General features: G+C 32.8%; 1 protein-coding gene across 1 annotated transcript; it reads left to right on the top strand.

Annotated features, from left to right (window-relative positions):
- Positions 1 to 30,448: 30,448 nt before the first annotated feature.
- Positions 30,449 to 50,289, top strand: LOC119633720 (protein yellow). Its single transcript, XM_038027418.1, has 2 exons — positions 30,449 to 30,768; positions 48,713 to 50,289. The coding sequence occupies exons 1-2, from the start codon at positions 30,522 to 30,524 to the stop codon at positions 50,035 to 50,037; spliced, it is 1,572 nt and encodes a 523-aa protein (XP_037883346.1). The 5' UTR covers positions 30,449 to 30,521; the 3' UTR covers positions 50,038 to 50,289.
- The last annotated feature ends 16,089 nt before the right edge of the window (positions 50,290 to 66,378 follow it).

The following is a 66,378-nucleotide window of genomic DNA, read 5'->3' as shown; positions in this document are numbered from 1 at the left end:
AAAAAAAAAAAAAGAAAAAAAAAATTAAAACCAAAAACTAAACATTTATTAGAATACCAAAAAAGATTATTAAAAAAAAAGTCGCGATCCCAAGAAATAGTTGCAAGCAAAAACGTACACATGCATAGATCTATACAAGAAGAAAAAGAAAAAGAAAAAAAAAAAAAAAGGAAGAAAATAAAGCGAACTAAAACGAAAACACAATTAATGGATTTAAAAGAAATTATCATTAAAATGGGAAAATATTATATAAAAGATTTTTGTAAACTTAATCAAACGATTTTCTTTTTTCTTAGCAATTAAGTTAACAATAATTTGTGTAGTGAATTTATTATTATGATTAACATATACATATATATTTACAAAATCCTTACATATATATTTATATATATATAAGTATATATATATAAATATATAAATATATATATATATATAAATATATAAATATATATATATATATATATATGTATATATGTAAAATACAAAATCAATTATTATAAAAAAAAAAAGAAAAGAATAACAATCATTTATTTATTTATTTATATAGATATTAAGCAACGATGTGTAATGTTTTTTTATTATAAAAATGATAATAAAAAAACATTTACTTTTGTAAATTTTTTCATTTTTATCTTTACATAACCTATATACACAAAATTTCTATTTATTAATTTTGTTTTTTGAGTGTAATATTCACATACTTAAAAATACACGAATATATACATAAATTATTATTATTATTATTATTATTATTATTAATACTAAGTCATTGTGAGTAGTTCTTAATAGAAATAAACGCGAAAAACGCAAACAAAAGAAAACATGAGAAGATATTTCTAATTAAAAGTAAAAATTTTCAAAAATTAAACAAAACAAAAAACAAAAAAAAAAAAAATAAATCCGATTTAAATGCTTTTTAACGTACAAATCTGTACAAGTATTAGTTTTGCATGGCCTAAAAAAAAAAAAAAAAAAAAAAAAAAAAAAAAAAAAATGGAAAAAAAGAAGAAAAGAATTAGGACAATTTTACTCATTCACTGCTTGTGCTCGGATTTCTTTACTCAAGAATCATCATTATTTTGGAAAAATGAAGCCCTGAGTAGTTGTTTTCATTCAACATTTTTTTGTCCGCTTAGGACACAGAAACGAGACGAAGGCAAAGCATCCTTCTTCCTCGCGCACACCTTGGTTTTTTTTTTGAATTTTTATTCTTCTAAAAATTAGTTATTATTCTGCCTAAGCAAGTCTCTCTCTCTCTCTCTCTCTCTCTCTCTCTCTCTCTCTGTCTGTCTCTTTCTTTCTCCGTTTGCTTTATTATCAAAAAGGGCTTTCTAAAATTTACACAAGATTTGAATTAAATATAAAAAGGCAAGGGATCGCGAGATAAGAACTCAATGGTCGCGGCTTCACATCTCAAGTGTGGTAGGGTTTTCAATACAGATGAGCACATGATTTAAGTTACCCGGCAGCCTTAGCAAAATTTATTTACAAAATATATGTAGACAGTAAATAAGTAAATATTTCTATTTACATATATGTCCACGGCTTTACTGGCACATATGTACTCCTCTTAACTATTATTTATTAAAATCCGCACCAAACAGCGACACGTTTTGAGTGCATTTATTTTTCGATAATCACATGTGTGGGTTCTGTCAACTAAAAATAAGTCAATTGTAACGATTAACGAAGCCATCGAAGTGCAAATGTGTTTGATCGTCTAGGCTGCTTAGCAAATTTTCATTATTTTAGAAATATTGTTCGACAAGGGAAAAGCACTGCTCTTTCATGCAGTGCTCCTTTTTAACTAACCTTAAACTGGCGGCAAATTGATAGCTTGCATAAACTTTGAGACACCCTACATATTTATTACCCACTTGAAAGTAGGGAGACAAGTCTCTACCAGTTCGTGGCTACAGCATACTTCCGTGAAAACACTTGCTTTAAAAATCGAAAACTTAGCTGATTCGGATAACTAACTAATTGATCAATTATAAAAACTAAATGGTCATTATGGCGATAACAAAAGAGTATTTAACTCAGTTGATTACAGACCGAGTTAAAAATATGTTTGAATTTTCCTACCGTTCAACCGCTCAACATCAGTTGGAGTTGATCAAAGGCTTGATGCAATCCATTCTTCGTATGCATAGAACTGTACAGATTGAAAAAGAAATGTAGAAAGGGCCCTCACGAGCTAAATTCTAAAATCAAAGATATACATAAAATAGTTAGTTGATGGAAATATATTGCAATTTTTTCATCTACACTTTCAAAGTGGAAAAAATCGTAAATTTGATTACGATAAGGTAAAGTAAAAACGTTATGTATTGCTTGATAAAAGAATGCAATAAAGTTTGAGCAAATCGAAAACGTTATGAGCTCTCTTCATTTTCCAATTTAATTTTCTTAATTGATCGGAGATCCCATGAACAAAATTTTGAATTTGCGACGACGAGTTTCAAGAGCAGATAGATGGATGGATGGACGGGAAGCATTTGCCTATATACGAACAAATCAGTCGCTAGATAACATATAGTATACTTTGCGGGAGATAGCTTTCTCAATTTGTATGGCATATAACTCGCATATATTCTTCTATCCAAGCTCCTGCACCCTGTGTAAGCTTTCTGAAATCTTTAAGGCTAGAAAACTTAAACATTTCCTAAGTAAAACTTTCCATTTTTTACTTTATCATATGAATTGATGAGATGTTATAACCTCACATTTTTCACAAACAAGAGATTTGGAGAGATTCACTTTTGCGAATAGATTCCAAAATTAATTGCAGCTGGCTATTTCTTTTTTAATTTTGACATAAAATTTGTTTTTCAATTAATAATCAATCGAAAGTGAAAATTGATCGAATGTATCCTAAAAGAAATACTAGAGCTACTGAATGATATATAAAAAGAAATAAATTAAACGATATCACACCATATAGACATCTGAATATTGTTGTTATTTAAAAACTTTTCGTGTATTGTACAAATGAACAATTGATACATTTTGTTAAAAAAAAAAAAAAAAAAAAAAAAAAAAACAAAAAAAAACAAAAAAACGTAAACACATAATACGTTAATTTAATGGGACACTATATTATCACCACATCTTCAAAATAAAATCAAGTAAAAACATTATAGTAGGAGCACAGTCAACCATTAAATACCCTACTCCACTTCGTTTAATATAGCTATTGATATAGCGACTTTTCAAAATAAGGCGTTATATGTTATATGGGAGGAGATCGTGAAAATGATCCGACCCGAAACAATTTGCAATAGTGTTCGTCCTTGGGCAAAAATATGCCGTAACGTATACCAACTTTCCTGAAAACATCTCCAAATATTTTGATTTGTATATCGAACATAAGAACACAAGACAGATGAACGGACAGGCATACAGACAGACAGACAGACAGACAGACAAGCTGAAATCGATTAAGATAGTAATTCTGAATACTTCGGTACAACAAAATATGGGTCTATCTCAGGTCCTTCTGGGTGTTGCATACATTCGCACTAACTTGGTATATCTTTGTACAATACAAGTGGTGTAGGGTATAAACATGAAAATGAAAAACACATCGCCTAGAAGACAAATATGAAAAGTATATTTATACCTATTATCTAAGCTAAGATGGAAAGTTAGGAAAGAAATTTACTTAAGCAAAATTTTTAATAATAATTTTAAAAAAATTGGAATTTTCTTTCCCGCCAATCGAAGGAATTCTTCTTCAATCATTTATAGCTATAAATCTCATATGTAACGATATTTGACGATATGACAATGTTGGCTAAGTCTGTCCCTACTTGCGTCGCTATATCCGTTAGCAGTTTGATAAAGAAATTACCAAAGTTATATAACAATCTATGTCCATCCGTCAACAGTCTACTAAAGAAATTGCCAAAGTCATATAGACAATCGAGATAAGTAGCTTTAACGTGGAAAATACTTTCTTAAAACTCGACAAATGCAGATAATCTATGAAAAATATCATTGTAAATAGCTTTTGCAAAAATTTGATGTGATCAGGCGATCATAATCAATCACCTGAAAGCATTCGCAATGGATTTTTCGTTAGCAGTGATAAGTATAAGTATGACATTTCTTATTTGTCTTAAATAAAAAATTTTAAATCATCAAATCATAAAAGAGAAGCAAAATACATCTTAGAGACAAGAGCCATGACGGTGGCAGAGAAGGCGATCACGATCACAATCCCAAATTCAACACTATACAGAACTGTGATGATGAAAAAATTGCACACAAACCAATGTGTTTGTAAAATAATTTTGGGCTTACATACTCTCATCCATACATACATACATGCATACATACATACATATACACTTATGTACGTGCATACATACAGAGAAATTTCTTTTCTAAATTATTAAATTCAATTAAAATCAAATAAAAATGAGTTAAAGTTTTTTAAATGCCCATCAACTATGTACGCATACGTACATACATAAATGCATATATATACATATATATATATATGAATATATGTAATATAAATGATCTTCATATAAAATGAATTATATATATATATATATATATATATATATATATACGTATGTATGTAATAATGTTATTAAATCGAAACAAGTGATGATGATGATGATAACGATGACGAAAGCATTTAAAAAAAAAGTATAAAGATGCAAAAAAAAACAAAATAAAACAAAGGTAAAGATTATGAAAAAAAAAATACAAAAACCCACCAAAGTAATTGAAGTTATTAACATTTACACACAATTTATTGAAAAGAAAACAAAAAAAGAAAAACCAAAAAAAAAAAAAACAAAAGAAAAGAAGAACATAAAAAGAAATAGTTAAACGATGATTTACGACCCAAACCGAGACAAATGATGATGATTGATGCCAAATGATTCCAAAGAGAAAATCTTCGTATTAAGACCAAACTACAGATTTACTACAAAAACAAATAAAATTAAAAAATTAAAAACCCAAAAACCAAAAACGAAATGCAAAAACCACGAAAAAAAAAAAACTGAAAATTTTTCTTAAATTAAAACAACAGCAACAGCAAAAACAAATTTAAAACAATTTTTTGATACACTGCCGTTTTCAGAATGAAACCAAAAACAAATTAGATATAATTATAATTGAAAGATATATAAAAAAAAAAAAAAAAAAAAAAAAAAAAAAAAAAAAAAAAAACTAACAAACGATATACAAGAAATTTTTAAGAAATTATACTTAGTTGAGGAAAGGTAGAAATCCTTTTCATTCTTACACACATACATTTATGCTGCCGAGTAATTAATTAGACGCATTTGAGTTAAGGTTGAAAGAGAAGCATTTCAAAGAACTTTTTTTTATATTTTTGTTTTTTAATTTTTTTTATTTTTTTTTTTTTTTATTATTAATAATATTAGGGATGTCACATAATCAATGGAAGAAATATTGCCATTCGGGAACAAATTAGAATAAATTTGATTTCGTTGTACATACTTGGCCTTTGGCTATCGATTAATCCCTTACTAGATGATCTATTAAAAAACTCTTGTAAATTACAAAAGCACTTGCATAGGCTTGGCTGTATCGTGAATAACCGAGTTTTCAGTTAGGCTAACTTATCACTTAACGGGTGATTGATTGAAAAATTCATCGTATGAACTTTCAACTCTCTTTCTCAATTAGTTATCAGATATTAGATGAAAAAATCTTAACAAATAGAGAAAAATCCAAAGCAATCTTGATTGAACAGGCAGTTATTATATCAATTTATTATTCATCTAGAAATATATTGAAAAATTCTTATACTATGCACTGTGTGAGATGATTATCTTTATCAAACTTGAGCAAGCGGTCAAATGGACTGAGGTCCAGAATTTCTTGTCATGTCAACCTACCATTTATTAAACTATCCATCGTTAGTACTTGAGCTTCCATCGATCAAACGGTCATCAAAACAAGAAAAACAAGTAATATCACTACAGTCGAATAAGGCCAACTGTTAGATACCCTATAACATTTTTCTTGATATAGATGTTCGTTCATTCATTTTCATAATAATACATTACAAATTATGCACTGTTTTCATATGAAGGCAAAATTTTCATGAAAATCCTCATATTGAAGGATGATCACAATATCAACTCAGTTTATTTCTCAAAGATTTTAGTAAGTTCCATTTGATTCGATCAAAAAAAAAAAAAAAAAAAACTGCAAGCAAAACTATGCCGCCGTAGAAGTGTTTGCTTTTTATAAGAGCCGCTTTCGCCGGTTGCGTTTAAATAAAAGATGTATTTGATCCAAACTTTGTATCAAATTACTTTTTCAAGTCAATTTTCATCATAAAATATCAAAAATGAAAAATTTTTGGCTTATTTTTTATTAAGACGTTTTTATGAGGTGAGATCCAGAAGGTTGACCTACGTTTTTCGAATTCGCTAAGATCAGTATTATACACAAATTCTCATCAAGAAATATTGAACGTTAAGCCTTTTTACCATATAAAAATTCAGTTCCGGTCCAGGAACGGTTATGCAGCAGGGTGGTCAAAAATTGGGCCAATATCGTTCAAATTTTTCGCACAAACTTAGAATATCGAACCACAACTAGCTAGCGATTTTTATTGCCAACCTCTGATACTTAGAATGTTTTTTCAAATAATGGCTTACCTAAGTAGGGCATTACAAAGGGATGGTTCGAAAAAGTGGTCCGATCCCAACAATTTTCGGTAGCGTTCGTCATTGGGCATGAACACGTCAATTTTAAACATTTGCGACCTGCAGCTTGAACACATAGATACAGTGTACATAGGACAAACACATAGACGGACAAGTACGCTTAGATTGTTGCCAGAAATGATTGTGAATCCGGTCCGGTATAATAAAAGATGTGTTTACCTCAAGTACTTTTGCATGTGACGTACGACCGTACAAAGTTAATATACCTTGTATCGAAAGTGGTATAGGATATAAAAATGTTTAAAGATTATGAAACTTTTAACTTATTTCTATAGCTTACGTACCAGACGATCGATCGAGAAATGGTTGTGGATTATGAAAACTTGTAAGTAAGCAAAATGAATGCCATTTTTTATGAAATGAAATCCTAACGAAACTCGTTGCGGAAGTTTCTGGAATCTTAAGGATTTCCTTATCACGACGCAATATTGTTCTGCAATATAGCAAAGCAGTAATTGCTTGAGCACTTTTATTGTGCTTCTCTTTATCGCATATTCCATTGTACTTGCGAAGTTGGGTTACGGTTGAGTTACAGTTCGCGTTCGTTCCATAATCAAAACTTGCACCTTATTAAGGTTAAAAAACGTTGTGATAGCTAAGGATGTTTAAGACAAATCTCTTAGATGATATATGAAACATTAAAAACATGATAGATAAAATTGCTCGTCAGTTTAGCATTTTTCCATTAAATTTGCTTACAAAATTTCAGCAAACAACGACGGCAGTTGATTAGAGATATCAACACAGGGAAATTTTAATCTTAAAATTCCGTCTACAATATAGCTGATGATAATAACATAAATGTAAAGCAAAAGAAAACGCAATTATACAACATACACATCATAATATATTTTAGAATTTTAAGTTTAAGCAGAAAATAAAGGATATTTTTCAATATTTAATAGTTGTGTGATTAATAATATATTATATTATATTGTAACTTAATTAGAAGATAAACACATTTTTTTAAGTGTATTAACAATTTTATACATTTCTTAAAGGGAACTTTTTTTGTTTGTTGTTTTTTTTTTTTTTGTTTTTGTTTTTATTGAAGTGTACACATTTTTGTTGAAAAACATCAGCAAATAACATTTTTGAAAACGATTAATGGAGAGATTATATATTCGGCGTCTAAACCGAGTTTTATTGATACCCATCATCAATATTTTTAAGTTTTGTAGACAATTAACGGACATGTCCTACTTTAAGAGCATTTTACTTCACGAAAATATCTCGATTAAAGAAATGCTTTAAGGCAGATCCCCAAATGTGCATCACATTCAAAATGGGAAATAAAATTTAGACTCTTTTCGGGCACACCTGCGAGTATCTCTCATTGAGGGAATATATATCATATGTTTGTATGCAGTCCGAAAGTACTAACGATTAGTTCACAATCAAGATGTGTGAGTTATATCAAAATTATGTGAATGTATTATCCATTTCTGGAAAAGTCTCTTACATGTTCGTGTGTGATCAGAATGAAGAATGAAAACAAGCCAATGCTGTAATGCATATCAAACGACGAAGCAAATTACTTATTATTTTTGTACCAGGCTTCTCGGGAGAAAACCAAAGTTTGCTGCATTTGAAAATTTTCACAATGAAAATTATTGTCCCTCCGGGGCGAAAGGAAAGCAAAACAATAAATGACCCACCGATGATGGGTATAAAAACCATTTAAAATTCAACTTAGACTGTCGGCAGACAGATTTCACTTACTTACGACCACATGACTACACAAAGCATATAATTCAAAATGCATAAAACATTAAACAAATAATTGTATTAAATTTTTTTTTGAAAAAAAAAAAACAAAAAAAAAAAAACTACTTGCAATAAAAACATGATCGCATTTAAAATAGACCATAACGTAAATGCATGTAAACTGGCATGCATTAAATGACCTGTGCATACATATTCATTCATGTAGTAATTTGCATGTCTTAACATATTGGTAAGTAGATGGAAAACAAAAAAAAAATGTAAGAAAAACCAAAATCTTTATAAATGTCGAAAATATTAAATGGTACATATGTGTAAAATGTATACAATGGCATCAATACAAACATACATATACACGCACATACACATACACACACACACACACACACACACACGCATATATACATACACACACACACACACACACACACACTATTACCTACAATTATTCACGCCAACCAGACATATATATATATATATATATATATATATATATAAAGTTCAATTCTTGAATGCTAAACAAAAGAAACGAATAAAAACAAAAATAAAGTAAACGCAAGCTAATTAAAAAATATTGTACTAACTTTCTTAATAAATAATAACAATTATATATATGACATAAAAATATAAAAATAGTCAAAGAAAAAACAAAATAAATAAATAAATAAACAGATAAAAAATTTCAAATTCTAAAAAAAAACCAACAAAATAAATAATGTAATAGAATTTTGAGCATAATTTTAATTCTCAAATAAAAAGATATTAAAAAAAAATAATAATAATAATTTCACTTAAATATAAAACAACACCAATTTGACAGACTAGAAGACTAAAGTAGTATATTAAGTTTATACAGACTTGAGTTCGACTTATCTTTTATTATTAAGTCGATCTACTTAGAATCTTGCCTGTCCGTCTTTCCGCCTGATATCTGTCTAGAACGTGCAGGTCACAACTTCTAAGAAATTTGAATGAAACTTCGTCTACTTATCTGCTTTGATCCAAGGTATAGAAAATGATTCATGTCGGCGCAGTTTTTCGGGCACTTTTACGAAATTGTTATATGTAAAATACAGCTATATTTTGAAAATGTTTCGGTAAAACTCGCTGATTAATAGCACTTCGACTGGATTGATGGATGGGTTAGGAATTTTACTATACTCTCACTTGAAAACTGAGGGCATATTCATTTTCTCGAAAGGTCTGCAACACCCAGAAGGAAGCCATCAAATTATAAACCGTTTTAGGTAAATCCCTCTGTTCGTCTATCCGTTTACGCAATTTCTGCGTAGAACGTTCCCCTGACCGCAAAAAATCAAGCCACCAACTACAAATTTGATAGAAATCTTAGAAGTTATTGCACCCAGGCTGGTATTTGAAATGAGTTGAATCGGTCAAACGATACGTTTGTAATGCAATGTAAACTCAAAACACCTCTGGATTCTCGGTTTTTTCCTCATCATTCATAAATTACAACACGATAACAACTATATATGTATACTATACGCGACTATATATGTATATTTTGTAAGCGTTGAGAAGCTCAACGAAGCCCATCCAGCTTTATTTAGTTTGCTCCGTTTTTTCCTTTTTTTCCTTCTTAGGGTAAAAGTGATACACATAAAGCATTCGTTTATAGCTAATGTAATTTTCTTACTTGTTTCCTTAAAACCTGTGTAAAGCCACGAAAGAAGCTTCAGAGACTATATATATATTCTTGATAAGTGTCACTTATACATTACCTTTACATGAGTAAAATAGGAACACTACAAAAACTTTCACGTATATTGTGATATTCTGCAAAAATAGAAAGGAAACCAGCCACGCAACATGGTGGACACACAGGGGTTCTTCTATTTTGTTACTATTTAACACTACACTATATCTCGCAGAGAAAAAAATGAGTTCAAAGTGTCGAACGACGCGTCGAAGGGCTTAGGTTTCTTAAAGCGTTGCCAAAAATAGTTGCAGTTATAGTGCAGCCTATATCCGGCCAAGATTAGAGTACAATTCACATAAGTAGGCGGGAGTATTCAAATTTTGTTTGAAAGCCCTAAGCCACATGCAGCAAGAGCCTCAATTGTTCATGGAGCATGCTCTCGATATCCTTGAGCGTCCGCCTGACGTGAGCTGTGTTGTGCTCGAGGGCAAATGTTTTACAGAGATAAAGGAGATTTGTCAACTAACTAAATCATTTAACAGGACTGCATCGGCTTCACAGCCTTCTTACCAACCCGTCCTGTAATTACCTACACAGTGCACAAGACCCTACAGCGACTCGTGGTTTTTCAATTGTATTCCCCGTCTCTCGACGAACCTATCAGCAGTGGTCTTTGCTGTAGATGTTAGGAATAATTTAACAACTCGTTAAGAGGTAGTGCTATAGGTCGAAAACAACCTGAAAAGCCTTCCTCGCCCATTTGGCGGGGCTCCTTTCTTCTGCGTCGCGGTTGTCATTGTTCTCCTCTTCAATAAAGAAGCCTAAAAGGAAGTTGCGTTACATTGCGCTGAAAATGTACGCATTGGTTAACTTACTCCTTAACTTAGCTCAAGATTGAAAAAAAAAATTTACTTTTACTAATTATTTTTTACTTTTTCTTAATAATTCGCAAATGAAATTGCGGACCTTTGATCATTTTCTTATATCTTTTTTAATCTTTTTATATTTGTGAATTAATATATCATTTTCCAACAGCTCTTTATATTTTGTGGTAACTTTTCTTAGTTTTCTAGGTTTGTTCCCAGTGACGGTAATTTTATTGTCGTCAGATTTGACGTAACTTAGAGAGCTCATTTGGCGATAATTGTCAGTTAAGTTGCTAATATGATTGGATTTTATTGGTGAATACCGACAACTTCATTGTCGCCGGCTTTCATCGTTACCACTGAGACAATTCGCTGTGTTTTTGTATAATATTATCGCATCCACCATCTGTTTGATTGATAATATGTCTTATACGGTGGTGAAATTATCGGAGATTGTTTTCAGGTAAAAACAAAGATACATCGCCTTAAGTTAGCTTTCATTGTGGTATTCAACAGTTTTTGCTAAACAGCTGAACGTACAAGCGAAAGCTAAACTTTTGATATGTGATTGCACTCTGTGTTTTTAGTGAATATATTCTCGAAAGCGCAATCCGATATTTTTCTTTTGTGTTCCACTAGCGGTCGGCTTGGTTTATATATATATATATATATAGTTAGTTGTATACCGCAACCTCTTACATTTTCAGTACAAATTACTTAATTGGTTGGAATTATTTTTATAAATTGGTACTAAACAAAAAATTCGTGGAAAAGTGTGCATTTATATGCTTATTATTTTTCAAAAGGGAATAGAAAAATCTTCTAGAAAAGTAGCTGGGTATATAACCATAAGCGCAAAAGATTTTATTGAAATATGATGATTAAACTATCATTAAACAGTGATTTACATTTATTTTCTGCTTTTGCGTTTATGGTTAAACTTCTTGCAAGCAAACAACAGTCCTTTCCCAAGTTGCCAACTAATATGATTATTAATCTTTTGTTTGTTGTCTTCACGTATCACGATCTATGCTAGTTTTTCGCTCTTATACAGTGAATCATTTCTTGTTGATTTGCCGAATTTTAGAAGAAGAAGAAAGCTTGTGTTATAAAGAGATTTGTACTTAAATTAATGAACGATTTATGAAAGTCTTCCTTTAATAATAAAGACTTTAAAAACTATCGAATACTTTATAGACGGCTTTTTTCGAAAAATCCTTTAGAGATATGCCGTGTGAAAAAGAAAAGGTGAATCATAAAAGGTTGGCTGTTGTGGCCGAAGGATCACGACAATGAGCTTCGTTGATGTTAAGGGAGAAATAGGTTGTGGTGGAAAAAGTCCAATGGATGAATGACTAAAGAAAAAAAAAAAAAAATGGGATGGATTAATGCCCACGTATGAAGGCAACAGTCTCTCCAAAAATGCAACAAACCAGTGTAAAGTTGGGGCATTTCCGCTCTGCTTAAAGGTATGTAAAGTCTTACACTCCTCAACCATATGTAGTCCAAGTAGCATTCCCAAATATAATTAAAGTACCTTCTAGCCTGGACTGCGATATGCGATATGCGTACAAAATGTCGATGTTCATGTGTCTTGCAGTTCACAAGATGACGCACAATTTGCTACGTTCTTCTCATCGGCCCATGAGCCGAGTGATCCACCGCTTAAAGTGATTGTCAATTTTTACTTATGTTTATTTCGCTGTATTAATGTGTATTTGTTGAAAAATTTTTTCAATAAATTTGCTTTATTTTATTTGGTGGCCTGCTCGATCTCTTTGCAGCAAAAAATGTACGTCATCTCGGGGAACTAAATTGGTTTATTCGAAAAGCGGATTTATCTGTTTAATTCACGATCATTTCTCTTCTTTTTTTTTTAGAGGCGAACTTTCAAAAAAGCTATGCAATTTTGCATTCTTCCTTTTGCGTCCGAGCGAAATGAGATGGCTATGTCAATTTGTGCAGCATTATTAGACAGAAGTCGCCTTTACAGGTGCGTTTCTTGTTAATCGTCGTAGTGAAAGTTTTACTTCGCAGAATTATTCATGTGGAGTAAAATTATTACGTTTATCTGTTTATAACACTTTAGTGTGCGACTTCGAGTTATACATCCCATCGAAGAAATGCCGTCGACTAGTTTACAAAAAGAAAAAATAATCATCTTAAGCGACGTGTTATTTGAAAACTAAAAAATGGCAAGACAAAGCGATAATTGTACAGACGTCTATTTGTCTAATCGTTACGATAATGAAGATAGTACCGAGGACTTTGCACAATTGACATTTGTTGGCGTTTTTGGTGGAATATTATTATACGAGTCGAGTAAAACGATGGAAAAATGAATTGTTCACGATTAGAAAACTCTTTAATAATGTGATATAAAGAATTTGCATCATCCAAATTGATATTCAGGATGAATTACAATAAAAATGCTATGCTAGCAGAAATTAAAAAAAGGCGGTGTAATTGTAAAAGATTTTTGGGTAGAAAACTAAGGTAAACTACGTTATCTGTTTTAGAGAGCGGATCGTCGATCTCTTTCAATTTCATCAGCTGTAATAGTAATAGTTTGTTGTCTTAGCACAACCTTCGAGTGTAACACAGTGGTTGCACTTGGTGCGTTCTTATGCGCCAAGCACAATGCACATAGTTTGCATGCGTTGCTGAAGGAAATTCATATGATGAACGTTCAAGAAGTGCAAAATTAAGAAAGTGGAAAGTTTCTTTAACAGAGGCCTCTTAAAGAAAAGGCAAAAGTATTATTTTGAACTTTATTTTACATTAAATAAATTAATTTTTTTTTCCTGTTACAATGAAACTTTTTTTGTTAAATGTAAATCGCCACTAAGCTAAAGAGGCATTAACCATACGATTATGTTTTGTTTTCACGAAAATTGATCGCTGCTTCACTTGCCAAGGGCTACATGCATACAAATTTTAAAAGTTTATCAAAAATTTGCGTTCATGCGCAACGCAGCGCAAGCTAAGCGTTCATCGACATTTAAATACATACAATAAGTTTTTATTTTGACAGTTCTTGCGCCACGCCCAACGTGTAACGCAATCATGCTGCTCATTACTTCGCCAAAAAAGGTATGCAACAAGATGAACGGAATATTAATTGTTGAAAAAAGTTTTTTTCTTAGTTTGAAAAGCACAAAAAATATATATGACTGAAACGTGTAAGAATGTCTAGTCCATGTAAACTGGATAAACAAAAAAATAGTATGTAAGAATGTAAAATATACTAACGCTATCCAAAAATTTAAATAAAATGTATGAATAATTTAGGGGCCGAACGGGGTCAAAAAGCCAAATGAATTGCTTGAGTAAAAAATGGTTGTGGTAAGATTATTAAGAAATATAGGGCCAAAAATAAAAAGATCGTAGTTAAATTGAACGGCCATCGGCTCGTTAAAATTACAAAGAGATATTGTATCAATGAATTGAAATTTTGAAGTGAACCTAACAAGGGTGACTGGCTATTTCGGTGTTGTGGGCAAGGAAAGGACTAATTATCTAGCCGACAGGGCCGTCCGTCGACCTTGATCCGGTCTGTGACATGCCAAGAAGGCGAATTAATAGGCTGGTACCGAAATGGGCACAGAATAAATCGGATTGCCATTGGAAGCAATCTGCAAGTCAACGTGAGGCTAACAGCTTCATAAAATCTTCCGGTATAGTAGATAAATTACTGGAAGTAAGAAGAAGCAACCAACGTTTAATCACCGGCTTCTGCATGGGTCGTAATATCCTCAGGTACCGTTTAAAAAACTTGAGTATTTGCGGTAGCGATTAAGGCAGATTCTGCCAAGGGACGAGTGAAACTTCCCCTTACATTCTATGTGAATGTGCGGCGGTATTTCCTGTGTAAATGTTTTAATCGTATTTTACTAAGTTTACGCAAAGTGTTCAGCAATTGTCTGAAGTTTTTGACAAAGAAACCTCTAATATAATCAATGTGCAGTGGAATGGATGCACAATACTAGAACAATTCAGCATTTTATGTCAATCAAAGTTCATTTGTGTTTATACTCCATTGAGTGTTACCAGTGGAATAATGGACTTTCTATATCTTAATCTTTCGGTTGTAAGCATACATGTGGACATATGGTACTGAATTTTTTGAAATCGAACTGACAAGAATTATATAATTATAATTGATGCGGTGTTAAAAGTTATTCTACCGAACGAGACACCACACCAAGCATGTTATGTTAACACATGCCAATCGCCAAATAGCATACGCCAATCGTATTAACAAGAACGCAACTGCAAGAGATATAATAATTAATTACAATTTCTAGATTTGCAGAAAAACGTAATAATAAAACGCCACTAACTGACAAAAACTATCATAATAAATTTTCACCTTGTCTGCAAAAAAGAAGGCAAAACAAAAAAAAAAAAAAACATTTAATACACGAAAAAAGCTCTGACCAATATGTTTAAGCAGAAAAACAAAAAAAAAACAAAAATGAAATCTATACAAATATTTGTTTCTATTAATAAATAAATTTTCAATTGTTATTCTTTTTTTTTTTTTGTTTTGTTTTTTGTCTGTTTTTCTGCTTTTTTTCTTTTACGTTTTCTTAACAATAAAAAACACATTACGACCTTGTTAATGATATGCTCTGCTTCACCGCACGCCACAATATTTAAAGAATAGAAAAAAAAAAAAAATCAAATACAGTAAGAAATTGTATTTTATAAATGTAGCGTGTATTTGCCCCCATCATCGTTCACTATATCGTACTATATTTTTGCTTATCTATAACATTCACCCAACGTAAGTACACATGTTCTTGAGTAGCAAACAATTCTTAAATATTTTAGCCATCTTGGCGTTTCTGAACGAACTTGTCATTATAAAAGAACTCTCGCTTACATTAGCAAGAAATCCGTGTTCCCATCTAGAGAACATTATTTTTCTATGCAGTCTGTTCGGTTTTCCAATAGTAAAAGCGTAAAATCTTATCACGAGTATTGACGATTACAACCTAAAGTAAGAAATTCGTTAAGAATTCATACTATGGTCATTTTAAGCAGATTAGGTGAGAAGTAAAAGTGAAAAACTAGCGGGAGGGATGACAGTGACAGTTGGGCGTGTGGTTGCATATATAAGCATAAAACTATGAAAGCTATGCTTTAAAATAACAAAAACAAAAAATGAATGAAATTTGAAGCTAATCCTTGCAGTTGTCGTAATCTGCCGCATACGTTTGCAAGAAAAGCGCCTCTGGCGCCGGGTGAATTTGGACAGATTCGAATATCTGATGAACATTTCAAATCATCGTAACCTTCTTATTTTTGTTGGATTTTCAAATTTTGATCAGTACTTGCCCTTTCCGGCTATACATTATTTGTATTCGTTTATATTCAATTTTGAAGGTTTTTGTATGGAATCTAGTCAACGGTTTATATTGACGGATTTTGACTATTATAAAAGTTGTCAGCACGAATGTTGTAGCATATGCTGCCAATCTTCGACTTGTAGTATTCCGTTGTAGACTCACATATCACAGTCTATTTAATATTCCATATTTAATTGAATTTTAGTCGACCAGGCCATGGACTCATCCCCTCATCTAACGCAAAGTTTTGAATGCGTGTATAGCCCTTATTTATTCGAGATTAACGGTTATCGGCATACGCAATCACACGCAGATGGGCAATGCCTGAAGTTTATCGAAAAGTACAAATGTACGGACATGGTAGTGGTAACAGGATAAGTATATGAATTAGGAAAAGCGAAATAATAGAACAATTCGAAGTGAAAATAGATGAGTTTACTGCAATTAGTAATTACGGGTTACTTTTAGTCTATCGCGCCTAATAACAACCTATTCCAGTAAAGAAGTCAAAGTTCGGATGATTTTGAAATTAATGGAACGGTCGACAATCACTTTTAAGAAAAACTTTGATCACCTAACGAATTTTTAATCTTTAAGTATATGGGATACATGCCTAGGCGCGATGGCGTTCAGGAAGGGTTGTAGGTAGATAGTAGGGCAGGTAGGTGTACGTTAGACTCAAAAATGGAAACACGGCGGGAAAAAATTCTGTTGGTAGATTGTTCAAAAGGCACATAGTGTGTTTAAGGAATGACGAATCGTGTTAGTGTGTCGCGCAGTATACAGGAAATTCCAAGACGAGTGGGTGGGAATGCTGAGAAAGCCTTGTAATCGTGTTAAAGGGCTTAATTGGTGAACAAACGTTTTTCGTCTCGTTAGAATACTTCCCGTGAATGTGCCCATATATATGCCACTACGTAGGCGACATTACACTGATGCTTCGGGATATCGGTAGTTTTGAATTTTGGCTTTCGTCGCCCATGAAGCACTTGAGCCTTCCACAGTATGTGATCGAGCGTCTCCAAGCAAGCCAAGAGGCTTCCGCCCACACACACGAATTATACTTTATTTTTGGCCGGTTGAGTAAACGATCAGGGAAAAGAACGTGAAAAGTTGAACCGGAAAGACAAAAGAATAATAGTTTGGATGCTTGTTGAAACCGACTTGATGGTGGAATGCAACGATCTTTGCAAAGCAATCAATTAAACAGAGGCAAACTAAAAAGGCTCGAATGGATGACTACGAAGGTTATGCTTAACCCAGGTATACAAGTATGCTTCAAGGTCAAGTGAACATAAATAGATTAGAGCATATAGAATAACATTTTTAAAAACCAAGTAATAAGAACGATGGCCGCTTAAAACTAACTAAGCCAGGGCATGCTAAGAAGACGGCAACCAAGTATTATTGAACGATTTTGTTCCTCTAGAAGATAAAATCACTTTGACTTGATTCACTATGTGACGCCTAATAATATTATTCAATAATGAATGAATATATAAAGTTTTTGTTTGGATCCTGCTGAGGGGTATTCAACATTCGCTTTAAGAGGTATATGGTTTTAATCGTTCACGTTTTTTTTTTTTTTTTTTGTTAATAAATTGCGAAACATATATGAATTAAGTGTAACTCTAATGTTGGCTGCTTTTTTTTTTTTGTTTTTTTTTCTTTATAATCCTATGGACACAGACAATGGTAGCAAACACGTTGCAGACACTTTGGCAAAACAAAAATTTATGTCATTACAGTGTGCATGTACGTAAAGTGGCTTTCAATTAGTGGTCTAAGTCAATAGAAAACGATTATTAATTCATTTTTGTGCTAATATCGTTTCGCACACGCGCACGTTAACAGTTAACTGGTAAAACAGATGTTGTTGGTATGGAGGTATGCTATGCCAAATATTTAATTATGCGCTGCGTTAAATTTTTCATTTCTTTCATTACGAAATTGAACAATTTTGTTTCATTTTTTTTTTTTTTTTTTATCGGGTTTGTCTTATTTATTGATTTGCAAATAAAAATTGGAATTTGGACGCTTTTAAAAAAAATATATATATACATATATATATATATCTAATTATTATTATTCCTAAAGTGTAGGGGATGTCCATGTCAAATGCTAAGCCTTTTTCAAATTATATCATTTGATAGCGAGTTTTCGTAGAATTCAAACACAACATACAACTCTTGACGTGAGCGTATATGAAAGGTGTCAGTTCATTGCACTTAGTTAAGAGTAAGTACTTATTTTTTATATATTATGTAATATTTGGAAATATTAAAAAAAAAAAAAATTTGTTTTTTTTTTTTTTCGCGCTGCCTTTGATCTGATTTCTTCTTGGTGCAATAATATTTCATATGAAATAATAGCAAATTCAATTAATTTACATACATTAAGATTACTATACCGTACTACGGGGAGCTCATGATTTCTCTCTTAATTATCCTCCTTTTACTTGCATTTGTATACTGAGGCCTTTACCTTTCGTCGTGGAAAGCAATATATGTAATATAAACTGTTAGCAAGAAAGTATTCTCGGTTTCTTTTTTTTTACATTTTAAAACTAAAATTTATGAAAAAATTAAAATCATTTTATTAGGACTCGACGTTTATAGAACTTTTGATTCTTAATAAAAGAAAAAAAAAGCAGAATAAAAACTAAGCGAAGTAAGTTTCGACCTAAATTTTAATCTCTTGGCGCCACTTTAATAATTTTCCATCGCTTACCAAAAAGTTGTAACGCCTTGCATTCATGATCACCTTGAAATAAAATTTCGTATCAGTTTTTTTTTTTTTTTTTTTTTTTTAATGCGTTTTTTGCATTCAGATTTATTGGTCATTGATAATAAAAATTTATACATATGCTTGGATTGGAAGAACTCTTTTTTTTTTGCAATTCAGACTTCGAGGCAGTTAAACCTGCGTGCCTAGGCTAGAATTCGTTGAAGAAGACGGTCGGGTTTCTTTTGCTTCAGATGCCTAAAGCAATCAACTGAATGAATCGCTTAAGTCATAATTATCTTAAATATCGATTTTTGCTTTGTCAAGTTTATTATATTTGAATTGATTTTCGCTTATGATTTGCCATAGTCTCTCCCCTATAGTTACATAACATAATAGGGTATTGCTTTCAATTTAACTTTCTGTAGAACATTGAATGGAATATTTCGAGAAAAGAAGAGAAGAGAAAAGAATTAATGCAACTAAACAAAGTATGAAGCATGCGTTCTACTATGCAATCAATACCACATGATTCGGGTGCATCAGTTTGAGCTTTTCTATTGCATAGACGGTTAGGTGTCATTGTTCAATAATTTGCTTTTTCTGCGAGTCAGCAAAACAACAACCGATGATTAACTGCGCCGAGTAAAAATCAAAAAAAAAAAAAAAAAAAAAAAAAAAAAAACTAAAAAAAAAAAAACGCAACACACTATAGTATAGTTTGTGTTTTATGGCAATTAATTGTTCAAAATTAAGTTAATTGAAATAATCGAGTTTGGTTGATTACAATTTGATGTTTTGCTCGTTTTACTTATAAGTTACAAAACGGAAGTCTATTTATTTACTCAATTAATTTTTGGTTAGATTAAAGTCCAAGGTATTCTTCGCGACAGATGAATTATTGTCATAGCGAATAAATTGCACTGAGAGAGGGATTAAAGTTCGAACAGGAAGATAACAAACGAATATTATCCGAGCAGAATAATTCGAAAATAAAATCATCAACTTTTTACTTTATACCGTTTTTTTTTGTTTTTTTTTGATCTTTCCAAGCGATACAAGTGGAATGACAATGAACTTGGTTCACACTGGTGATTACTTTTTATTGCTTCGCGACTTAAGCACCGCAATGCATTTATTATTTTAAAATAATTCGTCTCGCACGTAAAAAATAATATATCATAATAATTATAATCCATTAAATGTGAATACAAACGTGGGCGAACTTTGGATATCGGACAAGGAGAATAAACAAATAAAGTTCATTCAGCTTGGGTCCTTTCATTATCCTAATTAGACATATATCTGTCTACATACATCTATAACATTACATTGGTCCATAATTGTCGTTAAAGTGTCACGTCATCTCGTGTGAGCTACAGTGGTTGCTAGTGACGTTACTTTTGCTATTTTCAAAAACCTAGCGAGAGATGAATTTCGTGTCATCCTTTGATGCAAATAAATATCGTTTACACCTACTCTTCAGTGGCTTGAAGTATTATAGAGAGTTTTCCTCGTCAAAAACAAATGATTTGCCAGTGATTTCCTGATTTGCAGTGAGATTGCATCGTTGCGAAAGATACATGCCCTCGTAAAGGTGTTAAAGGATAGTCGGCCAATTATTTTGTATAAAAATTTAGGTATGAGAATGCAGCTTTCCATATCGGTGCTGCATTTACTCACAGTGGCACACAAACGAATGCAGCTGCAGCTCAAGCTATCGTATTCTTTACAACTGGATCTTGGCGAAGACTATGGGCTTGAAAATTTGAAAAGGATCCTTCAGAGATAAAAATGGATTGAATATGACAACAAAAGGATATTTTGCGCCTCTTGATAGATAGTTAAAAAAAAAAACCCATTGAATTATCAGAGAAATGTTAAACTGATTGTATTGCTTTTAAGGGCGAGAGGATGTTGATGAATAAAGTGAAATTTCGCCAAAAAAAAGACATGTGTAGTTCTTACTTAGCCCCGGAAAGTGTAAACCATCGATTTTGTTGCTAAACTACCAATCCGTAGAAATGAATTCCCTAACTGAGGATCATGCCTGAGAATTTCTTGTATATAACTCGATCACGATGTTCTTCAACAACGGCCAAGATTTACCTGACAGATTCTTTCATATATATATATATTTTTCGTTTCAATGCTGATCATTACAACGACTTCAGGACTACCGAAGTATGTAAAAATGTTATACTCAGTTTAGCTACGAATTTTGGAAGCTTAATAAGTTTTGTTCATCTTTGCACATGTCCATCCGTCATCACTTCATCAGCTCATCTTTAGACCCAGTCGTGTTTTTAGCCATCCTATTGTCGACTTTTCAATTATCTGAAACAGTAGAAATGTAGTATATTTCGAAAAATTTTCGACACACACACACACACGCAAACACACACATAGGCAAAAACGACCACTAGAACATATATACTTTAGATGTTGCGCACTCGATATTCTCTACCTGTTTAGGTTTAGTATAATTATTTTTTTATATCTACGATTGAATAATTATATTAATTATTTTAATTAAAATAACTAAAAATTAATAACAAAGATACTTATCATAGATTTCATAAAACTAGTGTAGTTTGGATTAACATAATAGCAGCTTAGCATTATTTATCTGCTCATCTGTCTGGGATTGCCTAAAAAATTTCTGACCGAACTATGAAGGGCTAGCACAAGAGTTGCGCGATATATTTATGCTTATCTTGATAAGTACTCATCAATATATCAGTCATCGTGGAAGCACAGTTGCACAGTTCGACAATCATTTGTTCAGATCGACATGACTGGATGTTTTTATGAAAATGAACAACATTTGGGATACTGGAGATGCTTAAATAAATTAAAGACAAGCTATAGGCTGTGCACAAAACCTCTATATCATACTTTCGGTGAAGTATTGAGTAGCTGAGCTGAAATAAAACCGCACCAGCTTCGATAACGAGAAACATTAAAGATGGATAAAAATTGGTAAACGCTGACAAAAATATCCAAATGTTCACAAAATGGTTGCTGTATAACTGGATATTGAATCAAGATTTATGGATCAGAAAGGGGAGTACACATTAACAGTGGAACATACATATCGACACACATCTCGTTGGCTACAATGTAAGCAAAGCTGGACTGAAAGGTGGATTTGTTGCTTTACCCGTCCTCCACATCTAATCTCTAATGGTTATGTCAGGAGTATAACGCAGAAGAAGAGATTTCCATCCAATAAGATTTCAAGGTCATTGTTAAATTTAAACTTCCTTTTGAGGATCGTTGAAAAATTATTCTTTAAAAACTAATGCATGGGCGGAAGAATAAGGCATGCGACTGTCAAGAGGGTGTTCTGCAAGTCTCAGTGCGGTAGTCCATACCTTTTGTTATATTTGTACGTATTGCTCTTGCTTCTTCTCATCAATATTCGTCTGCATAATGTCATAGTTTAAGCCTTTGATATTCAAGGTGGGCGTTTTTTAATTCAGCTGAATGTATAATATACTGCATAAATAAATAAATAAATAAAATAGATAGATAAAAAAGTACATAATGTTGAACTTGTTGCATCAGTTTTAAAGAAAGTTATGTTAATAAATAAAAGTCAGAAACTTTTCAGACAAATCGCTTATCTTTCTTATTTTTTAGACATTGAGTTATATATTATCGAAATTATTGCTTTCCAATAAAATGAATAAGCAGAAGAATTATATGATGATTCATATAAGTTTTCTTTGAAAATTCTTACCCTTAGGTTAAAAAGATAAAAAGAAGAAATTTATTTACATTTAGTTCATATTGATAGGATTTAGCTTCGTGAGCGTAATGCAGACAATTCGGATAATGAAATATTGCCATCATTAACTCTATTGTCATAATATTTATATTTTAAGAAGATAAAAAATTTTGCGAAATTTTCAAGGTAAGAAAGTCAAGTTTGTTTAACTAAGTAATTTTAAGAATTTGCTTAAGCAATGAAGCATTGTCTTCCCTTCCACGATTAATTTCATTTGACTTTATGCACAATAATCGCAACGAATTTCGTTAAGTATGCATTTGTGATATCTCTCGTATGCAATTAAGTCCAATTAAAGTCATTTTATGTCAATATGAGAGGATTATCACTCACGTAAAGTTAATAGATAAACTCGATATTGTTGTTGTTGTTGTTGTTGTTGTTGTTTTTTTTTTTTTTTTTTTTTTGATATTGTTATGGAAAACAAAAACAAAAGGCTTTTTCTCGGGTTTGCCCGAAGCCTTTCTTCTATACGATAGCGTGGAAAGGAAGATTTTTATTTATTTATTTATTTGTGAATGTGTATGTGTGTTTGTGTGTTTGTGTATGATAGCAAGCAATGTTAGTTTTAGATCATTAAAGGAATAGTATAGCAAGTCTTTTAACCAATTAGAGATGCAATAATAAACAAGTTATAAAGTTACGTGATTTTTTTGTTTTATTTCTTTTTTTCGCTTTCTATTCGTCTTGTTGTTGTTGTTGGTTTTGATGTTTACACATAAACAAGAAAAATATCTAAGCGATGTGATTGAAATTTGTGTTCATTATATACATATTTTTTTTTTTTTTTTCAATATGTTTATTGTATAAGAAAATAGAAAACAGCAAAAAAAAGACAAAAAAAAAAAAACCCTGGTAAGGAAAGAAAAGTGAAAAAAGCCATATTTCGTTTGTTTATAAGTTAAAAATAAAGTTAATCATTATAAATATGTGCATAATCGCGTATAGATAAAAAGTAAATATGTTGTATACTTATATGTCTGCCTGTTTGTCTACCTTGCCTATACTTTGCAAAAGGAAAAAAGAAAAAAAAAACAAAAACAAACAACCAAACAAACAACGATGCGCATTGTTTTGTTTGATTATTATTGGTTTGATTATTTCCTTTCGCATAACGGTATATAATGTTATTATGTCATATAATAATATTGACGAGGGTAGCTTTGATTTTGTTTTTGATTTTGATTTTTATCATTAGCTCGTTTTTCAAGTTCAATGACAATGGACAGGCCATTGTGACATGTTCAACGATACAGTTGCGTTTCTTTGTTTGCTTTTAACTGCTCGCCTCATTCAAGTAACTAAATGCATAATAAAATGATATGTTTTTTAAAATTTTTATAACTTTGATCGCTTGCATTGAAGCTCTTAATATACGAGAATTATTTTATAACAAATTTACCTAAATTTGTCTAATTTAATGCAAAATTCTTGCAAACTTGTTCTTATTCTTTACGCTCTGCTCTAAATATTGAAATTTAATTAACATTGAAAGGCATTTTATTATGATATCTATAAGTTCGAGTTTATGTATACAATGTTGTTTGTAGACATTCACAATTTAGGATAAGTTGACAAACACATCCAGAAAAAAAGCGTGTTTGTGATAAAGCTATCGAATGTAACATTCGAAGCATTGGGGATATTAAGTATTGTAGAAAGACTTGCGCATTTCCATTTGGAATATGTATGAAAACATCGATCTAAAGTCAATTAGGAATAGTTAGTTACTCAGTTCATCTTCCTTTTTCTGGTGTGATATGGATTTCGCCATTTTTCCCAAGTCGATGAAAACGTTTTAAAGCTTATCAGTTATTTTTATATCTACTACGTCAAGTTCATGCAAAGAAACTCTAATCGATACAGATTTATACACAATTAACATTTACTCATACATACTTAGTCGAAGATTTTAAATTATATATGAAAACACGAATCTCCGCAATGCCTTAAAAAAGGTGGAATATTTTTCTATTTTCCACTCACTATCAATTCGCTGCGCATTCATTTTACATATATCATGATATTTATTTCTCCAGATATGTGATGTACAGTTAATCATAATCTGTTTCATCTTCTGTCTGTTCACAATTTTGATGCCTAAAGCGGCTGTAGTTTAAAGTAATTAAATTAAAATATGATTCTCTTCGAAAGAGATTCTATCTAAGCTAAATTTCCAAGAGTCGCGACTACCAAATCAGTGTTCGCAAGTTAAAATCATCGGTCATTGCTCTAGTGAGTACTCAGTCGGTAAAAATATATAACACTCAACGATTCGGTAGAAGCGTACTCACTAGGCTGCAGCCATACCTTATTTATTTTTATCCCTGATCGTATAGGGGACATTCGTTTCCCTTCTTCCCTTTCATTTCGCTTGGCTTTCAGATGGAGAGATGTGAACATGTCTAACTAACTATCCTTAATATTTTGTTTCCTTAGACGACTCTCAATGCAGTTTTTTTAAACTACCAGGTGTAATAAATATGTAAAAAGTGTCTTAAAAAAATGTATATACCTCAACAAAATAGTATTCATAAAATATGCGCTACAGAGAGAGAGAGAGAGAGAGAGAGATAGAGATAGGGAGATAGAAAGTAGGATGCTTAACAGCTTATTTTAAGAAGGAAATTCCTTTTTTTTACTTACTTTCGACTATTAGCATGCATCTTGTTACTAGTTTTTAATTTAACTAATAGGGGAAGTTGTTATTTAATGAAGTAATAGCCTGCTATCACATCTACACATGTACATATGCAACTTGTTTAATAAATTTTAAGATAATTAGTAATTACATAAAGTTTTATCAAACTACATTTCTTGTTAAACATGATTTCCTGCCGAGAAACACTGCATGATCTCTCACTGATTGATATAAGTAAATATAATATTTGCTTTTTAGTATATTAGGGCGTAGTAACTTGATATTTAATAGGTTTTGTTTTTTTTTTTTTTTTTTTTTTTGAAATATGACATATTATGACATAACTATTTTACAATTAATTTTGAAATTAGGTTAAATGAAGGAAAAAAATTCATTTCATTTCATTTATTCATTTATTGAGTAACTAAAGCGCCATTGGCCTATTACCTATTTATAAAGATGCATTTCATGTGCATAAAGTAATTGCAACATAAATGAATATCAGTACAAGTCAGGTAAATGGTTGCAAATGTATCTCATCTTGCTCCATAATCATTAATTTTTATCAGTAACAAAATGTGCATTCATTAGGTTAGTCGTTCGACTGATGAGTTGAACAAAAACGTGGTATTAATATGAAAAGATTTCTAGCGAGATGTGCAGTCGTTCTATTACAACGTTTGGTGATCGAGATTGAATGACTTTGGCGAGGTAGATAAGCAACCTGAATTTTCAAATAGCCAGAAAAGTCATGCTTAAGAAAGCATGAACGAAGGAGTAAATGCGAATGTTAACAATACTTTGAACCTTATCTAGGCTATGCCTTGGAAATGACTTCAATACAGTAATTAACATGCATCATGAGGAGCGTGTCTAGCATGTTTAGAAAGGGGAATTATAAAAAAAAAAAAAAAAAGGAAAAGTCAAATATTAAAAAAAGAAAACAATAACCTTAAGGAATACATGAGAAGTCCATTGCTTTAGATAAGTGTTCACCATTCATTTCTGGTCACATACTTCCAACGTCTTTAAGGCTCAAATAGTCTTGCTTTGTGCTTTCCTTTACATAATCATTGATGTTGAAATTGAAATAAAGCATTTAAACCGACTTCTTGACATTCAATCCCAAACTTGCCCAGGTAGGTGATGACTTCTTTCCTTTAAAGTAAACAAACTTTTTGACGGTAATTAATATAAGTTTATCAGGCTCTCTGGGTGAATGGACTAAGAAGTCGATAGACTGTCGACACATTCAAATCACTTGTTGAGGATAAGGAAATTATAATTTCTTTTAACTTTTCACATATAGCCTGTGCACCACTTGTAGTGCTGACTGTCTATCTATCCATGTATTTTTTTGTGTAGAACTGACAAGTTTTCGCGTCTACTCTTCACACGATGCGTACTTTTTGCAAAAGCCATTATTGCGAAAATAAAATGACATTTTTCTTAGTTTCTCGCTGAGTTGTAATTGTGTTTTGGTCCAGTTAATTGATACGAGATATTTTGTCCATTTCTTGTTCGTTCCTTTACGTAATCGCTCCTGCGAAAACTAAGTAAGACCTCATAATGCGAAAATGTTTATATCGAAATTTGCCCGTAATAATAACTGTAATCAAATCTCGATCAATAGAGATCTATTTCTTATACCACACCCCTCGTGAAACGTAAAGACTCATATGACAGTGACATCGCATTTTTAATTCTCTATGGCAAAAAATGAAATTTGCTAATCTTGTATCAGGTTAGTTCAACTTTTGGGATTCGCTCCCTCATAAAAACATGTTCCGTTGCATGAAGACTAAATTATTGTTGTTTAATAACGGAAATAAATAAAGACTTGTAGTAAGTGAGGTGGTAAAAGGTCAGCTTTAGGCGAATATAATGTTTCTACTTGTTTCGTTCTACTATCGTTCTAATAGGTGCTTGCATATATTTTGATCAGTGATATCCATTAGTAAAAATGATAAAGTAACGCGACAGATCAATATACGCAACGTTAAATTCGATGATTTCGACCCTTCTCTTTATAAAATAACAGCTTCCCATAGCGTATGCAGTCATTAGCCATGGAACGTTTGTCTGTTGTTTGATTTGAAAAAATTCGCTGCTGAAGGCAATCAAATAATTTCAGAAGCTTATGGTTGCTTATGCTATAGATGCTATAGATGCTCTTCCATCATTTCCCAATTGTCGGTTTTCATTTCAATGGTTTGAAAGCGGTGACACGAACTGATTGAACTGGCCACTTGCTGCAACGGTTGTCAAGGGTGCAATGTTATAATTCAAATGGGCAGTTTTGCCGCACCCAATGTACTCACCATACATAGCGCTTTTTGATTACCACTTGTTCAGATCGATGCAAGATGATGCCTTGGCTGATGAAGTGCGGAAATGGGTCGATGTTTGGATAGCTGCCAAACAAATATCGTTACTTTGGCACGGTATTCTGGCTATGTTGCTAGGAAGATCGGAAAAGGTTGTAGAGAATGCTGGAAAATATTACATAGCAGTTTTTCTCAATTCAAAATGCCTTTTTCAACTTAAAGTATGATCAAAATACATGCAAGCAACTAATACTTCCTCTAATAGCAAGGACGCGCTTGAAAATTAAAGCAATCTTCTTAACATCTATGATGAAAATCCCCAATGAAAGGATTATTTGGAAGGCAAATATTGATCGCTTTGATCACTGATATATTTGCCAAAGTTAATGCGAATAGGATCAAAGCCAAGTGTATGCAACTTTTTTCATCGATAGGCCAATTATTATTTTCATATCACGGCGGAGACTAGCATAAGGCCCAAATATCGTTAAAAATGCACCATTTTGCTTCAACTTCCTTTCTTTTGAAATCGCTCTTTAGTGGCTTAATGAGAAGAAAAAAAAAAAAAAAAAAAAAACAACTGAATCGGTAGCGAAGGCAAAGACAATCCTTTTGCAGCATTGTTATGTGCGAGTAAATTGACGTCCGCCAACGTTTTCTCGTGCCTGATCAAAGCCAAGTGTTCAGTTATGTGTTGATGGCGTGAAAAATTTAAAAAAAAAACAGTTTTGCAAGTTCATAGAGAAACTTGGATACGCTAACAAAGGCGCAAAACAAATTATTGACATGCAATTTATATAAGACTCCTATTAGACAAGTACAAGTGAAGCCTCATCGTCGATTCGATTTCTATTATGGATAAAAAAGGGAAGAGAAAAAACTGCTTCCTATGCTCATGAATGCTAATATTGAAGTGCGTCGTTTGTTTATTCGCTCGGATTCTGCATAAAATGTAGTTCAACAGATAAGATAAATTAATCTTCGCTTGATGGAATTTCACAACATTTTATTTGTTTTTATTATTACAATTTATTTAGGGCAAATAATAAAATTCAAGGGTACTACGATGAGGCATTCATGATGAGCACTAAGATCATCGACTTTTCTGTTCGTTTTTGAGGTGGATTAGATTACATGGCTTAACAGCTTTAATAGAGTCAAATAGTTTATTGATATTAAGTTCCCCAGGTTTTTTTGAAGATGCCCATACAACTATATGTTTCGAAAACCAATCTTCGAATATGAGAAAAGTTTCGACATTCACAAAGTGTAGATTTAGCCATACGATTATGTCCATAATCGAAGAACGGATGAGTAGATTTCATAAGGATCCATTAATATGTTGCAATGATATGCTCAAGGTGGATTCTTTCAAATGGTTTGATCTTTATTTGATCTACAGATGGAAGGATTAGCATGCGATTAGTGTCGATTGCACGTCAAACTTCTCCATTGTGTCGTCAATGGTTAAAATTGCGGAAGCTTCGGATTTGGCCAGTAGGTGTGCTCGGATCAATATGACCTGTTACCCAAAAAGTTTAAATTTTTTCTCCGCACTTTGTTCGCAATGTTTCGGGGTCACGGATTGCACTCTGCCCTGAAGAATAGCTCTAGCCTGGTTAGTAAATGTTGACGCACTTTTGCGTAGGATATGATCAATTTGGATTTGCCCGATGGCATCCGCTACTCCATATGCAAGGGGCAGGCCGGCACTGTAAGAACCGTGTACAAAAAGAGAATGTCAACCATTATCATCAATAAGTTTAGTTGTTTACGCGGTTAGTTCTCCGAGAACGGGATTTGGGGTATCTTCTTTGTTTGTATGTTAACTGTGTGATAATGGAAGAGTTGGCGTTCAAAGCTTACGGTAGACGTGAAGGGGAATGTTTATTTCTAATGGTTCTTCGTATTGACTTCGTATGAAGTTTTCAACAAACAATTGAAATTCAACTGACATATTGATAGAATGGATTACATATATTATTTATCTATTTTTATAATATTGATTTCATAATGATTGAGGTAATTAGGTAAAAATCGAGAACCCATCTCACGGTACGCAACATACGAAATATATTTACAAAGTATAGTCAAAAGTATACGCGGCTGCGTACTATTTTGCGCTTATTAAACAACGAACGTATGTACATTTGCCGTTAAATTAAGTTTAATTTAGACGCAATCACACATTTCCAGCGTGGAATGGATATGAAATAACACAATAACACAATAATTGTTTATAAAGCGTATAGGTACTGAATGCATTAAATATGGTCACCTTGGCGATGTAACAAAATTGCAACGAAACACACAGAAGAAATTCGTCAGTATTATTTTTTGCCGATAAGTTCAGTTTTGGATAATCTATGAAACCAGTCAAACTGAAAAAGTACTAGTGGTAGTAGCAAAAAAAAAGTAATAAAAGTTTATATAAATCAAAGTTTATGTGACTACGAAAACAGTTGCGCGTTAGGCGTCTTTGACGTTCGCTTAAGAAATCCGTTCGACTTTGAAGAAAATAAGAAAAAAAAAACAGAAGAAGAAAATATAGAAAACAGAAATAGGAAAAAGGAAAAAGGACGTGCAAAAGGACATTCAGCAAAAAGCAAAAAAAAAAAAAAAAAAAAAAAACAAAAAAAGAGGAAAAAATTTTAAGTTTTTTCATTAATTGCATAAAAAGTAGAAATTATTTCGGTTTTGGGAAAAATGGTATCATTTTTAAAAGTATGGTTAAGTTTAGCGTTGCTATTTTGCTATTGTTATTCATTGGGCAATGGCGCGTATAAACTACAAGAGCGCTATAACTGGAATCAATTGGACTTTGCCTTTCCGAATCAACGTTTAAAAGAACAGGCTATGGCCAATGGTGATTATGTACCTCAGAATGGTTTGCCCGTTGGCGTTGAGCACTGGGGTAATCGTCTATTTGTTACGGTGCCAAGATGGCGAGACGGTAAGCACAGTTACGATTATCATAATGACTCTCAAAATAATTATTTACCAAATTGTTATTTACTTAATAAGAAATGCTATTCAAATCGAATATGAATTACTACGATTAACAAGCGCTTGCTATCGAAACCAAAAAAAAAAAAAAAAATTAAATAATTAAACATAAAAAAAAAAGAAAAAAAAAATTTCATAAAAAAATGATAACAATAATAATAACAGTAATAATACATTAACGCTGTGTGGGTTTGCATGTCTGTCACTCATGCAAATTCATAAAACACCATTGTCTTGATGGACTTTTACTTAAAACTTTTATATTAAAGTTGGTACTTTTGTAAGTGGGCATTAAATGTATTTCACGCTTTTTTTCAAACAATCTCAGATGGAATTAATTCAGACAATTAATAGCTTGTTGTTATTGTTGTTGTTGTTGTTCTTGTTGTTCTTGTTGTACAAGTGCAATTGTGCTTTTGATTATGATTGATATTCATATTTAAGGGGCTGGCTAAGTGTCAAAAATATGATGAAAAAAACTAAAAAAAAAAAAAAAAATAAATATTTTTTTTTTTTAAAAAAAAAAAAAAAAAAAAAAAGAAAAAAGAATAAAATAAACGATCGAGGCATATATAAGTTCACGTATAAAACTGTATTCGCATTCATTTCGAATGGGCTTCAATTTCATGTCTATGATTAGGTTTGTGAACAAACTTGATTTACATTTTTTTTCGAAAATTCTCATATCAATTTAATGAAACGAGAATGTGAACAAGTAAGAAATTACTTTACAACCCATGTATTTTGAAAGTGGCCCAAGACTGGTATTAACAAAAAACAAAATCACCCTGACCCCTCTGGTACTTATTTATAGTTTTGCACAAAAAAAATAAAAGGACATTTTGAATCAGCTGAAAACCTTATAGCGGCCCCCTGCCTGCCATTAAATACACTACGCCACCCTATAGTACTGAGACCTTATATGGGAAGTGATCGAAACGGTGATCCAAGCCGAACCATTTTCAAGAGCGTTCGTCTTTAAGTCAAAATACTTTGATGCACCGAACTTCATCCAAATATTTCAGACATTGCGTCCTTTAGGGTGAGCATAAGAAAACACAACAGGCGGATGGACCGACGGACATACACGCTTTGATCGATTTGGAAAGTCATTGAGAACCATAAGGGTGATGAGTAATGCCAGATAAGTCTCTTTCAATACAAAAAAAAAAAAAAAAAAAAAAAAATTCGTGAACCTTTATTTATTATTCGCAAGAACAACAATGCAAATTTTCCCATATATTCTATGGGTGATTTTACAGTGCGTGTACAAAGATGGAAAAAATCATTCACGTCCAATACCCTAGGTATTGGAATTTCTTTGTATTGTTTTTTTCTTTTCACTATATATGTATATAATTAAATTAATTTATTTAATATTTTTATATTTAATATTTAATTAATTTGTACGCAATCTATAATTTGAAATATTGCGTACAGCTAGTCACCGCATTCTGTAATTTTTCGCATTAATTGCAAACAGTCAGACAAAATGTACAGACGGACAAATGAAACTTAGATCGTTTATAAACGAGATAGGACTACATCGAGTTTTTCTAGATGTTGCATACGTGCGAAAGAATTTAATATTTCTTTGCAGAGTATAAAAAATAATTATAAAAATACTTTGAATTTCAGGTAATTAGGATCACCATTAGTTATTCATTACACCTTCAGTTTGTCTTCGGAACTATTCCTATCTCTACGCTATTGTAAGATTGTTTGTAAATGCTTGCCTTTTCATGAATGTTTTTTTTATCGTTAAACATCTGTGCGCTGACTATCCGAGTTGTGTTTCAAGTTCTTGCAACTTCTTGAAGTTTGGCAAGAAACCAAAAAGTCATATTAGCGGGTAGACCGACATGCATAAGACAGATTTAAAATATATAGTCACGCTCGTTACGGTTTCTGCCCTACATTTATAGTCTCGCTATGCAATATCCACGAATCTTTAAAGTCGATTTCTTACGCAATTCGTTTTTCGACAAGATAGATATGAAATGAAGATTTACTTAAACAAAATTAATTTTGCAAGGAAATCTTTTGAAAACATGCGGCCCAAAGAAGTACTAAACTGAAATATATTATTAAAATGTATGCGGCCGGAGAATAAGACCTATCATATTGAAGTAATATATATATATATATATATATATGGAAATGAAGCTTGATCGGTGCGCATGTGATTTTTAATCCTCATGACTCTCAAGAATCCAACCTGGCCGTTTCGAATGAGCGTCCGGCATCTTAAACACTAGTCTCTTAAAGAGTCCTGGCAAATATATATATATATATATAAATTAATGATAACAATATTATCGATAGCATAAATCCGATTTGTACGCTTAAGTCCGATATGTATGAGCAAAGTTTTATGCATTACCGTCATTTTATAAATTCACAAATATTCTTGCCTCATACATTGAGGGTCATGGAAAAAATAAAAAAAATGTACATAACACGCCCTTTTTTTATAAACGATGTACCCTTATTTAATAAAAAAGTTGAGAAAAAGATTGCAACAACTGTCATTCTCGAAAATATGGAAAATAGTCTTCTGATGCAGAAATGCTATCTTAAGACATTTACATATGTCCATACACTGGTAATCTTTGTGAAGACTGCAGGCATCATAGAATTGCTTCTAAGATGCATGGTCGTTTTCCCGGTTTTTTTGAGAAATCAGCAAATATATTATATATAATATATAGCGATGTTTATATTTAATCATTACCAAGAGAAGAAAAGTACTATCTTCACACTGTTGAAATATTTGTAACACTCAGAAGCAAGCTTTAGAGGTCCCTAAGTGTAAATGTATTCTAGATTAGCATTAAATTCTCCGTCGATCTAAGCAAGTACTTCTAACTGTCTTCGTATCTGTTTGTCTGTCCGTGTATACGTTTGCGTAGTGTCCCTACCGAACATTCTCCTGGCGGTAAAAGTTAAGGAATGGACAGAAATGTTGGAAGTTCTTGCACAAACACTGATACTGATAATGGCCCAGACGGTCCACAATGCAAGACAAACTGAGCACATCTCCGCTTTTCGGTAAACACACTATAAATGTCTCCTTGTAAATATCGTCAATATTAAAAAAAAAAAAAAAAAAAATCAACCTGGCTGACCGATTGTTATAGACTATGGAATTTTTTTTTTTTTTTTTTTTTTGGGTGGGAGTATGCAAGACCCAATCACAACCGTATATAATTTTCCTAATTGTTTAAGTTCATCTGGTTTAAGAGTTTTCTTTACACATTCGTTTACTATGATCTAGTTACGTTAGTAAGATCAAATCTCAATCTTGAATGCTTTTCATGAAGTGAAGTTAAGAGAGATATGTGGAGAGAGAGGGGAAAAAAAAACTAAATAATATGATTAAATAACGTAGAAAAATGTATGTATGTACTTAATCTTAAGCTATTCTTATTTAGCATATACATACATATATAATAAAAGGGATAAATGAATGCAATAGGGAAGGACAGGCAAACAGCCGTTGCCGTAGTATATGCAGACTAGTAGTACCTTTTCCTTCTTATCATTTGCGATTGCTTAAGATTGGCACAATCTACACTTTGTTGCAGTCAACTTGCAATCACTTTTACTATTACGTTTTTATCACATGACCTGTAGTGATGCTAATGTTTCTGCTTTCATATATCGAAATCGAAATTTATCATAAAATTCTTGCTAGATTTTAAACCAAGTTTCACACGTTTTCAGTGTTCACTTACTATTGTTATAATTAATTTACGCAGAGAAATAAATTGAAAGACTAAAATGCTAGTGCATCTGAGACGATCGGCTTTACTGATATCTCTACCGCACTTGAGTTTCGAATCCATAACGATTGAGTGGTTAGTCAAGATCCTTAACCTAGTCGGCCACTCAAACGGCTATAAATGCGAAATAAAAAAAATAATTTGGAAAAATGTTCTCCAAGGCACAACATGATAATAATTTTTTTATTTTCCCCTCCATTCCTTTTCTCTTTCTATCTCTTTCTGTCTAGATAATGATTTCATCATTGGTTAGTGCATTTGTTTATTGTCAGATTTTTTATTACGTTTCGTTTGTATTTTATTTGCGGCACAAGCCGAAATAATTTATTGATATAAATGTTGTATGGCCGTAAACATGTAGCAATTTAAATAATTTATTAATTAACTTCTATTATACAGCTAATGCAAATAATAATGACATGTGTATGTCAGTTTAATCATGATATAATTTATAATTGATATAAAAAAGGATTAAAAAAATTAAACAAAAAAAATTAATAAAAAATTCTTGCTTAAATTCTTAGATATGAGACGAAAACTGTGATCCATTGGAAGAATATAGCAAGAGAAGTAAAATAATTTAATTGAGGAAAGTATCACAACGTAGCAAAGTACTTCATGCTCGTACGAGTTTATATTGTACATATCACACATATCACACATATCATGTTGAACCTAATGCATAAGAGCTATCAAAGTAGACGAGGAGGACAAGAAGGTCTCGTATTTCAACAACTTTCCGACTCTTTCAGTTAAAGTGTTTGATACCATTGTTCTAGTTGTCGTTCTGTTGTCGCGATACGTGGCCTTATGACAATTATCATCAAATGTAATCATCCAATGTAATTGCATGTGTACATCAATTTGGTCTTTGCCATCTGGCAATGGCCACTCGAATTTCTTCATGTATGAATCGATCTTTTATTGTTCAGCTTGCAACAATGTTAGCATATACATGCAAAATGAATGTAAATAAATCCTCTTTAGACTCAATATTTTTTCAAATTATTTAATGCCTTAATGTTACTTACTGTATATCTTAGTGAGATATGTGTTAAAATATAAACTAATTTTTCGCATTTTCACTCTTGCTTAAATAATTCCATCTAATCTAATTTACTGCTTGCCTAATATAATTTGAAATGAAGTAAATTTTCAATTAAATGAAAAAAACAAAAAAAAAAAAAAAAAACAAGCAGACATAACTGCAAACGGAGAACTAATTGTTAAATGTTTACAATGATGTACAATTAAATCAATTTACGTTATATATATATATATATAACAATTACAATATCTTATGTACAATTGTATATTTACGAAATAAACAAATAAACAAACAAGCAGGCAAACGAAACAAGTATGCAATTAGCCGGATAAAAATATGATGTAAAGCAATCTTGATTGTATCTGTTGTTACACGTACATATACACACACATATATATATATATTAGTAGACAAAGCTTAGGTGGTATAGATAGATAGACAGATAGATAGTGAACATATCAGCAGTGGCAGTCAATCGATATGATTACAATGATTTCAGATATTTTATAGATGTGCGTAAAAAGTCGTATTTATATGTTTTTGAACAAAACATTTTATTTACCTACTAACTTATGTAGCTTTATGTGACGTTAACTTCTTTTTAATTACAGTTTGTGTTTGCTAATGAATTTTCAAATAATTGGTCTCCTTTTTAAAGAATTTTCTTACAAAAAAAAAAAAAAAAAAAAATTATCTTCGAGATTAATTACAATTTTATTCCAATTTATAGAGAAAGGTTGACTTCTTGTATATATGTGTATATCTTTCCTTATAGAGTTATATGTTTTTATTATTTTTCTGGTAAAATCGTTTCAATTTGATAACGAAATATTAATGAAAAGTTGTTTGTGTTCAAATCATTACTTATTTATTTATTTATTAATTTTTTTTTTTTTTTGTTGCCATAGTTTTTCCTTGTACTCAAAAAACAAATATTGCACAAGAATATTTAATAAATCAATGAAATTAATATAAGTTACGAACAACAAGTTGTTTACGACTAGGATCGAGCTTACTTATATATACTCTTTGCATATAAATAGTCTGAAGTTTGGGGCAAGTTTCATTGCAGTTCCAGTTCAATATTTGAAAATCGATACAAAAAAGTTCATCTTTTTGTATACCTTAGACTGCCTGTCGGGACAAGGTATATTTAGTTTTTTGTGGATATACGTAACACTTAGAAAGGCTTAAGGTACACTCACTTTTTATTACACCGATCTAAGCTTGTATGTCCGTCTGTCGTTTTAATGTGTTCAACCCAAAGCTTGCATTTTTTGAGATATTTTGATGAAACATAATAAGCTGATCTCCATGTTTTTGTCCAAATACGAATGCTTGAGATCGGACCACTGGTTCGTTTTGTTTGTTTGCTTTATAACAATCTTTGCTAAAATCATTTTTAAAGGCTATGCAGATTTATTCAGATTAAGTGAAATTTATAACGTAAGCTTAATAAGTATACATAACGAGGCGTAGTCTTTCAATCTCTGAGCGACCACTACAGCTGAGTCCTATTATTCTACCTTTGAAAAGATCTTAGCATTTACTTTCCAATTTTTTTTTTAATTTTTATCGACAACCATAAGATATGAAGTCTAAGATTGATCTAAAATTTCGGATTTGGGGCTCGTTATTAAGAACGTACATAATAGTTGACTAAACTGAAAGCCTCCCGAGTATAGCAACTTAACGGAGATCAACCAACTCGCAGAGTTAGATATCAGACACATTTTCCCTTTCTTCCACAAAATCACAAACGTAATGATAAGATTAAAATGCTTTGCATTCGTTAATAGACAAGAAGGCTAAAAAACAAAACAAACCAAAAATTAATTTAAAATTTTTACGAAAATATTCGAATATTTTCTTTTTTTTAATGTGTACTAGAGCCTGTTTGTATCTTTGTTATCCACGTGTGTAGTCGGCAACACCTGATAATAGATCGGCTACACATACCATGGTGTCCACCTTTTACGTTGTTAATGACTTAATAATTCTTTGCCTTCTTGCCTTGGTGCATGTGAGTAAACAATTTTTCGCTGATATTGATTTCAAAGGTAAGCAAATTTTGTTAATTTTCACCATGAATTTATGCATTTGACAATTGTTGCTTAGCAAGAAAACTGTTTTCGTATAAGGCATAGAGAGAAAACCTGTACCATGGGTTTTACCGATAATGTGGTTTAAGCTAAGAATAGTCTACCGGTCGCATTACACATTTATCAAATAAATAAATTGCGAAAACCTTTTACTTTACGCATATATAGTCTACCGGTCGCATTACACATTTATCAAATAAATAAATTACGAAAACCTCTTACTTTACGCATATACAACTCGTTATAAAAAATAATTTTTTTTTTTTTTTTTTTTTGGTTTTGGTTTTAAGTGTGAAAACATAAACTGGCAAAAAAAATGAAAAGGGAAATCGAAATTAAATGCAAATGTTAGCTAATGATTATGAAATAATGATTTGTGTGTATTGCGTGCTCTATGCTCTATTCAAGCTATGGTTTAAAGTTGAAATGAAAATCAATTAAGAGATATATGTGCTCTTAAGTGTACATACCCCGACCGGATTTCTCCCGTATATACAAATTGCAAGGTATTTCATTAATTGACGCAGCATTTGTTGCGTTTTAGATTTTCGATGATAGATTTTTACTCTGACATTTGTCTCAAGTTTCAAATCAACACTTTTTATATATATATTTTTAAGTCACAATAGTTTGCTTATTTTCAAACTTGACTTGCACTTATTGATTAAAAGTATGTAAACGTGAAGCTTTGACTTTCTAATCCAGCGCGAGGATCTCTACCGCATTGTAAACAAAAACAAGAAATGATAAGTTTGAAGATTCATACATATAGTTGAGAGATTGTTGTGATCGGTGGATTATAATTATCATTCGATTGGCATAAATTATTGAAAATAATGAAAGCTGATGATGAATGCGCTTGCACCTGTAAAATTCCATAAAAAGAATCCTAGAATTAGATACTTAAAGAAAGTAAGCTTGTCATCATATGTAGCACATCTACAAAAACACGCTTACAATTATTAGTGTATTGTCGAAAAATGCGCTCTAAAACGATATAATAACATATTACTCAATAAGTTCGTAGGGGATTTTTTTTCTTTTTTCGCCATTTCATTTACTAATAATGCTATGCAATATTCCCCCGTGATCCTTTGTTCCGTTTTCAAGATAGTCTATGAATACTGTAGTTGTGGACACCTGAAAACACGGATGTCGTAACATTCACAGCTGGCTATGGACTTTGTCGCCGCTTTAGATGGCTTTTGCCGGTTGCTATCCATTCATATCATTGCCGATTGAGCTCTCTTGCGGCCTGAAGAATACAAATTTTATAAATTGCCACAAATTGCATGAAAAAATCCTTTCTATTTTAACTTAGCAGTTCCAAACAAGGCTCTAGATCATCAACATGCATTTGCCATTGGTCCAAAGGGAGACAAGGGGAGGGGGACCAATGCTTATCTAAAGTAGTAAAGTAGTAAAAAGGTAGTGCCTTTTGACATCATTCAAGTGTCAGGTATCTCGAGCAACTGCTTTTTCGATCTTCTAAAACGATTTTACGCATTTGTTTCGCGGTGATTGTACGGCCGGACACCGTTCTCTAACATTATTCAAATCTCAAGTGCTTTGGTCACAGCTGTAGCGAATGTTCAATCGGTAAAGGCATACTACTTATGCCCGCTTATGCTTTTTCTTTTTCCTCACATCTTGCTAACCGTCACTGTGTTCCACGCATAGGGGACACTCCCTAAAGGTTTGATTTATATATAAAAAACAAACAAAAATCAACAAAAAATTCCTGTCTACTAATTATCAGGTGTATCATGAAATTGTCATGCATTCTGTTTGAAGAGTGATATTATCTAAAGGCCGCCATGATTCGTAAATATTATGATATGCAATCCTACGAACTTATTGATGTCATGTGTTATAATTCTCAATGAAGTGAATGGTGAATATAGTGAAATGTCATTTGAAAGTTTTACATTTTCTTATATTATTTTCTTCTAATTTAAATTCTCAAGTAGTAATATATATATAATTGTAAATAAATGTAAAAAACAAATATTAGCAAAATGTATAATTATCATACGACACTTTGTTGGTTCTTGTTAGGTTTAACACAAGTTTCTATCCTTCCAAAAGAAATGGAAGTCTGCGATTACTTCCGTAAATTTTGTGACTGCGTGAAAAGTGCAAATTGCAAGACGGTCGGACATGCGCGCGCGACCATGAGTAAGACAGCTTGACATTTCATGTTCACTTAGCGTATACGATATTTGTTTTTTATGTGAGCATAAAACAATTGACGATTAAAGTATGCTTGCAAAAGCAATAACAATCTTTCGAGTAGAGCCACAGCTTGGCATATAATAACGTTTTTTTTTTATAAGTGAACACATACGTGCTTGTAGCTTGTGGACAATGACTATGAACCGCTCAACTCCGGGTTTAACAACATTTGGGTTCGCAAAAAACAAGACATTTTTTTTCATTGAATCCTATTATCGACATAATTAAACACACTATGTGCATGTATTAATTTATTGAAAAATACTTTAAGACTAAACAGTGCACGCACGTGTCTTATCGTTGAAATTGTGGCAGTCTCTTTAAAAATTTCGATGAAAGCTTAAGTCAAGACAATGAAAGTCACGTCCTACTCATTGGTCACAACTGCAAACTGTGTTCCTTTTGAAGTTGACAAGTCATGTCAATTACCTATGCATGGTATAAAAAGGAAACACATATGTAGACAAGGCTCAGTTATGGTAAGTCACCGTTTCTAATATGTTTTTAATTTCAATGAACGAAGATCAAGGTTAGGGTTTTACAAGGCTTTATGTAGATGGAGTGCAAGTCTTTTGGTTCGTTCCGTTAAGAAAGTGAAATTAAAGTGATTGCTTCTCAACACTTTTTCGACTATCGTCACAAAACTAGTTACCTTCATGTAGAATGTGATACTCTGCACGGATACATACATATATGAATATTTATTAAGATATGTGATCTTAAGCAAATTCAATAAATGAATAAGAAAAACGAAGCAAAAAAAATTTGGGAAGAGATAACATTAGATTTGCGCCGTGTCACGATCACTGTCATGATCTTCTCATTTCGTAACGCTAATGTCTAATGCGTCATGTCACACATAACACATTTCAATTATTTGATGACAATATTTTAAAATCGTCGCTTATTTCTTTATATATATAGTTTGGTTTGGGAACCTCTGGTCCGATTTATTTTGGATTTTCCAAGCCGATATACTTAAAATATAGAATCTCTAAAATATCCTTATTTTATTAAAGAAAAATTGACTGCTCTAAGCTGGAGGGATGATCTACTGAAAGTTAAAAAGTTTTGATTTTTTTTTTTTTTTTTTATCAGTTTTGATTATATTATGTTATATGAGCCAAGTTAGTTTCTTGCGACAAAGTTGTGAAAATGTGATGCCTTTTGATGGAAAGTCAGGCAATATAGTTATTTACATAATTTCTACTCATCTATACATATACATTACACATTATGAGATTATCTATGCACACTTTCATCTGTCACAAAGCCTTGGCAAAGTTTATGTTCCGCCTGTGGTGGCTATAAAAAAAATGAAAGAGAAAAAAAAAAAAAGAGAATTGAATTGCAATTTTTTGAAAGTTAGCCCAAAAAAAAAAAAATAAAAAATAGAAATATTTCCATTAATTTATTTAAATAGGTTTGACTTTTAATTATATAATTTTTTTTTTTATATCTTATCTTTAAAAAATTATTTTTTTTAAAAAAAAAAAAAAAAAAAAAAAAAAAAAAAAAAAAGAAGGAATTGTTTGAAAGGTTTCGTTTCACTGATCATAACAGCCAGTCACGTTTTGATCTTTTAATTCAATTTATAGCTCTGTGTGTTTATTTCACTAGAAAAAGCAAAAAGAAAATAAAATCTTTTAATTGCGTTGATAGTTTATATATCTACGCATTCAAATGGCTACGATATCCACGGGTAATTATAATGGACCGAGACCCTGAATATAAAAAGACATTCGCTTCTTTTCATTGCTAATGCAATACGAAAATATATTTTGTGATTTTGTGTGTCTGTGTTATAAGTTTTAATTTCCTCTTTTGGTTTCATTAACATTCACTTTTAACGTTTCATATAGCTTGAGAAACAATCGCTAATTCAAGCTTTTTTTCCTCGTAAGTTTGCAAGAGGTCGCTATGCCATTGAATTTAACATTGATCTCTATGATATATTTATTAGAGTATATATATATAATATGTATTAATATAATAAACATTTGGCGATTAAATCAACGAAAATGAATGAATGAATGAATAATAAAAAAACTAAGGTAACCTAATAATGATGATCCATAATACAAAATTAGGCATCAATTATATCAATTGACAACAATTTAATTTACAAACGCCTTTACTACTCATCTGTTGGATAGAAATGTGATTATGTTTATTGCATTCACACTGAAAACTCACGTATTATGCTCTTTAAGCGTCTCTTTCTCTACTCTTATGCTATGATTCAATTAAATAAATTGAATGACTTGACTGTTGGACAGGCTAAATTAGATTACATGATTAGGCTAACCATACGCCTATGTTCACATATCATTAAGTTTTTAAAATTTACAAACACGTACATAGCTTGTAAAACGAAAGACTTAAGATAGAAACTTGAAATACATTTTAGAAAAAACGATGATCGAACAGTATCATAAATCGCCTTGTTGCTACTGTTGCTATGGTTTGCTGTAAACAAAATATTGTAGGATGACACTGACAAAGATAAGATGCCGTAAAATAAAAAAAAAAAATAAAGGAAAAGACTTACGCTCAACGAAAGCGATTGATATAAATACTAAGTTTATGTTGTGTAGGCTTTTTAAAGCATGCACGTCACCTCAACAGCAACAACAATAGCAACAATAATAACAACAGCAACAATGTTACTAATTCAGTATATAGTAGTCTTCCAAACTATTTGTTCATCTTTCATTTTTTCGTCTTTGAATCGTTACCTGTAACAGCCGTCGCCGACATTTGTGACATGGAGCACCTTTGAGTTCATGTCTTCAAATCAAAAATTTTGTTTTGCATAGTAAACGCATTCTCTATAATCAATTCAATAGAGTCAATAGAGCAGCTACCCGAAGAAGATCGGGCTCCATTATGTGGGTGCCAATAATTAAAGGAGAAACGTTTAGACATAAAATCCACACGCAAGCCTTAGACTAAACAAGAAAAAACTAGAAAAATAGAGATTTTATAGTGGGAAAAGATCAATATTGAAGCACCCTACACCACTTTGTCTAAGACAATACTTTACTTTTTTTTGTGATAAAATTCTACATTTTTTCTATTGCTTCGATTTATTTGAGAAATTGCAAAAGGTGAACCGAGTATATCTAAATTTAGCGAAATATATTTTCTTATCATAATCATCTTACTATTCGTCACATATTTTTATCATAATTTATGAAAACTTGTAGGTGTTACGTTATAAAGGCTTATTCTCGATGAACACTATTAGACCTGATGGGATGTATAAAATAGTATATCTATGTGATTCAATTGTTTTTTTATGCCAGAATAATGTTATTTAGCAATTTTCACCATGAAATAATGAAAACTTGACGTTTCTGCCATATGAAGGCTTAGTTGTCGTACGAACAGTTACATTGGAAAAGGGGTCACGAAATTGCAAGCACATCGAGGTATGTTTCAATTAGTTGGTGATTTTTGTGGAGAAATTTCGAAAATTGCAATTTATTTTCATATAACGACATTTTCAAAATAGGACAGGGCATTCCATAACCAATGGCGGTAAAAAGTGGCCCGATCCAATCCATATATCAGTCAGTGTAACGAATTTCGTCAAATTATTGCAGAAAATTGTGGAATATAGGTTGGATATACATCGAGACGGACAGACAGCTTTAAATCAATTCAGAATTATTTTCCGGATCAATTAATATAATAACAGATAGTTATATCTTAAGCTCATTTCGATGGTACATACGTCCGTCCACGTAAATTTAATACCATTTCCGGTGTGTTACGTAATAATAATGGCTTTGTATGGTTTGACAAATTCATAAACAGGTTAATTTCGTCCGCTTTTTAACTAAACATATTGTTGTTTACTTTGTTCACTACCTGCATCATTACTTCTCCTAACAGTTGTCCATCTTGCAGTGGCTGCAATTTGTTTCTATTGTCGAGATTTTTGCAAAAAGTCTTTTTCGGTTTATGCGCTTACAATCAATCCGTGATGTGAATGCAAACGCACTGACAGCTCCATTTCGCCGACATCCTCTTCAAAAGCCGTTGAAAGCAAATTAAATTATGTATTATTTACGGTAAATTTTATTGAATAAGCAATGTTGAGCTTATGCAATACTACATATAAAATAAGGAAAACCCCAGCATCTACCATTTCAAGAAAAACGAAAACATTTCAAGTTATTTTTCACCTTGCCTATCTCTGCCAACTATATTTATTTACTTCTTATCTTTCATCCTACAAATGTATACATACATACATATATACATATGTACATACATACATACATATTGGTATCTCCACCACCGACCAACTATATCGATAGTTAACGCTTCCACTTTTCTCATTCGATTTTTCGCTGAAACAATATACCTGTCGTTGGCATTAGGTAGCATTTTACCCTTTTTTTTTTTTTTTTTTTGTTTTTCTCTTTATATATAAAGTCATTATCAGATGTCCGCGTTGCTCTGATCTTAAAATAATACATGTGTACACATGTGTAAGACATGTTTCTAATGCAAAGACAAGGTAACTAAGACAATGGCGTGTTACTTGCTTAGTTTTATTTGAAAGTAATTTATTTTTATTCATTTAAATTTTTTTGACATTATTTACATGCAAAGTAAGTAATATAAGACATGGAAACGTGGAAGTGTGTAATTCGCTAAAAACTTGCAAAAACTGTTTCCTGTATTAGCAAGAGCTTAACTTGTACTTAGCTGTCAACACACGATATCATCTCATATTTAATTGTTGCGTCATTAAGTTGGGTGCAAAGATGAATTAAGGCATTAATCGGTTTTAAATTCGCGATGCTATAGAACGAATTTTCTATTCTAAAAAGGGCCGAAAAAGAACTACAGACAAACTTTATGCATCGCATGTATATGCGATAAAGTGTTGTGATCTCAATTCCAAACCTATTCAAACTTCTTTACCAGTTGCAGAGGGTCAATGATCAATTTTTTAAGTGAAACTCTCTAATGAATATCGCTATGTCATGCTTGATAGAGTAGCGGGCACGAAACAACAAATTGCTATATGCTTCATATTTACTACAATTATTCATTATTTACTTATTATTTACATTGATGACGCAGGTGTTAAGTATTGCAACAAATCATTACTATGCCGCTTTCCTGCAAAACGAGGTACAGAGGAGCATAATATTAAGAATCGAAACTGTCACATCTTCTGCTTGGCATTCGTAGCACACAAATTGTAGAATTATACAGAAAATTTGCAAATTAATTTAATTTAATTATCTACGCGTAACTATGTATTGTCGCCGTATTAGTCACATGATCAATGCAGGTTTTTACGGGTTTAAAGAATATTTATTTTTCAAGCTTGTTTAGAGTGTTTAGGCAATAAGTAGTTCAAGCTCATTATAAAATCATCAACGTTTTTGCTATTAAAATAAAAGTTAAACGATTTTACGAGAATTTATGGTAAGATGATAAGAAAAACAAGTAAGAAAATTATATTCGACTATGACCGAATCTTTTATACCTATATAGAAGAGTATCGTGTTCTCATTTTACCAATATTTATATACTTTATAAGATTTCTGAAGATTTTTCAAAATTATAAAAAGGTGGGCTTGGTCAATCCATTATAGAGTATATGTGTAAAGAGTTATCGCTATATCTGATCTAATTTATATATAACGAGATAAAAAGATTTTTTTTTTTTTTTTCCGACAACGGAGGTGTTCTCACGTTACGTTGTACGGGAAGCGGGTCTTAGGATTGTGAGCAACGAATTTCAACTTTTCCACGCCATACATTGTACAGGTGAGCGGACAGACAGACAAGTCAGTTCACAATTCCTGGGTGATCAAGGAAATGTATACTTTTCGGGACTTGTCTAAATCTCTCTTCCAGGTATTGCAAATATTTTGACGACATGAAGAGACTTCCTTTCTTCGATGCTAATAGATGTGATCATCTTAGTATTCGCTATTTATGATCGTTGATTTTTTTATAAAAAAAAGAAAACGCTAATGCACGTTATGTGCAGTGCAATGCATGTTTGCGGTGCAAGAATATTAGGTTCATTGCTATTTGGAAAAATTTCAAGTCAAATCAGAAATTGATGGCGCTCAAGTTGAAGCAACCATCGGAGCAAACTTAAACCTTTCTATAATAGTCATGCAAAAGCTCAGGCTGGTATCTAGAATGCACCTCTTAAATGTCCTAGCAGCGTTTAATGTAAGTTTTATGACCTTTTCGAGCTTTCATCGGTTGCATTTCTCTTCTTTACTTTAAATAGATGAAACAACATATTTTCTACGACATAAGAGAAATTTTCAAATATATCCTAAAATCATTATTTTTCCGATGTTGTTAGTTGAAGAAGTTTTACTGCTAATATATAAATTGAATTAACACACAATTGCTTACAATTGTCATCGTCGGCCGTATCGTGCATAAAGAAAAAAATTGCATTTTTTTTGTCTATACCTGCGAGATGGGAATAGAGCCGCTTGCAACGGCACTCATTAGCTTAGAGTTGATAACATCTTCGCATATATTTTCCGCAAGATGTTAACAGATCTTGCAGACAAGCGAACCAATTAAATCAAGTGCCACATTTGAAGCAAAATATACTTAAGATATATTGTCAAGATATATAAGAAGTTATTAATTATGAATATTTTGAGAGCTGATTTTTCTCGCATCAAGTCAACTCAAGTTTTTTTTTTTTGTTTTTTTTTTGATGCACATATTTACACGCATTGCAATGAAGTGATGACACGAAATGAAATTAAAGAAAAAGCAAAAAAAAAAAAAAAAAAAAAAAAACATCAACGCGATAGCATTTCATGCTTATTTCAATTGGCAGGTTTTTAAGATTTGCGTTTATTCATAGCCACCGGACGCATGCGCCAACCAAAAAAAAAAAAAAAAAAAAAAGTAGAAAAGTGACAGACTTGTTATCCACCTCATCAGCCATTGGCTAAAGATAATGGATAATGCGGAATTCGCGAATGCAATGGGAAACAAGATAAACATATTAATTGACATAAACAGTAAGACATATGAATACATATCTTAGATACATTCACACAATATTTGTAAATGCTTTGCGTTTGCTTTTATCACACCACAAGCAATGTTTTATATTTATGTGCTTATGCTAAGCGTAAGCAGGTATGTGCATACAAAGACAAGGCTTCGCGAAGTTGGAGCTAAAAAAAAAAAAATAAATAAAAAAAAATTTGCACAAATTTTGGGAATTGCATGCATTTTTGCCCCGAAATATCTTACTCGTCCGCCGAATCTTTTCACCAAATATCATTTAAGTCGGCTTCTTCGGCACTTTGATTAGAAGACACGGCTCGTAAACTCTTGAAAAACATGGTATAATAAAAATTTTTAGAACAACATCAGGGAACACTTTCGCGCAAGTGGGAGTTTTTGCTGGATTTTCATTCGACGCGTTTTACATGCTTTGGTTTAAAATTTCTCACAACAACAGCATGATTAGACGCCATTTGGCTAAAGCGTGTACAAAAGATATTACTCACCTTTGTGTGTTTGGCCATTACGTTAAGGACACTTCTGTGTATCCACTGATTAGGGTCACTTTTGCTCGTGGGACTCTAGCAAAGGTTATATGCCTAAGTTGTGTAGGTAGACTAGAAGTAAACTTTAATTTGATCATAAAAGCTCTTTGGAAACAAATTTTGAAAACTACTTTCCACCAATTTCTGTAGCGAGTATAATTCCCGTACCGAGTTCACAAGTCGTTTAACTTTTTGGCAAATGAAAAATGCAGTGCTTTTCATGCTCGTTCTTCCGTGATGTAAATATAATTTCTTTAGAGGCTTTATGAGTTTTATGATATATTCCCAATATTTCGAGATCCTTGTTAACAAAATTCACCTTTTTATTCATTCCCCGTTTCACGTTAACAGTGAGTAGTTGTTAAATGTAAAAAATGTTTGCATTTAACTCAATATCAGATTCAAGTAGACATGCTTTCGTGCATATCTACGTAAATGCATTCACTTATAGAGGAGGATGCTTAAAATTATATATACATGTATACATGTCACACATCAAATATTATCTTTGTTTATTTTTATTTAACTAATAGTTTTAGTGTGTTTATGAATTGGTTTGTTTAATATTTTACGACCACTTTGTTGTGGTGATGATTAACGCGCTTGCTTACAATATGTATTTACCGATGTCTAACTCTGAGAGCTGAAAGTTGGTCTCTGTTAAGTTGCTATACTCGGGGAGGCTTTTAGCCTGATGTCTTGATTTGGTCATAAATATGTCAGCTCATTGTGTGTGCATATATATATATATTATACTTGTGCTGCCGTTTATGCACTAAGATGTGTCAGAATACTTGACTTGGCTTGGCTTTGCTTGCCTGCTTGCCTGCTTACTTGCTTGCTTGCTTGCCTGCTCGCTCGCTCGCTTGCTTGCTTGCTTGCTTGCTGGTTTCCACATGAGCCATTTATGCCACTTCGTGTTAAAAATGTAAATTTTTATTAGCTTCTGTACACGTTATTTGTTTGGCACAATCGTTTAGTTTAAATTTGTTTTAGTCGTTTAATGATGCTCGCGTGCTAAACTGAAGTTAATTTGCATATATATTGTCACAATTATGCGTATAATTTTTTATATATTTAAGGTGTTCTTCATCTATTTTGCAAGTGTTTTTATTGATTTGTTTCTTGGTATTGTATTTATTTACAGGTATACCGGCTACGTTAACATATATTAACATGGATCATAGCGTAACCGGCTCACCTGAATTGATACCCTATCCCGATTGGCGCGCAAACACAGCTGGTGACTGCGCGAATAGCATTACTACAGCTTATCGTATTAAAGCCGATGAATGCGGTCGTTTATGGGTTTTAGATACAGGCACTGTAGGCATTGGAAATACGACTACCAATCCATGCCCATATGCGGTAAATGTATTCGATTTAACGACTGATACTCGCATCAGACGATACGAATTACGTTCCGAGGACACGAATGCCAATACATTCATTGCCAATATTGCTGTCGATATTGGTAAAAATTGCGATGATGCTTTTGCTTATTTCTCCGATGAGTTGGGTTATGGCTTGATTGTCTATTCATGGGAGCAGAATAAATCTTGGCGCTTCTCGGGACACTCATATTTCTTCCCAGATCCATTGCGTGGCGATTTCAATGTGGCCGGGCTCAATTTTCAATGGGGTGAAGAGGGCATTTTTGGCATGGCCCTTACACCGCCTAAATCTGATGGTTACCGCACTCTATACTTCAGCCCGTTAGCTAGTCATCGTCAATTTGCCGTTTCTACGCGTATATTGCGCGATGAATCCCGAGTCGAGGATAGTTACCATGATTTTGTCGCATTAGACGAGCGCGGTCCTAATGCTCACACCACTTCGCGTGTAATAAGCGAAGAAGGCGTCGAGTTATTTAATTTAATTGATCAAAATGCTGTCGGTTGCTGGCATTCATCTATGCCCTATTCGCCGCAATTTCATGGTATTGTCGATCGTGATGATGTTGGCTTAGTCTTTCCGTCTGATGTAAAAATTGATGAGAATAACAATGTTTGGGTGCTGTCGGATCGCATGCCCGTATTTTTACTTTCCGAATTGGATTATGACGACATCAATTTCCGTATTTACACTGCTCCATTAAATACACTTATAGAGGGCACTGTCTGCGATCAACGCAGTGTTGTCTTTGGTCCTCCTAACACTGTAGCACTGCAGAAGCCTGTTGCTCCATACAGTCGGCAGTATTTGCCACCCATTAGTCATGCTCCGGGCAATATTCATTTGCCCGTTGTTCCTCATCATCAACAAACTTTTGTGACTCGATATACATCGAATAATATTAATACGCCAAAAAATTTTGTCTTACAACAACAAAATGCTTTGGGTCTAGAAAGTGCTGGCGGTCCCCATCTTTTCCCTCCAATTGTAACGCAGCCACCCGATGGCTTGAAAAATTATGCTACTATACGTAATAGCGGTTGGTGGCGTCAATCGCAACAACAGCAGCATCATTAGATAATCATAGCTTAATGTGAACAAATTTTGTATTATCTCAAAAACGTTATAGGGCAAATAGTTGTAATACTTTACGACATTCATTAAAATTTTGTATGAATCTCTTTCAAGGCATTACACTTATTATTATTATTATTATTATTGTCATATTCCACTGCAGAGATTTGTTGCGTTAAGCTTAACACTTGCATGTATTTACAAAATCATACACTTTTCCGATTATCACAAACACTTTAGTAAATTATACTCGAACATAAAAGAAAAGAAATATTTAGCTCATTTAATGTTTTAATAAAGAGAAAATTATCATTTGATTTCGATTCTTACTTCATGTCGATGACTTGAAAGGTTAACGCATCACACTGCAGTGATTACAATCACAACTAAGTAAGAAGGATATATGCTCGATAATAGAAAGGGTAAGAGAAAGATTCTTCGACTACGAAAAGTAATAGAAGTCAGTTTGGCTAATAAGATCACTCTATGAAAGAACGCTTAGACGACGCATCCGCCGCCGTTAAATGACGACGCCAGAGATTGTGTAGAAGAAATCTTATTAGTCTTATCTTTCATTTTACTTCAACATGATTCTCTGACATAACTTTATATATATATCCATCACCCTATACGGATCATTTTGTCGGACAACTTGTCTGCAACACCGAGAAATACACTTCCGGGACTATATACAGTATATAAATTGTTAATAGGCATTAAATCTCCAATCGTTTGAAGGATGTCCGTATGTCGACTTTTTGTAGTGTCTGTGCTCGATACTTTTCCACATAGCAAACACACCCACAATGGGCTATTTTGCTCGTTACTTATCAGCTTGTAAGAACAAAAATTTGTACATTTTATGGTCGATCCTACAACACCTATATATGTAAATGTGAAAGAAATCTACAACATATGGATATAAATCATTTATAGTAGTATCCCATACCAAATTCCAAATACGTTTTCATAATTTTTTTTAATTTTCGTAGCACGATTGTCGGTGATGTGAAATATTTGCGACAGACCTTCAGGTCTGTGCAAACTAAACCTTTTCTTCTAACTTAATATATAATACTTTTGAAATCTTGCTTCCAATATTCGCATCATTCGCATTTATCGGCGTATGCAATATCGGCATTTTTATGGCGATAAGTTAAGACTGGTTTGGCAATTTTATGTTCACACCTAAGGGCTATAGCGTCCTCAAGAATTGGCGTTACATTTACACCTAATTCTGCCTTTGTTTGCCTGTTGCGAATATGCTGCTGGGTATTTTGATCTATGTCGGATCTGTGTGTGTGGTCACATAATTGTGAGGGTCTCTTCAATAATTTGAGATCGGGTATTGCGGTGGCGATTTATCGCAAGCATACCTATTTCGCTAATTCTCGTACTAGCCAGCCTCATTTCTTCAACTATCTTACGCTAGTCATACGAAAGTTCACTTCAATTAGCAACAAACCTACGCACACAATTATACCTTCAAAGTGTAAACTTATTCTGTAAAATGAAAAATAAAAATTCAAATGTTCACTTTTCAGCGGCAGAAACTCGACTGAGTGTTGTTGTATATGCAATTATTTTCTATTGCATATACAAGCTTACTTTGATAATCTTAGGTAATGGGACCACAAGTAAAGACGAAGGAAGTGCGAATAGATCTGAGAGAGAGAGAGAGAGAGAGAGAGAGAGAGAGAGATTGTGTTTGTGTGTGTGTGTATATATACATATATATATATACTAATTGCTTGTGTAGCCCAAAATAATTTACAGTTAGTTTTTGGGTGGAATAAATAAAACTATATTTGCGTAAATAATTGGTAGTCAGACCGTGTAAACAGGTCTAGTTAAACCATATCTTGACTTTTGAGTGCATAATAATAATATCGTGGTGTGTAGGTTGACACATTGTCGGTTGACAAGTAAAACTACTTAAGTGTATAAGAATTTCCAAGCACTTAATAAATTTTACCTATTAACCGACGAGATATGCGTTAAACAAAATTCCGTGACGGTGCTCAATGCTGTTTCTATACCCTACACCACTCCTTGCGGTACAAAGTATACCAAGTTTGCGTAAACGAACGCAACATCCAAAAGAACTTGAGATAGGCCCACTTTTTATTGTACCGAGCGATTTAGTATCATTTTCTGAAAGTAAGCTTGTCTGTCCATTTGTCCGTCTGATGTCTATCCATGTGTGTTTTTGTTGAATCTACCGTTCGCAGTTTTTGACATATTGACACTGGCATCTTTCGAAGGAAGAACGCTACTGAATATGGTTCGGATAGATCTACTATTTCGGAAAAATTGCAATTTTCACAATTGCTCGACACAAGTCGATATTGTAATTGCGTTTCGACATTCTAAAATGTTATGAAAAAATTTGATTTGACTGTGGCAGTTTTTTGAAGCTCCTCCCATATAACCATACCAACGAAAGCTGAGGGTTTATAAGGTAAAAAGGTATAATTTTTCAAATTTCATGGTAAAAATTAGTTCATATTAGAAGATTGTCAAAGAAATCAATCTTACCGAATTTGGACCACGTGGATCTATTTTTTGAATACCACCGCACGTAAGCTTTTACATGCCATAAGGGCCTCATTGTTAATGGTCTATGAAAAAAATTCCTTCACGATATTATAGTAATTTGACATAAAAAGTAAGTCAATCAAATTTGAACCGCATGGGCCTATTGCTTGGATCCCTTTCCATGTAAGCTTTCTCATTAGAAAAACATATATATATAATTAATTATTCTATGATGAAAATCGGTTAATAGTGGCAAATAAGTACAAAAACTAACGATAGAGAATTTCCATCATATAGGTCGACTTTCTAGGACCTAACGTAAATAGAGGTTATTGTGTATGTGAACAATAATAGAATTCTGCGGAAGTAAATTAAGTTTGCTAAACTTGGACCCTCCCAGGAGATTTTTTGGGAATCCCTCCAATGTGTGAGCTTTCATCAAAAGTATGCATTTGCCTGAAAATAATTTGTAATTTTTGGTGTACTATTAATAAAACGAGCGAGTGTTGTAGGGAGTGTAAAGATCGACTATAATGTTCTGACTTCTTTTTTTTGCTCTCCTTCATGACGTTTATTATTTAATATCCGCCTGAATGGCCGAGCACGCAAGAATCGATTGGTCGTGGGTTCGAATCTCAAGCGCGGTAGAGTTTTTAATAAGAACCGAAAGCCTAAGATGCTAGTGCTTTAAGACTTTTAGTCTTAGAATTTATTCTCTGGCTACATTTATAATAATAATAATAATTTTTATTTAATAATTTTATTGCGAAAAGGTTACTAACGAATTCTTACCCTCTTATAATCTCCGAGTTAACTAAATGACAAGATAAACCAACATTTGGGTCAAAAGAAAAGGCAGTAAGATCTCACGAGCTTTTGCTTTTCGTGCTACAGTCTTCATATTCTTATAGAAAATTTCTGTCTGCTGACATTTATTAAAGCAATACGAGGTAAATATAAGAAATTACAAATTGTTACGAAATTCGCTTTTTTCGGATGCGGTTCGTATCACTAGATCGCGGGTCTTCTTTTTAAGAGAAATACACATGCACTTGCGCTTGCACATGGTACGATTATTTACACTAAACTGTGGCGATACTCTCGACTTCTCAACTCTAATATTCTCTTTCGATTCAAATGTTCTTGTCCGGCTGACTCTGCCTTCCGCAAATAGTCTACCTATATATACATTTTTACAAGCATATTACTATTGCCTAAGATCATGGCTTCATTGTTAATCCGTTAGCCTGCTTGTCCGCTAATCATTTTCCTCAGCCGGCAGCTGCGTGACGCGCTGCGTTTGTGCACTTGGATTTTTCCTCTCTAAGGAGTTCATTTTTTGGGAAAATCAATTGGAAGGAATGGACTGGACTCATATATTCTCACATTTTTACTGCGGCGCACGGTCATTTAAAATCGCAGAATTGTATATGCTTTTGCTTTGTAAATTACACTGTAAAGTCATATCCACAAAATCTTTAACAGAATATTTATTTGCCCCTACCATTAACGAGAATGATAGATGACGTAATAAAATCGCTGATAATAACAGAAATATCACACGTCCACGAGTTTTTACAGAGTTATTTTTTTTTTTATTGTAACTTTTTTATTGAACCGTAATGCGTGTAGGACATGGTTATACGTGGAATAGCAGATCGGGCAAATGGCCTCCATGACTTTGCTGGCAAATACTCACTCTTTTATCGAAGTTTTACCTGATTATTTTACATAAATGTGGCTGAATTTCATTGATGCAGCATCGAGTCTCCTCCTTCAGTACTCCAAGGTATAGAGCTGCGCGGTCAAATAATCCCATAAACATAAACTCAGTGATGTTAAATCACATTGATGATCGGTTGGTGAAGTTAAATCAATATTTCGACTATATTTTGTACCAAATCTGCGCACTATTGTCGACAAACTATCATTATATGTGAAATATTGCTCAACAATAGCAATGCGTTGCTCCCCCGTGTAAGGATTTATTATTATTAACCTTAAATTGTCAGCAACCAAATTGTTGTCTTTTTTTTGGTTGACAACACTTTACCGGACACATGGCAGCAAATTCAAATCGTGTGTAAATATTGGGGCTTCCAATATTTCGTGATTTCTTTTTGGACATCACCGTGTTACACGAATAGGCGATATCCCCTAAATGACTGTACTGATCTCAGTTTTGGTTTTTTCGGTCAAAATTTCCTGACTTCGTCTTAGTATGGATTTTATTTCGACTTTATTGCCTTAAAGCACATTTAATAAAAAAAAACCATAAGAGCGATCTGTTAGTGATTGAATGGTATCGGACACAAATATCTTGGCTTTAAACCCTTATAAGATTTTCTATCAAAATAAAAAAGTAAAATATATTGCATATTTTTCGGCTGAGATTAAAGAAATGTTTCCATTAAAGCTGATATGCATTAAGTAAAAGCGAAAAATATTATGTTGGAAGAACTCGTAAGGGGGGCGTTCATTTTTTTGGTTCCATTTTTAATTTTTCATTTATATATTGCTTTTATAGCGTATTTATTTCCATTTTTTATATTATCACTACATACGATAGAATAGGTCTCGTCAAGTATCATCCAAATAAGAGCTAAGAAGTAGAAAAGATGATGAAGTTTAACCAATGGGACGGGATTTTAACGTTTCGTTTTTCACTTTTTTGATGGAAAATTTGCAACCTTGTCAACAAGGATTATATCAAAGGGAGTAAAAATATTTTACGGAAAAGTGGAATAGGCTTTAAATCTTAACTTTAATGTTTGCCAAATTATAATCAGTCAACGATAAGTGCTTCGCTGTACTTCTTAGGACTAAATAACAAGAAAAAAGAAAAAAAAAGACGAAGAAAAGCAACAACATATAATAGTGTAATTTTGGACAGATATTCACGCACACATACATATGAACAGATAAGTGTGTATGCATTAAAGACAAGCGGTAGTAGATGTAATGTATTTACACTGCCAATGTTATGATATGATTTATATCTGCAATAACATTTTGGCAAGCATCACATGTGGGCGTGTCAGCAAGTTATTTTTTTTTTTTAAACAAACAAGGGCGAAAGTTAATTTCGTGTTTGTTTTTAAATAACACAAATTTTTTTAATGAACTGCTAAACACCGGTCCAACTCGCAACCGAATCACAGGAACATAACATATATACATATGTATATATGAATAATAGCAGCGTCCGAGCCCGAAAAACCGATTGGGTAACAAACAACAAGCTATGTGGTGTATAATCAACCATTGAAGATGCAAAAGTTGACGCCACAAGTGGCTAAAACAACACTTGCTACTATTAGCACTATAACAAGACTCTTTGGTGTTGTTATTGCTGTTATTATTATTGTTGTTGTTATTGTTATTGTTATTGCTGATGCTGATGCTGATGATGACGATGATGATGATGATCATGATGATGGTGATGATGCCGTTGATGAGGATGATGAAGATGAGGATGCGGGCATTTAGGTTGTTCACATTATTCTTTTGTAGCTGATGCTGCGGTTGTCGGTGGGAATTCAATATTACTTTAACGCATACGTATTTGCCTGATGATGGTCCGCCACATATTATTTACATATATTTTTAAATGTATCCTTGCGCAAAAGTAAATAATAAAGCGCTATATGCTTATACATATTATTATTGCAGTTTTTATATTTTGGGCAACGAGGTGCAATGAGCGCTACATTAACTTAACCACCTTGGCAGACGTGTTGTTAATTTTGGGTTTCAACGGGAGCTATGCAAACAAACTCAGCTAAACGAGGCCATCAATTTGCATTCAGTTCAGTTTCAGTAAATTGCTTTGAACTTTAGATTTCAATGCAAAATATTCTGCTTCGCCACTATATCAACGTTTATGTCTTTTCGCTTTTCGCTTTTTTTTTTTCTTTTGCATATTTGTTGTTTTCTCGCTTTTAGTTTTGTTTATTTATTTATTTATTTATTTATTTTTATTTTTGTATTCCAAATTATAGAAATTTTCACATTTTCAAAAGATCTGCCCCTTCAGAAGCCTACCAAATAAATGGATTTGCTTTGAAAGTGTAGCACGCTCTAATCAGAATGTTAACGTTGACTGGGCAACCGATTACTTCTACGGTTAAGCCTATTATTAGTGGTATTTTGTTCACATACATACAAAAGAGCTCACATTAACAATACCTGATTATCTGATTTTTAGGATTTTGCGGTTGATTCTGTTACGCATCCGTTGAAGTTTTTTGCGTAATTTCTTGTTCTTCATTTTTTTTATTTTTTTTTTTATATTTTTTTTGCTGTTTAAAAGATTTTAGTGCGAAATTCAAATTTTTTTATTTCAATTTTTAGAAATTCAAAGTTCATCGCAGATAATGCTGCTTACGTTTTTGCTTTGCTTTTCTTTTCTTTTCTTTTCTTAATTTTTTTTTAACTTCAACCATATATAGAAAGGTTTGTTTTTTTACTTTTCTTTTTAAATAAAACAAATAAATGACACATGTTTAAGAACTATGCTTCAGCAAAAGAAACATACTAATCTTTACATTCTATGCTAATCACTTTCGATTAAGGTTTTTGTGCAAAATTAATTAAATAAAGTCTAAGAGCAACGAGGAAGATAGTTACAATCGCCATGACGAGCGTCGTCTAATTATAATTATTTCCCAAGAAAAAAAAATTAAAAGAAACGAATTGATGATGACTCCAAAACAAATCTTTAAGATAAACCAAAGGCCAACAATATCTTAGTTAGTGCAATTAGTTTTTTGTATATAAGATGTATTCCAATAGAAACGGAGTGTTTTAGGAAAATAGAGTGAAACTCAGAGTTTGGTGACATTTTCAATTTTCTTATTTACGAACGGTCTTCGTTTGTTGTCGTGCATATATGTGGCCAATCGTTTCGTGTTTCAATAGGAGACGCAATGTTATAATATTTGTTATTGAATGATCCGTAAACATGAATTTCGTATATAGCGATTTTCGTAACGCTAGAAGTATCGACCTTTTTTGTATACCTGAGAGGTAATCATATCGATTACGTTTCTTAGTCGAACGACCTTAGTCGTAGAAATGAAGATAGAAGGTTGGAAACCTTTTTCATGATCATTTGAGAAAATCGAACCAATCTCGAAAAATATCGACACTTTTTGATCCCATGAAACTATTTTCGAAAAACTGTGATCAATTATTTTCTAGGATCACTCGCATGTTCCGCTTGCAAATAGTCTCGAGCAGTTTATAAGCCCGCTAGAAATGTTTTCCCTGGTTTACAACATATTGGAGACTTAATGTTTCGTTAAGCTACCGCCTCTTTAAAGGATTTGATTAAAATAAAAATTTCTTTCTTAACTTTCTCCATTTCTAGCTTGTAGAAGCTTGCTACGCATAGGTATGATAATGTAAAGGATTTTGTCTTTCCTTTAGCTTTGTGAGTTTTATCTACTCGGCTAACTTTACTCTACTTATTGCTAGATATAGTCTAGTTTTCTCCTCACTTGTCCTCCCTTTCACTTATTCGCAGTGTTCAAATAGAAAGGAGAGAGAGAGAGAGAGAGAGAGAGAGTCATTTCATTTGATTGTCAATGATCAATCACTTATATGCTTATGAAATTTCACACACGTTCTGCTAATTTCTTCGACCGCCAACGAAAATGCTTCCGAAAATGCTATAAAGACTATTCCACAAGGAACTTATTCGAAGGTATTCAGCTAAGCCCCTTCGACTATAATTCGCTATCATATGTTTTTGTTTTCCTTTTCTTAATTCCAAGATCGAAAAATATAAGACAAATCAACTCAATGGTATTCGAGAGGCATTCGAATAAGTTCTTAACATTTCTTCTATAACAAGCAGTTGTTAAGAGTAGTCCCGTAAACGTCTGCGGGGTTTGCTTAACAGTTATCCGCTTGAAGCGTAAACGATATGCAAGAGTAGTAAGAAGCTCCGTTTTTTCTGCTTCTATCTTCTTGGTTTTTCTCAACGACCTCGGGACAAACAAATTGCAAAGTATTACGTGAGCCCGTAAATTTTCTGTGGTTGAAATTCAATGCTTTATATACAACATGGCTAACGCGTTCATTTCTCCCGAAGCCTTAGGGAATACATAGCTCAGACATTGCTTTTTGATCGGTGGCGTCGTGCTACATCATGCAGCAGCAACACGCTTAGAAGAAGTTTGGCAATGGGTTCCGATAAATAGGGTAAATAGTAGCGTCAAGAGTATGTAGTGTTGTCTCTTATCACACAAGAAAAATAATTAGCATCGTTTTTCCTTTCTTGTTATCGCCAATGTAGAGGAATCTCGTCAGCTCTTGATATTCTGGACATGAGGACAGAAAATGACATCCCTTATATAAGGCTAAGAATCGCAAAGAACTAATTACTGCTTTAAGGGATGCAAAAAATATTTTACTGCCGTGCTGTGATATCTCTTTACCATTTGTTACGTCCATATCGTATGTTGGTATAAGTAATCGGCCAATGGAATATAGATTCAATGGTAAACACTTTGTCACAAATTAGTAATCACAACCTGCATCGAGCTATGCCTGAATGAAATCTAAGACTAAGGGTTGAATTGGCGTGGCATAGTTAAATAGAAATAATCGCTTGTATTATAACCGCTGCGCTGAATATCTGCAAAGGGGTGAAATTGTGAAAAGAAAACAAGTAAGAAAGTTATATTCGGCGGGGACCGAATCTCGCATACCCACCACTCCACTTTTTCGCATTCCTCACTCCAAGTTCCTTTATTTGATACCCATATCGCTGGCATTGCGGTGTCTCTCATATTCATTTTCAAATTAACCCATTTTCGGGCAGATAATACATCTTCATTTAACGAGTGGACATAATAAGTTTAAACATTCGGTCTTGTTTGCCTTCCGATAAATTAGCATAAGACCTCAAAAATGTGAAAAAAAAACTAAGTTTAATCACTTGTAACTTGGTGTGGACGTGGCGGATAATTTCCATTTGTACACATAAGGAGTAGAGTGCTTCGCAAAGTAAATGTGGGAAGCTTCAGCCTTGTAACATTTATCATTTTCAAGTAGCGAGGTAAAAACCGACAAATTTTTGTTTAAAATAAAAAAGAAGTTGCGATCAGTTTACGCTCCATTGCGCGGTTCCGTTCCAAACGATTTGGCCCATTTTCAATACCAACTTGCGTGCGGAAATTTTCAATGTTTCTATCAAATTTGAAGTCGATATCTTCATTTTTGCGATCAGGAGAATGCGAACAACACACACCGTACAGGCGGACGGACATGGCTAAGTCAACTCCGAATTTCACGCTGATCAAGGCCACTTTGTCACGGTCTTAGCCCCTTTCGGCCGGTAGAGCATATAAATATATATATATATATATTTTTTTTTTTTTGACCTGGGGTTTGGCTCTCGGAGCCTCCTGACAAAGAAAAATAAAAATAAACTAAAAGAACGAAAAGGTCCGGTCGGTTGTCTGCTGTCCGTCTGTCACCAGTGAGTCAGTCGGTCATCGTCTAGCGTCGGCCCTACATAGCCACCATATGCACCCGCCTACGTCTCAGCCACAGCGGTGGCAGCTCGCGCTTAGCCACTCATTGGGAACAACAAAATTACAAGGGAATAAATAGCTAAAGGGACTTACAGTACGATCCTCTCTTGATGTAGTGCTGCCTCTTTCGGCGGCTCCCGTCCACGGCAAGGAAGCAGTAGCTATGGATGTTACAAAATGATATCGTAAATGTGAAATTGTTGTTGCTTTCATTATTAAGTTCCTGTTTGAAGCGTATGATCAATGTCAAGCTCAATTAAAAGATCGAAATGTATTTATTTAAAATTTCTGTCTTTTCATTTCTTTGTAAAGCTTTTTACACTTTGCACTTTATGTAAAAATAATAAATTTTAAATTATTTACACACGCATACAACCTCTTCAAACCACTTAACCTCATTTAACATTTAACTGCAATTTATCATAAACTTAACATTCATTCAATCCGCAAGCGAGAAGGAAAAGACAAAGAGGCAGCAGCAGCAGCAGCAGCAACAACAACAAGAACAACAACAACAACAACAGCAAGAACTATGCTAATAAAAAAAAAAAAAAAAATAAAAAATAAAAATTTGGTTTTATTTTTCCTTTTTGGTTTTAATTTTGGTTGATGATGTTAATACCGAAAGAAAAACCGTTTACACTTATGTAGGTTTAAATATTAAGTAAATCTCACATTATTTTCGCCTGTCAACACGTGTGATTAAAAGTTATGAAACGAGAGGCTCCCTACTGATGTGCGTAAAACAATAACAAGAACAACAATAACAAGGGCATGTAAACTCCCACTGTAATGCTCGGGTCATGACGATTATCATCGTTATAACAATCATTATGATCATCATTATTATTATGATGATCTTCATCATTAGCAACATGAGTATCGGTAGCTTAGCAATTTACAGGATTTTCTGCTGTTTTTCTGTTTTTTTTTTTTTTCTTTCTTTTTTCCTTTTTTTTTTTTTTTTCTTTTATAATTTTCAACGAACAAGTTCAAGTTGTATTAAAACAACAGCGGGTGTTCTCAATAATTACAGTTTACAGTGAGACTGCTGACTGACGATAAAGTAGGAGGTGGTCGTTCTTCTTGTATTGTTTGCATTGTTTATGAGCTTTTGAAAGGTCTCCCTGGTGATTACTGTTTACAGTTGATTGGGATTAAACGGGCTGTTAAAAGTGGCCAAAAGTTATCGGTTGTTGTTGGTAAATAGATTCAGTTATAAAAACAAAGAAGGAAAAATAAAAATTGTGTTTAATTATGATTTAATTAAGTTTCTTATAAAGTAAACATTCAGAATTAATTAATGCGCAGACTTCCTTTTAAAAAACCACTTAAACAAAAACCAAGCTTTCATGTTAATAGGATATGAAATCAGCAAACACGAATTCACAAATACTTAATTTCCTATATATATTTAAAATATATATAGGAATATATATATATATATATATATATATATATATATATGATAAATTAAAAACTGTAAGCGAAAAAGAAAAAGAAAAAAAAACAACACTTAATTGATTTTAGAGAGAACAAATACACACAAACACACACACAAATACAATGAATTGAAATAGTTAAGTAAGGTATATACATTTGTATATATATATATATATATATATATATATATATATATATATATATATATGTGTGTGTGTGTAGGGGCTTAAAAGCTTTAGGAAAACAGAAAGTGTTCATCAAGCACTCCTTCCTCCTAAACTATGTTGCCGTTTACAACCATAACATAACAATTCTCATTAACAACGTAAACAGCATTAAAATGAATAATAACCTCTGCGTCCTTGTTTTCTTGTAATGGGTACATAAACTATGTTAAGGATCACTAGTAGTGTGATGTTACTTGTATGGAGTGTTTACGATAATTACTAAAAATTAACATAAATTAAAAGCAATTTTCAATTACCAGGCAAAGCCCGGTTTGCTACGTTGCTTTCTTGTTTCGTTGATGATGGCCACTAAAAAAAAAAAAAAAAAAAAAAATAAATAAATATTGTTTAAAATATATAAAATTCTTTAACTAAAAAGTAGCAGCTGAGATTAGTGCATAATATTTCAGATGCATTTAAATTTCAAATTAAATCGGATATCTGCTTGAAGAGACGAAGATAATAACTAAATATTATGGCAAAGTGAGAAAAATAAATGAGTGACGACGTCCCGATGACGCAAATCCTAGCTTGGAGAAGTCATCAAGACTGTGGAGAATCGTCTGCTAGCAGGCCTCACAACTAAGAATTCCACTAGAAGGGTAGAGGCTAACTATTTGACAAACACGCCTGTGTATGTTGGATTCGTATGTGCTTCTTGTACCTTGAACTCCAAAGAGGTATTCACTGGATGGCTTCCAAGAAGTATGGGCAATGCAGAAACAAGATACACGATTGTCAGATTGCTCCCGCCCCCCACCCAAATACCACATGTGCTTTGTCATTGCTAAACAGAAAAGAGAGTGCCGCAAGTTACTTCGGTAGAAAGGTCGTGTGAGGCCTGCTTGCTGGGGGTGAACCTACGGGCAAAGCTCGTGGTGGCTATGGTTGTCTCGAACTGCGGGGACATTCAATAATTAGATGTGCACGATGTGTCTCGCCTTACCCAGTGGGGAAGCTGTAAACCAAACTTTCGCATCCAGGATACGCTGGACTTCTCTCATGCAGGGGAGTACGGAAAATCAGTTGCAAATCATCCGATAACCTTGCGTGCTTTGTCTGCTGAAGCTCTCAAGGCAGGTGCACACGTTAAACTTTCTCGATCTACGACTGGAAGAGGAGCGAAACTATGAGAATCTTAGGAGGATCGTACCACATACCGAAACCGTCACTTCTTGCGTAGTGTCTCCTGTAAACCTTACAAACCTTGAAATCTTTACTTGCTGGAAGTGCTCAGTTACTCGGCAAAGAAGGAGTGAAACTTTACTACCTACAACCTGTCAACAAGTTCTCTTCTTGGAAGACTAAGAGGCGTATCATCTGCCATTCGATCTTCTATCATGCAGGCCAGCAAATCTACTCAAGTGGTGATGGTACTGTGAAGTACCAGAGGATTCGGGCATAGTTGGGTTTGTGTTGCGTGATGACGTTCTCGGAAGCATTATTTCCTGCTGGTCTTTCGGGATTTGTGTAAGGTTCGAATGCAAGTGTATCTTCGAGTCCGTACAGTATGATAGCACGCAAAACTGTATAGTATTTAAGCAAGTAAGTCGTATGAACGACAAGCTATTAAGTTGTAACTGCGTACGAGGTGCTAGGTCTCCAGATATTATGATTCACTTCTCATCACATTATCGGGACGAATGCCTACTTGCCGGATTGCTGGATATGGCTCTTCGGGAAGTTGCGTGGAGGCTGCAGGCCCCGACGCTGGCAAATGCCTTATACCCCAATTTTTTACTTTGGAACCTCAAGAATAGTAGGGTCTTACTCTTTGGAGGCATCAATTATCGCTTATCAAATTACCTCAAGTGTGATTGGCCGCCATGATGTAAGGGTTGGGAACAATATCAAAATACATTATGTATTAATGCAATAAATAAAAAAAAAAAAAATAAAACTGACTTAAATGATCTAGATCTAGTATATGACGTCTTTTCAATTTTCTTACCTCAGCAAATTGATATAGAGGCGATATCATCTGGCAAGAAATTGTGTGAAGAGACAGCAAAGATAAAGATACGTAAGCCGTTGCGATGTGCCATACCCGAATAGATAGGTGTCACGAGTACCAACTTGGTGGTCGTGGGTTCGCATGGCCACACTTAATCGCACCTGTAGTAAGTGCTGAGGTCATTCATTGTCCAGCTTGTCTGCTTTACAGCCTCTTTTTGACGATTACTCCACATGCTATTAAAAAAATGGTCGCACTTTTGAAAAGTCTTATGGGAAACATGCAGACCCATGTGGATTGCTTTACAAATAGTTCTCTAAAGACTATTTATTACGGAAATTACTCATGCTCTGCATTCAAGCGTCGGGGCTCGCATTTAAGAAAGTATATCTACAAGCCAATGATAATACTCGCGGTATCCTTTTAATAATGGATTCCGCGTTTAATGCGTAACTCAAGCATTTGAATTAATTGTAAATATCTTTTGCTTTTTTTTTAGTTTTTTAGTAATCACTTGAAATTTTAAATTCATTTTAGTGATATATTTTCCTTTGGTTTATGCTTTCAATTAACGTAATGCATCAAGTCGAGTAAGTGTGTCAAGTTATATATCTGACAGCAGAAATTGTGCACCTATTCGCTACCGCATAACACAACGGCACACAATTTGCACGAATAAAACCGCAAAAGCGTGCCCTAATTTAGGGTAGAGAAGGAGAGAACAAAAAAAAAAAAAAAGAAAAAAAAAAAAGGAAAAAAAAGTGGAAAAGAAAAAAAAAACCTCTATATAAAGAAAGAGAAAGAGATTATTACTCACATTTTGTTGATTGTAAAACTACCGCATTGAGGGAAGCTACAAAACCTGGGCTTAATTACATGGACGCGTTGTATAAACATAAGACCCTAATAACAACAACCGTAATAATGCATATCAATAAAAATTTCAAAAATAATAACAACAACAAAATAATAACAAATATATATGGAGTTGAGTATAAGTATACCATCATCATATGCCTGACATTGCAATTAATAATTGATATCATACATATATATGTATACACACACACATATATATATATATATATAGAGAGAGTGTTTGCTGCACAAGTCACCAGCATCTTCTCTACGTTACCAACCGTAAATATATACGCTCATCATTATGATGACACGCCGCAGTCAGTGTTGAAAAAATATTCAAGTATTTTCAAGCACAACAAAGCAAAACAAATAAAACACATCAAGAATATATAAACATTGTACAAGCGTAACGAAACATAATAATATTCCTCGCTTGATAACTTGCTGGGTATTTCTTTTTTTGGACGTAATTAAATAAGTAAGTAAATGACAAGTTGAAGAAGCATAACGTGGAAAATGAAATCAACTTAAAGGAAAAAAACAGAAAAAAAAAAAAACAAACATAAAAAACAAAAAAATGAATAAAAAATAATAAAAAAAAATATGTCTATAAAAGAAAAAAAAAAAAAAAGAAAAAAAAGTGCAAAGAAACAAGAATTTCATCTTAAGATGTTTTTCTTGATACAGTTAGTGGTTGAAACAGGACATTTTTTTCGATATGGAATTTATGCAAAAAAAAGCAAAAAAAAAAAACACTTGACATCTGTTTTTAATGAATACTGTAATGAGAGTTTTTATTGCAAAATTTAAACGCACTTTCAGTTTCGGTCCCTAACTCGTTTCAAGTTGATCTGCAAGGAAACATTAACTTTGTCTGCCTTTGATTTTGTACAGAATTTAATTTTCAAGGACATTTACTTCGAAATGAAAGAAAGTTTTTGTGCAACGACCATGGACAGCTAACTGACCGGATAAAAGAAATATACAGACTATACACAGACAAGGTCCCAATAAAACGTAAATAAAAAATATTCTTAATCACGACAAATTTCTTATTAAAATTCTCACGACAAACGCTACAACAAGTATATACACTACATACTCATATACTAGTCAAACTCAATACTCAACAAGTTCGATAACATACAGACATACAGACAAATTTATTTTTGAAGTTTCGATAAAATCTCTTTGAAAATTGATGCTATTTAAAAATGGTAGAGATTTTTTAACAGCCGCGCAATCTATATGCTATCCTACGACCTTATTGTGTGCGATGTATTATGTAGACATGGGTTTCTAAGTTCACATTTTCCTACATTCGTATGTGCGCGCGTCCGGCAGCTCATACTGCTGTCACTTGTCGTGAACCTCTTCATCGATGTCAAAATCAATTTACCGAAAATCGAAAATGTGTCGCATTTATTCCTATGTTAAATGATCCGCACGGGTAGGCGAGTAGATAACAATTGCGATCATCAAGTTAATATTAGCGGGTTCAGGTCTTATTGCGATAGACTTTACGTTGGTCATAGCTATAGTAAATGCTTAGGCACACATCCAGTAAGCTGCAGCCTTCTCCCTTTCTTTTCCTTTCTGACCGTCACTGCACTATGCAAGTTAGGGACATCCTCTCAGTGATTGATCGTATCGAAGGAAAAAAAAAAAAACGGGTCGAGCTCCTTACACATATATTTTTAAGCTACAGCACAGAAGACAGTAATATTCCAATATATATATATATATATATATATATATATATATATATATATATATA

The sequence above is a fragment of the Glossina fuscipes genome, unplaced genomic scaffold (assembly GCF_014805625.2).
Source record: "Glossina fuscipes isolate IAEA_lab_2018 unplaced genomic scaffold, Yale_Gfus_2 0, whole genome shotgun sequence".
NCBI classification, from domain to species: Eukaryota; Metazoa; Arthropoda; class Insecta; order Diptera; family Glossinidae; genus Glossina; species Glossina fuscipes.
Note: the sequence above shows the minus strand (reverse complement) of the source record. Positions and strands in the feature narration are given on the sequence as shown.

Coding starts and splice junctions, on each gene's coding strand:
- LOC119633720 (XM_038027418.1), top strand. CDS start 30,522: ATGGTATCATTTTTAAAAGTATGGTTAAGTTTAGCGTTGCTATTTTGC. Junction 30,769..48,712: donor GGTGCCAAGATGGCGAGACG/GTAAGCACAGTT, acceptor ATTTATTTACAG/GTATACCGGCTACGTTAACA.